Here is a 72089-nt window from a genome sequence, read left to right on the forward strand (position 1 = left end):
AAATATTGCATTAAAAGCTGTAATTCTCAGCATACTAAATAAGTATACATCATCTTTATTAAGTAGCATAGGTCCTATACCCAAAACTATATTTTGTATCTCTATATATTTAGTTTCTTAAAAAAAATCTTCCCTGAATTATAGGCTATACTTCACTGAAGTACTTCTGTTCGCTAGAAGTTCAGTGCAACTTATCCAACATCCTAAAGATAAATTATTATAATTAGAAGATATTTCTAGTGTTATAAAATATCGCAAATTAATTTTCCAAGCAAAATGTATATTTTAGTCAGAATTATTGCGCTCCTATTTGGCGCGCATGCGCGCAGCAGCGCTCGTTCAATATGAAAATTAGCAGCAAAATGGATACATTTGCATGACTTTCGAACATTTACAGATGGAGAATATAACTGTAAAATGTAAGTTTTGCACTGAGGGGGAAAAAAACATGTTACAAACGCATAAAACAGCACAAAATATACGCTGTTTGATGGTGGATCGATTTGATCCACGATCGACCTCTAGGGCTGCTTAAGAAACGCGTGCACACGCAATTATCTAGACTAGATAAACCTGGATCAAATTAGTGAGATTGCGTGAGCTTCAATTACCTTTTATGGAACCACTTTAGCCCCAACTCATTTGTTAGGCTCATTCAAGTCCGGTTTTGGAGTTTAATCCCCGCTTTTCTAAGCGTCTTTTATGGAACAGCCCCCAGGACATCATCCCTCAGTGGCTTCCAAAAACCTGTTGTTTATAATTGTTTTTGTTTTTGCCTTAGCAATATTTTCAGTGCTAACACATTTTAACACATGACAATTTAAAAAGTTTGTTATGTGGTAAGTTAGGTTAAAGTTGTTGTTTTGTGTGGCAGACTAAAGACAGACTGTTGAACTTTTGAACCAGGGGCGTTGCTAGTCGTGAAGCTCTACTTGGGCACGGGCACATTCTTCGTACGTTGCTTAAAACATCCTAGATCAAATGACACATCCTAGATCATATCATCGTGCTAATCATGATCTGGCTAATTAGGTTCTTCGAACACACCTGCCGGATATGATTATTTAGTAGGCCTATAGCTGGATTGAGTTAGTGAGATAATTGCGCGTTCATGCGCTTGTTTAAAAAGGGATAGGATATCGATAGTAGAAACATTGATCAGCAACGCTGCTATTGGCTGTTCAGCGTGGCCAAAGAGCGCGCTCAGTTTTTCTCCTCAGCAGAGCAAGATAGTCGAAGTTTATTCAGAATTTTAATGTTTAATACAAAACGCCAGGAAACACCTTAAAGTTTGCAAAAGCCAGGAGAGAGGGCTGGCAAAAAGTAGCAGACAATTTAAATCCGTTAGAAGTGGCCATGTTAGATGTTTTTAGAACTTATTAGAATAAAGTTTATATTTTTGTATTTTAATAATTGCATTATTTGTTCATTGTAATGTCAGTCACCACAATAGAACATGGGAACAAATAAAAGTGAAGTACAAAAATATTCTACATAATGGTCATTTTTAGCCTACTTAGCCTTACTAGTCTCTTTTAAAAAGGCACTGTTAAATAAATGTTCTTTTTATAAAAGCAACCATGGAAAAAGCATGAGAAAAAAAGAAAATAAACGATCTTAGTTAGTACACAGTCAAATATTTTTTGCTGCATTAAATCAAGTAAGGCCTAATCCAAATGGCTGGTATAGTATTAGTCATTTCAACTGTTAAATCTTGATTAATAATGAATTGCTTTCACCTGCGAAAATGAAAACTTAATGTAGCCTACAAATATTTTGCCATGAGTTATTGATCACATTTATGCAAAGAGTTTTTGCTTTTGTTAAAGCCCGACTCCGATTAGTCGAAAATTAGTGCGTTTCCAACAAATTAATAATGTAAACGACAACCTCACGAGTCATAAGGGAAGAAAAAAAAAATCTCTCAGAAAGTGCACTATCGCGCTGCGCTGGACTTCCCGTGTCAGCGTCGCTTATGAAACCGCAGTCTAATCCTGTTAACATGAAATAAGCCTGCTCCCGAGCAGGGTTAAAGATTACGCACCTGTTGCTATGACAGCAAGCCCAGGAAGAGCGTCTTGATTCCCTGGTTATTTTTTATATAGGCTATTTTAGGCTATATCACTTTTCCCTTAAAACAAACACAAAACACACGTGTCTCGGACAAGCGTTATAATGTCAAGCACTGATACGTTTTCTTTGATTGCTTTCCCTTAGGACAGTTGTTGAAAACGAAAGTAAATGTGTGACGCGCGTTCATTGCGTTTTGCCGTGATGAGAGTTCCATCTCTTTATTAAACTCACCCCATTTAATTATAATGATTTATCTGTCATCCACCCTCGATTGAATGATTTTTTATTGGGCTACTTGGCCCGCTCGACCCGTGTAGCCTATTATGAAAGGTGTTTGAAGGCCAAACAATTGAATAACAATAGCTTGAAAGAAGTCCATCTACAAGAGCCAATAATAATAAAAATATGACTATTTTTGTTATTTAGGCTACACACTTTTGTTTCGTCATGTTTTAGCCTACCACATTCTATATCCACAACTTTCCTGCGAGTCTTGGGCGTCGCGGACACTGGCATTGCACGTGAACAGGAGCGTATCTCATCATAAATTATCCGAAACTCAGACATGAGAAATATAGCCCATCTAAAGAAAGCTTTAAATGTCTTTAGCCTAAATGAAACAATTCAAAATGAAAAGAAATAGGCTACTCTCTAATCCAAGATGATGTGCATTTCTCACTATTATGCACGTTCACTACGGAGATGGCGATCGTCAACTTCATCTTTGCAGCAGACACTGACAGAAAACACCAGTTTATTAATAAAAATCAATGCACGCGTGTCACCGGATTTACAAATGCACATCTTGCTTGTTGCACGCACACTCGGCACACATATGATGTCGAAATAACGAGATATATGGTGTTGAAATAACATTATTAATAATAATAATTATTAATATTTAATAATAAATCTTTAATAATATTTAATTGAATGCCGAATGTTGTGCTTGTTCAATTTAATAAAATTAATACTTTAATTGTGATCATTAAAATAATTGAATATTAAATATTAAATGTCTAATTTTTGCTCATTTATTAAAAGTATTTATATATTATATATTTAGCACCCCCTCAACACACGTAAAAAAATATCTGGCGTCGCCCCTGGTTATAACGGCCCACGTATTAAAAATGATTGGGTCTAAATTGGGCTCGGGCTCATAATTACAGTTAATGTGTCGGGCCGGGCTCGGACCAGTGATGCGCGGGTCAGTGTATAAACAACCCGCACCCGACCGACGTTTTCAACTAACCTGCCCGCAACTCGGACCGCAAAAAAAAAAAGAAGAGAATATAGTGTTCCCGACCCGCTTCCTGACACGCATTTTTTAAAAGTAGTAAATGCATAGCAAGAAGTACACATGACAAAGCCAGCACTTTGGTCATCATCTTTCATTATTTCGGCAAATGTCTCCCACACTTTGTGTGTATTTGCGGAGCTTCCACTCCCCAGTCTTCACCTTTTCTCTTGCCGCCTCCATCTCTACCTGCAGACTGAGCTCGTGCGTCATCTTCGCGCCAGTTATTCAGCCAATAAAGTGTAGGTATGTATTTCATGGAAAAAATTGTGGAGCATGTGAGCGGAGTGGAGAGGGAGCGAGCGGGGAGCCCGAGCGGGCGGATCTTGGACAGAGCGCAGAGCGGCATTTTTAAAAGGACGGAGCGTCGCCCTATTTCCCCCTCCAATTTCGCTCCGCGCACACCACGATTCTGAAGCATGCTCAGTCTAGCCTGACTCAGTCTACTGTTGATGACTGCAAGATGGATTCTAAGGAAAATAAGAAGTCATACATGTGTACTATAATATAAAACTAACTAATGTGGTAGAAGAAAACGAATGTGGAGAAATCGTTTCAGTCAGTAAAGATTCATTTTGGAATCTAAAAAGACACATATAGCCTATCTCTCGAAAACATGCAGTGTGCTATGTGAACACGCTGGGAAGAAAGCAAAAGGTTAGCAAATTGAGTACGGTAACATGTAACAAAGTGTAAATTAAATATAGCGTAATATTCAAACAATTGATACAAGCCCATTTTTAAATTGTAATCCTGCGCGCTGCGCAAAAATTCAGTTATAAGAATGTTGGCCTAATAGTTAATTTAGTCTACTTTTAAAACGTTTACGTATATTTTTTATATATATTTTTTTGTTTATATAAATTTTATTTATATTATTAGGCCCATTTATTCGTTTTATTTTACAGCAGGGGCGGCCTTAAGCATCTGGGGGCCCGTTTCAATAACTAAAATGGGGCCCTGCCCACATAAAATGTAAACATAATAGAGCAGAAAAAGCAAGGATTCCTGTTGGTTTGCATCATATTATTTTATTACGCGCACTTTCAGCTTCATGAACAGGCAGTTCAACATAGAAATAATTCAACCTTATTTGATTAAAACTATATACAATTATAAAGCGTTTTACGTTGGAATAAGCCTCGCCCTTTCACGCAGGGCAACATCACTGCTTAATTGATTTGCGCAGTAGCTATATTTTCAGCTGTCTGGGCTGACTTAAAAAAAAAAAAAAACAGCTCAAACATCCCCTCAACTTGAAGTATTACGGAGCCCGAGAAGTCACCTGTGTAAGTAAAAATAATTTTTAAAAAATCCGTGGCGAAGGTTTTGCAATCCGTGCGCCCATGCAGTTTATAAACCGTACTCACGAATTCTCAAACTGTTCCCTCGGTTTAACAAATCGTGCCCACGAGTTTTTAATCCGCGCTCTCAGATTTGTAAACAGTGCCTTCAGTTTTTGTAATCTGTACCCACTAATTCATAAACCGTGCCCACGCTTTCACAATCCGTTCCCACGGGTTTGTAAAATGTAGCCTACTCACGGATTTGTGGCTCACTCTCATTTTAGAAGAACAGCAGGAGGTACGTTGTTAACGAATCTTATAGTAGGCATATATTGTTTTATTGTGTATTAAGTGGAATACATCGAATTGTCTTAACTGCGTCTAGCGGATTTGGGTGAATATACAATTTAATATGAATGGCGTGCATCAAAATCTTTTGTTTATTTGTGATAATCTTAACACTTTAGTATTCTAAAATAGCCTACTAAATAACAAAAATAACAAAAGCGTCTTCTAATGTAGCCTATAAAATGTAATAATAATAATAATAATAATAATTATTATTATTATTAGTTTATAACTATAAATGAGTCCACTTAAGACAGTAATATGTTTATAATAAAATAATTTATGAACGCTTTATTTAAGCAAAAATTATGCAAAAAATGTAGGCCTATTTTATCCAAAACTGTAAAAGGTTATAGGTTATAGCCTATAAAAATAAAGCATTGATAAATTATTTTATGACAAACATATTACTGTCTTAAGTGAACTCATTTATAATTAAACACAAATAATAATAATAATTATTATTATTATTATTATTATTACAGTTTACATATTTAGAAGACGCTTTTGTCCAAAACTTACAAAAAAGGAACAAAGCAATTCGTCAAATATCAGTCATAATACAGGTTAGAAAATAATACTAAAGTGTTAAGATTATCACAAATAAACAAAAGATTTTGATGCACGCCATTCATATTAAATTGTAGCCTATATTCACCCATACCCGCTAGACGCAGTTAAGACAATTTGATGTAGGCCTATTCCACTTAATAGGCTACACAATAAAACAATATACTATAAGATTCGTTAACAAAGTACCTCCTGCTGTTCTTCTAAAATGAGAGTGAGCCACAAATCCGTGAGTACATTTTACAAACCCGTGGGAACGGATTGTGAAAGCGTGGGCACGGTTTATGAATTAGTGGGTAGTACAGATTGCAAAAACTGAAGGCACTGTTTACAAATCTGAGAGCGCGGATTAAAAACTCGTGGGAACGGTTTATTAATCCGTGGGCACGATTTGTTAAACCGAGGGAACAGTTTGAGAATTCGTGAGTACGGTTTAATAAACATTAAAATAGTAACATAAAAAATGATGGCCAAATTTACGGAGTGTCTTGCAACATGTTATCTACTAACATGTACAAGTTCAAATAAAGTTTTGACAAAAAAGTTTTTATAAAAAGATAAACCTCGCATATTTCAGCCTTTAAAGCTACACTGTGTAACTTTTTTAGTTGATTCTTAGCAAAAAACACTTAGTTCTTTCAAAAATATATGTGCTCATTAATGTATATTTACTTCTTTCAAGTAATAAAGTATTCTCTTAAATTTATAATCTGCCATTGAAAATACATACGGGTGAGGGGTTCGAATGCCGGTGTTGTGCCGAATTTCGACCCCCTGCCAAATTATTACCCCCCTCGTTGAAGTCAGTACCTGATTGCCTAATCCTAACCCCACCCCTAATCCTAACCCCTCCCCCACAACTAATCCTAAACCTACCAATACTAGGGGGGTAATAATTTGGCGGGGGTCGAAATTCGGCACTACACCGGTCGCCATGTTGCCCCTCCATCTTGAAACTACATTAGCCAAAGAGGGACATACCTGTAAATTCAAGCTTCGCCTTTTGCGTTTTTCACTCAGTGACACCGTGACGAATGCGGGGGGGAGATTACTCGCGAGCTCGCGAGTGCCGGCAGATTTGAAAGATAGTGTGGTGTGTGTGTGTGTGTGCGTGCGTACTCACATTTGAAAGAGAGAATTAAAACGTCAACGCGACAGACAAATCAGCAAGACCATAGTCAATATTGGAGTAACTTTTCCCAGATGGAAAGAGCTCATGAGGAGAAAAGATTTTAAAACGGACGCCGAGGTTGCCTGCTTTCTTCTCGACAGGTAATTCAGCCTGTTGTAATTCATTTGTGTAAATTCGAAGTTTTATAGTTGCTTGTCTAACCATAGCATGGTTGTGCATAACGCCAGAACGACCTCTAGTATAACTTCATCCTCGCTCAATGGTGAAAAAGTATTGTTTACCTTGTAACATAAATCTGTGCTGCGACGGATCACAGGTAATGAATAGTTTTAAAGGCGCAATTTTTTAAGCTATATATAAAAAAGGACACTGAACGTTTTAGTTATTTTTAATTGCTTTTACTTTGTACACATTGTAACGTTAGCCTAATCTGATTATGCTGGGATAGCCGATTCCAAGGGTGACGTTTACCTCCTGACATCTGTCCTGTAGTTTTATTCATTTTAGACGTATTGTTATTATTGTCATGGACGAAGTGATAACTGGAAGCCATGTTAATCTTGGAATAATACGGCCACTGTAGGAGTAAAAACGCCCTCGGAATTGAGAGGAACAGAAACTAAAATTCATTGGGTAGTCATATACAATTTCACCGCTAGATGGGGGTAAAAATCACACAGTGTAGCTTTAAATCATTTTTATAAAAAGAATGATTCAAAAAAGACAAAATACTGACATTTACAATGCACATTAGCTTATCTTTTATTATTAATAGTAAAATTAGGTCCGATTTTCCCGTGGCGTCTGTCGTTGCTAATGCTATGCAACCACGCTCTCCACAACGACAAAGAAGTTTTAATAGCTAATGGATTTCCACCACCGAAAAACGCTTGCTGTAGCTCTGCTAGAAGATTTATTTACGGAGAAGAAAAAACACCCGTGGTTTGGGTGCACCCCCATCCTTCATGTTGACTCGTTGCGCCTGGAAAAAATGAGCGCGTCGCTTCAATTATTTGAAATAATGAACTTGAGCGTGCAAAAGACGCAATATTGAACGGCCCTTGGCGAGCTACCTCCAGTGTTACCAACTTAGCAATTTTGTTGCTAGATTTAGCAACTTTTCAGACTACCCTAGCAACTTTTTTTTCAAAAAGCACCTAGCAACAAATTTAGCAATTTTTTAAATTTATTTGGCAACTTTTAGCAACTTTTGGAAAGTGACTCTAATCCAAACAACACTCGCAAGGGCGTGGTGAGCTGGTAAGGGCACCACAACTTCCAATAGGAAATTTGAACTGCAGTAGTCACCGTTCTACCTGAAGAGGTTGAACAGCCTTTTTACAGCATATATTGTAGAATTAAAACAATTTATACCCAAATGTCAAATGAATTACTTGAATAAATGAACAGCATTAATAAAGCCCCAGTCTTACGGATCATTCATTAGTTGGTCGAAGTCCACAGTAGTCGACTGTCGAGTTCACGCACATAGGTTTAGTTACCTATGATCACGTGCGTGAACTCGACAATCGACTACTGTGGACTTCGACCGAAAACAGGATGTAAATACAGGTATGTGCGCTGGCTGAATTAACATCACTTTTATTGATATCTTTCACATCTACTGCAGTCAGATTCACCCGTGTTTACTCTGAAGGAATCACTCACATGGCTGGTGCACTTGTAATGACACATCAAGGATGTTAAGAGGCTAAAAGCAGGTTTAAAACTTGCCCCATTGAAGTCAACAGGGTGCAAATTTTAAAAAGAGGATAACACGGTGTAGGCAACACCGATTTTTGTCGTTGTTCTCTGTACTGACAGCACTCCAAATTTACAAAAAAATGAGCTCAATGTTAAAATTGACCGGAGTTCTCCTTTAAGGGTAACTAAACCCTAAACCAACTTTTTTTAGTTAAAAAAAAAAGTATATATATATATATATATATATATATATAGGCCTATATATATATAAAACAAACAATAATATCTACGTATTACATAATGGCGTAGTTTTGCGTTGTGATTACGTTATGACGTCATAACGCAATGACGTCACAACGTCATTTAGCAACTTTTAGCAACAAATCGATCTGCCTTTAGCAACTTCCCCTGAAAATTAGTTGGCAACACTGGCTACCTCCAATCAGGCCACGAGCTACTCTCGCGAGCGACGTGTTGGAGACCACTTTAGACATTATGTCTGAAAATCAATATCCTGGGGAGAAAATGAATGAGATTTTCCTGTTCTGTTGGGGGCCCCCTTGGAGGGCGGGGCCCGTTTCAATTGAAACGGGTGAAACATAGGTAAGGCCGCCTCTGAGCAGTTGTAGGCCTACAATGGATATAGGATAAGCCCATTTAAATTTTAATCGTGCGCGTTGCGCAAAAGTTCACTTATCAAAATTCTGGCCTATAGTAAATTTACTTTTAAAATTTTTATGTAAGCTATATTTTTGTTTATATAATTGTTATTTATATTATGAGGCCCATTTATTCGTTTAATTTTACAGGACTTTGTAGGCTATTCCTTCTTACATAGGCCTAATTTGTAATTTGAAATAAAACATTTCTATTTGAAAAATGTTGTTGTTGCTCATTAGTTCTTTAGGAGGTAAGGCTGTGGTCTAAGCTAAAAGTGATATACATGTAGATTTTTTTTCCTTTTTTGGAGCGAGCGGGGTCGATTTGAGTGGAGCGCGGAGCAAACTGCGTTGAGCGCTGAGCGATAATGAGCGGAGCGGCCTGATGTAGCTTTGAGCGGGGGAGCGGAGGGGTGAACAGTTCCGTGAGTGATGAGCGGAGATTCTCACCGCTCCACTCTGCTCATGCTCTCTAGTAGGCCTACTATATAAATTACAAAGGTTTAATTGGCATCTTTATTTCAAACGACCCGACCGACCGCAACCCGAATATAATTAAAAATATTTTTGGATGACTCGTAACCGCGGGTGACCGCGGGTGACCGCAGGCACCCGCTCATTTCGGATCAACCCGCGCATCACTGGCTCGGACACAACGGGCTCAGGTAGGGTCGGGCTTGATTTTTTGGGCCCGATCTAAGCTCTACTCATTATCCAACCAAGTTGTTTGGGCTTGTTTTATGGAGCTATTCTTGTGCCAATAAAAATGAACGTAGCTTTTCAAGAAACTAATGAAAATATAAATTGAAACTAAATAAATTATCTCTAAAACTGAAAAAGAATAAATCGCAGGCAAATTTTTTGACTTCGTTTTTAATACACTGCATGTTTTGCTAACTATTTCTCATATTTCAATCGCTGATCTGAACTTACAAATGCGCTTCCAGAGTTTTCATTTACGCTTCTGAAGTTTTCGTTTATGCTCCCAGAGTTTTCGTTCGCCGTTCTGACACATTTCTCTCGTGGGGGCGGGGCTAGTAGCAGTGTGTTCTCATTGGTTACTGAGCTTTTGATTGACAGCTTCGTGACCTGGAAGTGAAGACGTCAGTGGTGTTTATGTGTGGATGTGAGCGTCTGTAATCGCAGCTTTCTATTTCATTTTAGGGATAAGTTATGTTTGTTTTTTAATTTTATCTGTATTTACCTGCTGCTACTACTTAGTTGGCAGAAGCTTTTTAGGAGCACAAGAGATCTATTCAGTCTATATATATAGATAATGTGCACATTAAAGTACTCTCTGTATATAATACTTAAAATATTGTAGTGTCCAATGTTTTCGGAGAATATATGTTTATTCCTGATGATTATTTTGCATGTTAGGCTCTGATTAGGTTCAGCTGTTACAATTTAAAGAGAATATTAGCAAACGTGTGTGATATATTCAGCCGTCAAGAAAGTCAAACTTCAACCAGGTAATCAAGGTTGGCAGCCATGGCCATCACACTACTCATTGTTAGCATGATATACGTTTACACCATCAAAATTAATGATCACGTAAATAAGAGGAATTTAAACAAAATGAAAATTACAGTCGTGGCCTGCTGTCAGATACAGACCTCAAAGGGCATTTCATTACATGTCACACAAAGAATGTTCTTATTGCCGTTTTTTTAAAATTGATAATTATATTTAGTTATTTCATTTAATTAAAATTTTCATTTAATTTAAATATATTTTAACAATCATCAACCGTTTCAATCGTGACTTATATAACCAGTTAAATTAATGTAATTCAAAATATGAATTCAAATAAATGTACATTCTTTATTGTCACTAAAGCATATACACAAGTATCGAAGTGAAGGTCTTGGATGCAATTATGTTGTGACAGGAAAGACCAGAATCCACAAAACATTAACTGCATAATATACATGTAATGCACAGTATTCTCATGATATACATTACTATACAAAATACACAATTACAAATATAGAATACATTTTAAATGTTGCAATGATTCTTTGAGCAGTTACTGTTGCAGTACAAGTAACAAAGCAGTGACTGGACACAAGCAGTACAAGGATAGTCCACCCAAAACATGAGCATTCTCTCATCATTTACTCTCCTTCATGCCATCCCAGATGTATATGACTTTCTTCTTCATAAAAACAGAGTTTTAAGGAAATAATCCATCTCTGTGAGTCCATATAATACAAGTGGATTGCAGTGGCGGCTGCTGGTCTTTCAAAGAGGGGAAGCTCATTTTCGGCCTACATCATAAAAATTGTCCATTTATTTATACGTATATTCTGCCCAATGTTCCTTTTCAAGAAAATGCTCTGTGACCCTATATCGTTCCAACTAGGTGTCTTTTCCAGTGACTTGACCAGTGTGTCCTCTCAATGGCCAGCAGAGTTAGGTATAATTGTATAAATGTAATAATATAATAAAGGTATAAATAACAATATAATAAAGTATAATAATAATAATAATACTAATTATAGGCTATTTTTTATTATTTTAATAATTATTGTTTTAATTATTACTAATAATATTACAAAAAATATAATAGGATAAGTAATAATATAATAAAGGTATACATGTATAATTGTGTGAAATGTATTATGAAAAATGGCTAGCAATTTCGACAAGCAAATACCAAGAAAGAGGTAGCAGCAGTTTATCTTTTGACTATCACTTGAAAAATCCGCGATGGGACTGAGCTCCAATAGCTTCAGCGGCAGCGACTTTTTATTGTATAAAATCGCTGTCAATCAAAAGGAGATGCAGCCCCTCCAATCATCACGCGGAAGCCCGGAGTACGGGCCAGCCCACTCCTCATTCACCCCCAGAGACGCTGAGCGTCCGTGGGCGGGACATAATCGCAGCATTTATCCAATGACCGTCTAGTTTCGAAGCGCTGAAAAAAACTGTTCAGAGCAGCCCCATTGAAGTCAATGGACGCTGGGCTTCAACAAGGAAATGCGCTGTCTGTGACGCTACGGGAATATATGAGAAGTAGATCGAGTCAGCCGACCTGCTGTATGTAGCTGATTCTGAACGAACTCGTCTTTGAGATTAACGTTTTCTAACGCATTTTTTGTCAATAAAATGTTAACACAATAGTACATATTTGATCATTAATTTTTTTGACATTATAGGGGAAGCCGAGCTTCCCTTGCAGTCTTAAAGAAATCCCCACTGGTGGATTGTAACCCATATACGTAAGATTTTTAATAGTTAAAACAGTTTACATTATTATTATTTTATCTAGCCTATTGTTTGACTTCAGAAGGCATTGATTCATCCACTGAGGTCGCATGGATTACCGTCATGCTCACTGTGTGTGGTTTTTAAAGCGTCTTTAGGACTCGCAGAGATGGATTACTTTCCTTACAATCTTAATTCGTGTTTATCTGTAGAAAGAAAGTAAAATGCATCTGGGACAGTATGAGGGTGAGTAAAATAAGTGAGAATTGTATTTTTGGGTGAACTATCCCCTTAACATTCATATGCTATTGGTATGCTAATCCAAGATCAGCATAGATTAATAAGAATAAAGAGAAACCTCTTGTGTACTTGTGAACTATGTTTGTTTTAATCTAGAGGAAATTGAAATATTTGCTAGTTTATATTAAAATAAATCAGGTGTTTGAAGATCAAGATCCCAGTCATTCAAAGGTGATGTGTCTGAACAAAGTAAGATTATTGTCTGACAGGGACAGTGGATCTCTGGTACTATCACTCCATCCTCTGTGTCAGCATCAGAATTTTGTTTATGGAAAAGTTGCTCCACTCCCTGGAAAATGAGAGAAGAAATGTATTATAATCTAACAATACAAACTGCTTTGAACTCCCCATACAGTAACAAGTTGCAGACTTAAAATATTTATTATATATATATTTAAGGGATTTTACAGTACTAAATATTTACCTTGGAGTCAAGCAGCATTTATCATCTGTAATACTGTTGTGTAACCAGTAGATGGCTGTATTGCCCTATATGTAAACATATGGATGTGTATTCCCTAGTTGCTGGATGTTTTCAGTCATAATTACTTGCATGTATTAAGTTTTTAATGTGGACATATATTTATTATTAAAGACTATTAAAGATTTAACATTTGTCAAAGAAATGTTCATTTGAAGTGCACTTTTTTTCATTATTATTAGTCAAATATGGACACAGAAAAAGCTATTTGTTCACCCCCCAAGAGGTGCTACCATAGACATGTATAGAAAGGCTAGATGGCTCAAGGCGGAGTCAGCTGTGTCGTCACTTGGCGGCCATCTTAGGTCAGGAGACTGCGCTGCTGCTCCCTGCTGCTGTGGACGGAAGGTGAGTGACATACGCCAACTAAAATGCTCGTAACTTGCTGAAATCTGGACGGATTTACAAACGGTTTGGTTTCTTACAAACGTTATTAACGTGGCTATAATTCTGAATGCTTAAACATTTTGAACATAATTATTCATATGTATGCAGTATAATAGCTACATCTCTGACGTTTATAACAAACCAAACCGTTTGAAAATCGGTTGAAAATTGAGCAAGTTATGGTTATTTAAAAGTACATGCACCATGTTATGAGTGAGCGAGCATCCTGTCGTAAGATGGCCGCCGTGTGCGGATGTCGAGCTCCATTGGCCAGCAGCGCGGACGAGACATCTAGCCTTTATATGATATCTATGGGTGCTACAGTGTACCTGTAGGAGCCATTTTTTTGGGATAGTAACGTTTTTGTCCACTGGGTGGTGCTGTGTATAAGTAGATCCCCTGAGCAACAGGTGTGTGCGTTGGTGATTAGGAAGCACACAGTTTTTGACCGCACGACAGAGTAGCTTGTAAGGTGGTTTTTAGTTGTATGCGGTCCATAAGGTATGGCTTTGGGTGTACATGTGGACAAGGAAAGGTCACAGTAAGTTTGCGATCATGTGTAATGGAGCACAAGCAATAAAGAGACATTTTATATGCATCTACATCCGTCTGTATGGACTCTGTTTGTACGCGTTCTAAACTTGCATACTCCTATCATCAACGGCAACGGCATTGGAAAGCCAATATAAAAGTCAAAAACTCTGCTTCACTGGATAAAGGAGATCATCTGGAGTAAAAGTCAACACGCTTGTTTCAATGGACCGAGGGAGGCTGTTTGGATAAAGTCTCTCTGTTTCTGCACGTGAGGATCGTCTCGTCAACACGTCTGGCTGGTTGTACTCGGTGGATTCGTTTGGATTAGATTTCCCTCTCTCGTTGGTGTCATCATTGGATTGCCGCGCGCTCATCTGGCCGTTTAAAGGGCCGATCGTTCGACTGGATTGTAGGTACGTTGTTGCAGCATTAACATGGCCATGTGATATTGTGTGCACACATTTGCGTAATTCCAATGCATTGGTTGCCAAAGACAGACGAACATTGTTTGTGTGTTTGAATTGTATGTTTGTTCACAACTGTTTGCAAAATGGAAAATGAAATGTCTATGAATGCTAAAGGGTTTAATGAGTCAAATCAAAACCTGTCTAATGTTGAAAACGAGTTTGAAAGAGGGAAAAGACCTGTTAAATTAACAGCTAAGGCTTTAATGGAAAAACTTGACACTTTGCAAAATTTAAGAAAAGCTAAGTTAAACAAGGCTCAGAAACTAATAGAGTCAATTAACAGGTTAATCTATGAAAACAAAGAGTATGAACCTGAGGTACGCTTGCCTTATGAAGATTTTGTGAGGTTATGTTCAGAGGCTAAAGAAGCTCACGAGTCATTGTTGGTTATTTTACCTGTGGATGAAGCTGAAAAACATGAAATATGTTTTAAAGCCAAAATGATACCAAATAACGAGTTAATTGAACGGGTGAACAAATGGTTATCAGACATAGCAAAAGGTCAGAAAAGCTCTGAAATGGGTGAAGTATGTAGTGATGTTGGTCCTGGAGACAGCGTCTCAAACGTGTCCTATGCTACCTCCAAACGTAGTAAACACAGCTCACACCGCAGTTCATCTATAGCATCTTCATGCATTCAAGCGGAGGCAGAAAAGGCTGCACTTATGGCACAAGCTGTTGCATTGAAGGCCAAGCATGCAATTGAAGCTCAGGAGGAGGACTTGAGACAGAAAAAGGAACAATTGGAGTTGGATGCTCAAATAGCAGCTTCAAACGCAAAGATCGCTGTGTTGCAAAGGTCTGATAATCCAAGCAAATGTTCACGCAATTCAAGATCAAAATCAATTGGGATTAATAAAGCTGATAACCTTAAGTTTGATTCTTCTCGGCCAAAGTGTTTGAATCCCGATGCAAACGAATATGTATCAGTGAATTCAAAGCCATCGAATACAGCTGGAGCAGCTGATCTCTCTGTATCGCGAGTCATAACAGAGAATCAAAGGAAAGGATGGAGAAATCAACAAATATTCCATACAGCTCAACAATCTGATTTCCAATATCCTGCTCAAGTGCAACAAAGCAATATGGGAGTCGATCAAATGTCACATGCTCTTCCTCGTTATGGTGATCCACTGTTTGAAGTCTTAAAAAGACAAGAGGAATTAACATCTTATCTCATTCAACAGCAAGGAAATCCTCGTATCTTACCAAAAAGAGAGATCCCAGTATTTGATGGTGACCCATTGCAGTATATTGCATTTATTAGAGCGTTTGAACATGGCATTGAAGAGAAAACTAATAATGAAAAGGATCGTCTGTATTTTCTCGAGCAGTTTACAAGAGGACAGCCAAAAGATCTGGTCCGCAGTTGCCAGCATATGGCCCCAGACAGAGGCTATGCATTGGCCAAAAGATTACTACAAGAGCATTTTGGCAACGAATTCAAGGTATCTACTGCCTATCTGGAGAGAGCCTTGGGCTGGCCCGCTTTAAAGGCAGAGGATGTGCAGGGATTACAGGCTTATGCTTTGTTCTTGCGTACATGTTGCAATACCATCGATGAACTTTCATACATGCAAGAACTTAACATGCCTAGCAACATGAAGATTATTGTTACAAAGTTACCTTACAGGCTGAGAGAGCAATGGAGGGCTCAGGCTTGTGAGATTATGGAGTCCAGTCAAGGCAGAGCAAAGTTCTCACACATTGTTGAGTTTATCGAAAAACAGGTCAGGGTGGCATCTGATCCTGTGTTTGGAGATATCCAAGACAAACAGGGCACGGGTAAATTCAAAACCCAAGTACGCAAGACATTTAAAGGGAATAGTTTTGCCACTGATGTTGCTGTTTCAATTCCAAATAAGAAGACTGACATTGGGTCAGCACAGCAAGGATACTGCCCTGTATCTAAGTCTAATGGAAACTGTTTGTTCTGTGCAAATCAACATCCATTGGAAAGATGTTTTACTTTGAAGAAGAAGACTCAATGAGACAAGATTGAGTTCTTGAAAGCCAAGGGAATTTGTTTTGGCTGTCTAAAGACAGGACATATGAGTAAGGAGTGTGACAATCGTTTGATATGTGAGGTTTGTGGAGAAGTGCATCCAACTATCCTGCACATCTATCGCAAGGAGGTATCTGGGAAAGAGTTGGAGAAAGGGCGTAAAGTAGTGTCTGCTCAAACTTGCGGTCATACAGGGGCCGGTAATGAGAGGAGTTTAATGCCAATCATACCCGTTCAGGTAAAAGCTATAAAAGGTAACAACGTGATGCAGACCTATGCTTTTCTGGACCCGGGAAGCTCAGCTACCTTTTGTTCAGAACATCTACTGAAAGAGCTGAAGCTGAGCGGAAAGAGGGTCAACATTCTTCTTCGTACCATGGGTCAGGAAAAATCTGTCTCCTGCAATGTTATCGACGGACTGGAAATCAGTGGAATAGATACCAACCGTTTCTTCCCACTTCCTGCTGTGTATACACAGCAGAAGATGCCTGTCGACTCTGAAAACATCATTACTCAGGAGGAGTTATCCAAATGGTCATACCTGGACAAGGTTAAGATACCACACATTCAAGCAGGCGTTGATTTACTGATTGGAACTAATGCAGCTAATGTGATTGAGCCATACGAAATAATAAACAGTCATGGTAATGGGCCATTTGCCATTAAAACCCTACTGGGATGGGTTGTTAATGGGACCTTGGAGGGAAACGGTGACCACAAGAATGAAGCTGGGCATTCTGCGGTTACTGTTAACAGAATTTCTGTGGTTAAATTGGAAGAGATGCTCAACAATCAGTTTAATTATGATTTCAGCGAAAGGACTGCTGATAAGGAAGAAATGTCAAGAGAAGATCTTCGGTTTGTGAACATAATGACCCGCAGTGTCATGCTCCAGGATGGACATTATAGCCTACAGTTGCCATTCAAGACTGGTAATGTCATGTTACCTGATAACTTCTGTGTCGCTAGGCAATGATTAAATGGTCTGAAAAGGAAACTGGAAAGAAACAAAGGGTTTCATGAACAGTACTCTCATCTTCTTGCTGATGTTGCGCTTAAAGGTTATGCAGAGAAGGTACCAGCTCACCAATTAGATCGTGTGGATGGCAAGGTTTGGTACATTCCTCATCACGGGGTGTTTCATCCCAAGAAGGGATCACTGAGAGTTGTGTTCGACTGTGGAGCAACTTATAAAGGAACATCACTTAATAGTCAATTGTTGCAAGGCCCTAACCTTACCAATTCTTTGGTAGGTGTGCTGATGAGATTCAGGCAAGAGCCAGTAGCCTTCATGGCTGACATTGAAGCAATGTTCTATCAAGTTAAAGTGGCTGAAGAAGAGGTAGATTTTCTTCGGTTCTTGTGGTGGCCTGATGGAAACTTGGCAAGAGAACCCATAGTATTTAGGATGACAGTTCATCTTTTTGGAGCTGTGTCTTCTCCAAGCTGTGCTTGTTATGCCTTGAGACAGACCGCAAAAGGACAATCAAGCAGACTTTACAGCTGAAGTAATTGACACCATTAACAATAACTTTTACGTAGACGACTGTCTGAAGAGCGTCTCTTCTGAGGAAGTGGCCATTTCTATGGTTGCTAATCTTACTGTTCTCTGTCAAAAAGGAGGTTTCTGTTTAACAAAATGGATCAGCAACAGTCGCAAAGTGTTGCAGTCAGTTTCTGAGGAACACCGAGCTAAGGATATACAGCAACTAGATCTGGATCGGGACAAATTGCCTGTTGAGAGAGCTTTAGGTCTTCAGTGGAGTGTGGAAACCGACACCTTTCAATTCAAGACTTCCATGAAAAGTCAACCATGCACTAGGAGAGGCATTTTATCGGTGGTAAGCTCTGTCTTTGATCCCTTGGGTTTTCTGGCACCACTTATTCTGCCTGCTAAGGTACTTTTGCAGGAGTTGTGCAGACTGAACTTGGGTTGGGATGAAGCTATACCATCGATCCACCAGAAGAAATGGAACCATTGGATTTTCGAATTGGACAGAATGGCAGGATTCCAGGTAAACCGATGTTTTAAACCTATGGAATTTGAATTGCCCTCCTATGCTTGTTTACATCACTTCGCCGATGCTTGCGAAGATGGATACGGCACAGTTTCCTATATTAAGATGCAGAATAGTGCAAACGAGGTACATTTGGCTTTCTTGCTGGGCAAAGCCAGAGTTACACCACTAAAACCGGTGACCATACCTCGTTTGGAGCTTACAGCGGCTGTCCTGGCTGTCAAAGTTGACGTCATGCTAAAGAGGGAGCTGCAACTTTCATTGGAAGATTCGGTCTTCTGGACTGACAGCATGACTGTCCTTAATTACATCAAGAATGAAGACAAACGGTTTTATACATTCGTTGGTAATAGGGTGTCGTACATAAGAGACAGAACACAACCTCAACAGTGGAGATACGTGCCCACTAAAGAAAATCCAGCAGATGATGCATCTCGTGGTTTGAAAGCAAAAGATTTTCTGAGTAATAAGCGATGGATTGATGGTCCCAGTTTTCTCTTGAAGCCGAGTGAGACACACTTTCCAACAAGTGATCTGATATCAACTGATGACCCAGAGATTAAAAGGTTAAAAGTCAATGCTATGGTTGTACAGAATGGACAGAATGCCACAAGTCAACTTATTCATTTCTTCTCAGAATGGAAACGTCTGAAAGTTGCAGTCGCTTGGTATTTGAAACTGCAGAAACTTCTGATGGAGCTGAGACGTAAGCGAAAGGAGTTATCTTTGGGGCAGATTGACAGTGTCGCGGTGGATGTAAAGTTACAGGAATTTAAAGCATCTCTGGGCAGACAAAGTTTGACAGTGGAGGATCTTTCTATGGCTGAGCATGGCATAATTCGTTTCAGTCAACAGGAACAATTCCAAGAGGAAATTGCTGAACTCAAGGGTAGAAACGTTGGTGTTAAAAGAAACAGTAATGTTTATAGTCTGGATCCTGTATTGTGTGATGGACTGTTGCTAGTGGGAGGAAGACTTGGTAAGTCAGCTATGCCGATCGAAATGAAACATCCCATCTTGCTATCTAAAGATCAGCATGTGTCTCATCTCATACTTCGAGATATTCATGAAGAGTTGGGGCATAGTGGCAGAAATCAGATGCTTTCCAAGCTCCGGTTCAAGTATTGGATTACAAACGCCAACTCTGTTGCAAGAAAGATCATTTCCAAGTGTGTCATCTGTAGACGTTATAAAAGGAAGTTGGGTGAACAGAAGATGGCAGACCTTCCAGTGGAAAGGATCACCCCTGACCTGCCACCTTTTACTAACGTTGGAGTGGATTTTTTCGGGCCTATTGAAGTAAAAAGGGGACGAAGTAAAGTGAAGCGCTATGGAGTGATTTTTACTTGTATGGCAAGTAGAGCTGTCCATTTGGAAATGGCATACTCCCTAGATACAGACTCATGTATTAATGCCTTACGCAGATTTGTCTGTCGTCGTGGACAGGTCATTCACATGAGGTCTGATAATGGGACAAATTTCATCGGAGCCGAGTGGGAGTTGAAGGAGGCACTTACTGCATTAAACAATGAAAGGGTTCAAAGGGCCTTACTGCAGAAGGGAGTTCAATGGAGCTTCAATCCTCCTACAGGCTCTCATTTCGGTGGAGTATGGGAGCGCATAATTCGAATGGTGAGACAAATTCTTTGTGCAGTCCTTCGGCAACAAACATTGGATGACGAGGCCCTGCAGACTGTCTTGTGTGAAGCCGAAGCTATTTTGAACGATCGACCGATCTCTAAACTATCCAACGATCCTAGTGACTTGGAAGCCCTCACGCCCAATCACATCCTGCTTATGAGAGGAAATCCTGCGTTACCGCCTGGGTTGTTTGAAAGATCTGATCTGTATGCCAAAAAGAGATGGAGACAGGTGCAATATATTTCCAATCTCTTTTGGAAACGATGGGTACAGGAATACTTACCCTTGTTGCAAAAGCGACAAAAGTGGAACAAAGAACGAAGATGTTTATCCCCTGGAGACATTGTGATTATTGCTGATTCTACTGCACCACGTGGTTCATGGCTACTTGGAAAAGTAGTGGAGACCTTCCCTGACAAAAAGGGCCTGGTACGTTCAGTAAAAGTACAAACTAAAAGCAATATCTTAGAACGTCCAATTAGCAAGCTTAGCCTTTTTTTAGAAGTAGACTAAAATAGGGCATTCAACAAGTGTTTTTTGTCATACATTTCATACATTGGTACAAAACTTTAATTGGTATGTATGGCTCCATTTGTATGAATTTGTAATTGTTATGCCAATATGTCATATTCAATTAAGGGGCCGGTGTGTAGGAGCCATTTTTTTGGGATAGTAACGTTTTTGTCCACTGGGTGGTGCTGTGTATAAGTAGATCCCCTGAGCAACAGGTGTGTGCGTTGGTGATTAGGAAGCACACAGTTTTTGACCGCACGACAGAGTAGCTTGTAAGGTGGATTTTAGTTGTATGCGGTCCATAAGGTATGGCTTTGGGTGTACATGTGGACAAGGAAAGGTCACAGTAAGTTTGCGATCATGTGTAATGGAGCACAAGCAATAAAGAGACATTTTATATGCATCTACATCCGTCTGTATGGACTCTGTTTGTACGCGTTCTAAACTTGCATACTCCTATCATCAACGGCAACGGCATTGGAAAGCCAATATAGTACCTCTGAATGCAAATTTCTATTGTTAGCACATGGTACCAGGTGAAAAGGTTTGTCTATTTAAGGAAGTGCAGCAGGGAGATCGGGGCCTTTTCTGTATTTCAGATCGGCCCGTGAGGCTGAGAGAAAGAAATCTCTCAGCCTCACGTATTTCTTAAAGTTGGGTTTGCATCTTCTCTATATTACAGAGCATTTGATGTTTTGTATCGATTATCTTTGAATTGATTATGAAATTGGCATGATACATTTACCTGACATAATAAATTGTTACATTTGATTATTCTAACTGACTTTGACATTATTTTAATTGAATAGTTAAAAGGAATAGTCAAACATTCACTCACTTTTAGTGAGGCACAGATATTATTAAAACCTTTCATTTATGGAGTCAGATGAAATTACGAGAGAATACATGATTAATAGGGGTGTAACGGTACGTGTATTCGTACCGAACCGTTTCGGTACAGGGCTTTCGGTTCGGTGCACGTGTGTACCGAATGACTGCATGCAATATTTTGTGTGCGGAACATAGGTACATTTTCGTGTTTCTACACGAACATATTAAGTGGCGGAAGTCTCCGCGTTCAGCGCAAATCCCGCCCTGCAGCTGATTCTAATGTTTTACCAGTGTTTTATCCGTCGTCACTGTAACCTAAACCAATAAAATAGACTGCAGGGCGAAAAAAAGCTTTTCCGCTCCGTGTGCGCCGCCGCACTCTCCGTTTCGTGTGTGTGTGTGTGTGTGTGTGTGTGTCGGCCCGCTGCGCTCTCTGCTCAATGTTCGAGTCCGTGTTTGCGCTGCGCGTTCTGCTCTGTCGTTAACGGCCCAAACACTCAAAACACCCAAAACAGGTGAAATTTCTCAGTAGTACACTTCTGTTTGCTGAGCTGGTTTAGTTATGCTGGCAAAAATGGTAAAATGACCTGCTCTGATCACAAGCTCTGGTAATAATAGCTTTGGACTATATTTTATTTTGATAATTATTAAAAAAGTGAAAAAAAAAAAAAATTCTTAAATTGATTATGTTGATTGATTATTGAAAAATAATAATACATTGATATATTTATGTTTAATATTATTTTAATATAGGGCTATTTTCTGTTCCTTTTTTCCCCGTGTTTCATTTAATTAGGTGATTATAAGTTTAATTATTGATGATTACAAGCTTGGAGGAATTGCAATTAATTACAGCAAATTGTGCAATTAATTAGTTCTTTTTTTTTTTATCGATTCCCAGCCTTAATTTTTAAATATGAGCAGGCCTACAAGCTGGGATTGGTAATGCTGCACTGTAATCATAGTTATTTATTTATATTTTTCATTATATCTTATTATGTGATATTGGTTTGAGACTGAGAGTATTTTATTTAGTGGAGAACTTTGCAGCAGTATTTTATTTCTTATTCTTTTTTTTTTATTTTATATCTATTTTATTATATTTTATTAAAAAGTGTTTAAAAAAGTGTAAACAAATTGTTAAAAAAAAGTTTATAGTAATAAACAACCTGCAGTTTAATGTTTGCATTTCTTTCCCTTACTGTACCGAAAATAAACCGAACCGTGACTTTAAAACCGAGGTACGTACCGAACCGTGATTTTTGTGTACCGTTACACCCCTGATGATTAATGTATTAAATTTAACCAACCAATACTTTGCATGAGTGAGGACAGAACACGTGAGACCATCCCCGTGTATTGGCGAACCGGCAATTGGGCCAATATTAGCGGGCCTTACAGCATGGTAAAAAAGGCTTTACATTGCCAAAGTTGAATCACAGGCAGTGATTGACAGCACTCTGGTCCTATGGCATCGGTCATTGACTGATACAGTACAGATACTGTACAGTACTGTACAGTACTCTAGCTCAATGTTGTTTGGGGTGGCTGGGGGGAAATATGATCTAATCGAAGCAAATATGATCTAATCGAAGACTGTAACCGAATGTAGATAAACAAGTCATGTAATGATTGGGCTAACAGTTAAATCAAGACAACACAGCTCAGCTGTATAATGTTATGGGCTCTCACTGAGCTCTAAAATGCCTCTCCACCTGAAAAAAGCCAGTACTGTATTATAAATAGTATTATAGTATTAAATAAATAAATAAATTCAGACTTACCACGAGTAGGCTAACGTTATCCAGTATCCTCCTGATATAGCGACGATGACTAATGATAAATATCATTCGTCTGTACTATTCCTTCTATAAGAGATCATCTCAACAATATAGTGTAGCAGCAAATAAATACAGATATAAACTTAATATCACTCAAATGAAATAGAAAGCTGCGATTACAGACGCTCACATCCACACATAAACACACCACTGACGTCTTCACTTCCAGGTCACGAAGCTATCAATCAAAAGCTCAGTAACCAATGAGAACACACTGCTACTAGCCCCGCCCCCACGAGAGAAATGTGTCAGAACGGCGAACGAAAACTCTGGGAGCATAAACGAAAACTTCAGAAGCGTAAAAGAAAACTCTGGAAGCGCATTTGTAAGTTCAGATCAGCGATTGGAATATGAGAAATAGTTAGCAAAACATGCAGTGTATTAAAATCAAAGTCAAAAAATTTGCCTGCGATTTATTCTTTTTCAGTTTTAGAGATAATTTATTTAGTTTCAATTTATATTTCCATTAGTTTCTTGAAAAGCTACGTTCATTTTTATTGGCACAAGAATAGCTCCATAGCCATAGACAGTATATAAACCTGCTCAGATGTGCGCGAGCTGCTGTTGCTAGGAAACAGACGGCGGACATTGATTTCTGTCGCGCTTGTCAGCTTTTGTTTTACAAGCGTTGATTGTTTTATTATTGCGTTGCAAATAGACAATTTCTATTACTATATAATATAATTTCTATTAAATACATTGACGAATAAAAATAAATTGTTAAAGTCAAATTTACTGGGGCATAGAAGATTTATGGGGCACATGCCCCAGTAAAGGGGGTCTAGCAACGCCCCTTCTCCGGGCCCCGCCCCGAATTTCAGCCAATCTCATCTGGTCACCTTATCAGTAAGCATTAATGTTGAAAAATTAACGGATTATTTTGAAAGGTCATATCCTGGCGCTCAAAAAATTGCGCGCGCGAAGAATTCAGATTAGGCTACTGCTCATTTGCACCTGGGGGACCACCGCCGATTTGACTCTTGCAGCAACTCCGTGAAAGATGAATTACCAGCAGGACAAAGCCACCCTCTGGCGTGGACCCAGAACGATACAAATCCGGGAAGTGGACATCACCCTGGAAAACATTTCGAGAATATTTAAGGTTAGAAAAAAATATCAAATTCAAAGTGTAGGCCTATCCGAGAAGAGGTATACAATATAGGTTAGGCTTAATATTGGTTTAGCCTAAATTTAGTCTTGAAAGAAATAGTGTAAGTTAACGGTATGTTAAAGAGGCTGGAATGCCCAAACTCGGCAACAAAGTTATGTTTACAATAAACTCCTGTTAAAATAGTTTTTATAGGTAAAAGTGCATGGTATGAAGACTAACTAAAAATGCTGGGTTCTTTCAACCCAAATTTGGGTAAAATATGGACGATCCCAGCCGTTGGATTACAGTTCTAAATTATTATTTTTTAACCCAATGTTTGTGTTTGTCCATATTTTACCCATATTTGGGTTGAAACAACCCAGCATTTTTTAGAGTCTATGATCCACCTCAAGTGCCTTATGATGATGTAATTTTAGTGACACTGATATGAGCATGCCTTATCTGTGAGCTCTTAGCTTTCCAAGTTAGGCCCAGCAGCAAAAGCAAAAAAAAAAATTGAGCCTAGTTAGCGCCAAATTGGGTGTAATTTGGCGAGCAGGATCTAAATTGCGCGCGTTTTCATTATAGACCACAGCTGCAAACTTATCTGCAGAAATTGTATTCTGTGTTTCCCAATTCTTTCAACACTGGTAAATAATTCTTCACCGACCAAACGGCGACGTTATTATTTTCACTGTTTGGGGTGTCATTTTCATTACTTGAAATGTACAGAAAAAAATATTTTAGAGCCATCAGTAAGGGTTGACATGGTCCCTGTTTCTCCTGCTGAAAGCAGTTTGTTATTTACAATGATTTAAATAATGAGATACGTTTTGATGTAGTGAGAATAAAATCTGGAAGAGTCTTTTTACTCTGCCTGTGTGAGTGAGAAAGAGAGAGAAATAAAATCAACTTACATTGTCATATTTGTATTTGCAGCTGATGCCGACCAGCATCTATTTAATTTCAGAGACTGGCGTTGTCCTGCTACCCAGCTCAACAGGGTACATTGGGGACATCGAACTATCAGGGAGATATGAGGTTTGTGGAGAGGAAGGCCCTACAGCACCAGTGCCACTGCCAACCCTATCTCTCCCAGCACAACCTAATCTGTTCAGATTTGCGACCAGGCCAGGACCAGCGCCTGCACCAGCCGCAAGAAGCTTTTCGAGGTTTGTTGTAACATAAACCAAATACACCCTCAGAGCATTATTGCAAAGCCGTGAGGGAAAACATAAAAGCATGGTATGGTAAAAGGCTGAATGATAAAACAACTCTCTAAATGTATCTCTATCTATCTCCGTTTGTATCTATCAAAAGGAGCATTTCAATCGGAAGGGTGGAGGGTGGAGTCCTTCGTGCGGACGGAGGCACCCTTTATATAACTTTTTTGGAGCGTGAGGCAAATGTGTCCACTATATCTGAAAAAGTGAAACATGACCTGGGCTCAGAGGAAGACATTGTCCTTTGTGATGGTCAGGGAAAACGCCTCATCGAAGGCATTGGCACAACAGGTATGTGATTGTAAAAAAATACAGATATGCTAACGTTACACTTAACTACAGTACATGACCCGATTTGAAGTGGTTTTCACCCCTTTGAACACTTTTGTTTTCATCCTTGAAAAAAGCCATCATGGCAGCCAAGGAGATCATGATTGCACTGATAAGTCTACCGTGCAAAAACGCAACACAGGTTTTTATTATTATTTTTATTGTATATATTTTTTTATTATTAATGATCTTCACGGACCTTCGCGGGGTTTAACCAGACAGTTACACAAGTTCCACCAATCAGATGCATCACTGTGGGATTGTTCAGGATTGTGGGTAATGAAGTACTTATCCCAAGACATCGCGAATAAAAGGCATTTATCTAAAAACAAGATTAGTGCCGTATGAACTTATGGCGTTTATATGAGCATATACAATCGCTTAGTACAGCCGTAGCTGGTTTTAAGTCTACCATGTATGGTTACGTTTTTATGGCTTATACCCCAACTGCCAATGGAGAAATTGTATTGAATTCTTACTTCCGGCACCAGCTGTGGGCGGGAATGTGATGCTCTATTATCAAACAAAACGGAGGCTAGCTAGACCCTCCCTCCCTCCTCCTCATCCGCGCAATAACCCCCCGAACCCCACCCCACATCATTCTTGTCGGTTATTGGCTAGAACAGTCTGTTATTTTTTGTGATATGGGTCGAACTGTTTGTTGCTCAGTTTGTTTGAGCTGCGTTTGTGGAGACTAGGCTGTCTGCAGAGACTGCGTTTTTTTACAGTGTGTTCAGGGGACAGGCAGCTAGGGGATAGTGAGGAGATGTTTGCGGTAGGTGACAAAAAAATGTTTTGGCCTAAAAAACGTGTGAGATTGCTGAATGCACCTTTAATAGTAGTTCATTATTATTATTGACATCACATATCTTGGATATCACCTATTTTTTCAATATTGTCTGATTAGCTTGTTTATTGAATGTATTTCACTTTAATTTTGTAGCCTTTGTAACGTGTTTTCATATAAGCTGATAATTGTCCCACTCTTTTGCAACCTGTTGCACTCCTGGTTGCCAGCAATGGGCTCTCTCTTACTTCCTTAATTGGGCAAGGCATAGGGAGTTAGTTGTGCCTTTCATCTAAACCACATTAAACTTGCCAAGGAGTCTGTTCAAAATCAAAAAAAGTAATGGAATTGAAATTGAAAATGTAATTTTATCCCCAACATCTTCTCTTTAGGACTCTTGTTCTGGAAGCAGAATGCTTGGAAGATTGTTGCCCTCTGTGACAGTGCCTACCAGGAGTTGATGAGAAAGAAGAGAAGGAGGACAAGGTAACAAGCATACTGTTTATAGAAGCCTTCATCTATTACAGAATTCAAGACTAACTTCTTTCAACACAAAAGGCACTGCAGAGTAAATACTCCAGAGTCTCCACATGTACATTTAAATTTGAATTTCAAGTCAATAAACCCTTTTCAACATATAAGCAAATTCACAAAGACCAATAAATTCTGTCAAAAACCATCCAGCAACGGAGATGACTTTAAGTTGATTAGGCATTATCAAATTAAGTTATTTTAAAGTATGCTGAATACAAATAAACTGGTTAAAAGGTGTGACGGCCCCAAGAGCTCTTGGTGTTGGGCCTCTGTACTGTCTGTGTGTTTCTCACTGCAGGCAATTAAGGAGATTGGGAGCACCTGGCCCGTAGCCCAACCTATTTAGGCCTGCCCGCCCAGACGCCAGTGCCGGCGCTTGTGCCTGCCACGCTATTCTTTTGTGTTGTGTTGTTTTAGATACATTTATGTTAATCTTTGAAAACCTGAGTTGCATCCTCCTTCTTTGTTGCGGCCTGAGAGCCGGGGTTGTAACAAATTGGGTGCTCGTCTGTTTTTTTTTTTATTCTTGTAGGTTTAATTTTAATAACTTTATTTAGTAAGTTTGTTGCGTTCTAGGATTTTTTTTTTTTTTTTTTTGGAGGATGAGCTTGAGCAGGTTTTGGATCACATTTAAAACAAATGGTAACACTTTACAATAAGGTTCATTAGTTACCATTAATTAACTACATTAGTTAACATTAATTAATAATGAACTGCACTTATACAGCATTTATTCATCTTTGTTAATGCTAATTTCAACATTTACTAATACTTTATTAAAATCTTGCTAACATTAGTTAATGCACTGTGAACTATCATGAACAAAAAATGAACAGCTTTATTTCTATTAACTAACATTAACAAATATTAATAAATACTGTAACAAATGTATTGCTCATTGTTAGTTCATGTTAGTTAATACATTAATTAATGTTTAATAAATAAACCTTATTGTAAAGTGTTACCAAACAAGTTTTTTGCGATTGTGGTTAAGGAGCTGGTTTTATAACCATTTCTGCGGAAAAGGGATGAGTGTGAAACCAAAAAGTCCTTATGTTAAGTTGGGTTAGGTCATGAAAACCAAAAATATAGATAACAGCAAATAATCAACGTGGCTGTTCAGCATGACTTGCTTGAATTGTGTAAACTAACTTTTTTGTACCCCACAGTGGCATTGATGACCAAACTGTCCGATGTGTCGAGGAGCTGGTGCTGGCAGCCGAAGAGCTGCCAGCTATCACGGAAGCACTGCGGGACCTGGGGCAATACGCTCGAGCAAATAGGGTCAGCACGGTGGCTCTGACTGGTGACCAGGTGGCAACAGTCAGGTTAACGTTTCAGTGCCTTATATGCAGAGGTTAGTCAGTTGTAAATTATCTACAAACAAGTCATATTCTGCAGTAAAATCAAGTCATAGCATTACCCTATTGAAAGTCGCCTGTCACATTAAAGGGACATTATAAACGGACACTGCACTGCCAAACTTTGTTCAAAGATTTATTTTAGATTCTACTACAGAACCCAGGGTTTCAGAAGAAAACAAATATGTACTGCTTAATTACAGGGAAATGTGCCAAAACATGTTATGTTTAATGTAATCCTGCAGCTATAAAACAATGGCATATTGGATTTTAATATTTGTATCAATATAAGTGTGATGTAGCTTCAGTGAAGATGTAACCAGCAGATAAAAAATATGGATGTTACTGTCATACAATATAGAACAAGAGGCTTATGACACCAGAGATATACAGGGGATACATAGGGATTTTTTAGACAGATATCATTACTATGACTACAATTTTTATTAAAATTTAATTATTGCAGTCAATGGGAATACATAACTATTAACACACTGTAACACTAACAAGTGAAATGAGACAGATGAAAATTGCTTGAGAAAACCGTTGAAATATTTGTTGAAAAATATTCTGAATCTTGCAGATGTGATGGAAAACCCAGTTGTGGCACCGTGCTGCCGCAGCCTCGTTGGATGCCGGGTCTGCGTTGAGCAGTGGACAACTACCTCGCCGCACTGCCCAAAATGCAGGGATGAGATGTTCCAAGAAAAAAAATTTGAAATTACAGGGATGGGGGAGATTGTGAATGTTTTTAAGGACACTATAATTTAGGGGATTGTTTTAGTTAGTAAACTACTAAACCTAAATTTTAGGTTTAGGTTTTAAGTTAAGTTGAATGGTTAAGTTTGGTTATGTTCATCTGTTATGTTATTTTATGCAAATTGTTCCATTTTTTTTCTATTATTCTCACTTGCAGAACTCCTTTTGTTGTATTCATTTTTATGTTATTTTATGCATATAATAAATTAATATAAACATTTTAATAAAATAAATTATGTTCACTTGCATGACATACTGCTTGTTGTCTATTATACACACTAGAACCACACACCCCGCTGGACTGAAGGCCTATATGTGAGACATGTTTTTAAATTTGTGAGTGTTACAGTCCACTCCTAAAACTGTTCACGCAGTATAATAGCACACATGTAAATCAGACAATCAAACATGAGGAGAAAGAGCTCATTTTGGTGAGTAGGCTAATGCCTTAAGCAGCAGTGCTAAGAAACGTGATTTAAGCACAGTTGTAATGAAAATAATGGAAAGTGTTTTAATTGCAGAACATAAATCAATATATCCATGACAGTAGCTCGCACACAGCAGACACAGTGCGACACCTACTGGTCTCTAATCGTTTTGAACTGCCCTTGATTTTAAACTTCGTTGGATTATTAACGTTACATGGAGGACTGAGAACCTTCACATATGTCGTTTTTGATTGTACTACTATCACTATTAGTTACCTAACTAGCCTGTTCAATACATTTATATTAACACTGTATAACGTGAGCGAGGTAACAGCGTGTCCTTGGGCTTTTTGAAAATAGATATGATGCGTTAGGATAAAATTATATTTGAGGACCAACACAAGTTTTACGAGGGTGTCAATCGAATGGCAAAGACGAGATAGGGACTGATAATTTGATGGCGGAATCCCAATCTCCCTCATTATTAGTAACGTTATTACTATTAGGCCTACGCATGACGTCACGTGGGAATTCACCGAATTCACGTTGACAAGTATTCATTCAATCGCTGTCAGTTCGCCGTCCATTACGGTGGAAACCACATTAAATATAAATTTAATAATATAATATAGCGCTAACAGTAACAACTCTGCACACACAATAAGTTCTTAGGTTAACCTATATTACCAACTGTATTGAGCCAAACAATGCGCTCATAAACGTGACTGGTGATGTCTGGATAGGCACGATATTAAATAGCTGTAATAAACTACTGTTGCTAATATATTTATTCCGGTCCAGGTTTATATAAGGCTATTTATTAATTGATTTTTCTTCTTCTAACTTCGTTACTCTGGTTAGCGCTGCATATAATGACCGTTCTAAAAGCTTGGCTTTTATTTTGATAGGCCATATTTACCATTACTTCCGGGTCACGTGACCAACCTGTCTATATTTCAATGTAGATCTTCAAACGGAAAAACGGAAAAAGGAATTTCAAAAAACCAAAATCGGACCGTTATTTGATTTTGGTTTTGTCATTTTTCGTTTTTGGATTCAGAACCAAAAACGGGAGAACGGCTCTTTTTTTTTTTACCGTTTCTTTGTTTTTGGTTTTGAAACGACAAACGAAAAACAGCTGGTTTCTCTTCACAATTCAGTTTTCAGACCATACAATGCAAATGCCATAATGAAAAATTGAAACCAGACATTCTTTTTTCTTGTTTTTCCAGTACATTATCAATGGTTATTGCCTTTTTCTCCCCTTTTTTCAATTTTACTTTTGCTAAATTGTGACTTCAGAAACAAACATTTGAATAAATGAAATCAAACCGATTTTCTATTTTTCCATTTTTCGTCTTGTAATTTGTGCCGTGGGCGGTACCATTAGCACGGGGGTGTGGCCGTGGACTAACTTTACTATCATTTCATTGATGTAACTGCTTCATTTACACTTCATGCACGTTTGAGGAGAAGTTTAAAAGACGGAACACAGGACAACATTTTTCACCCGAAGTGCCATAACTTGTATTATTAGGCTAATAGTCTACGTGTACTAAATTATAAGGCAGTCTCGGACCGGCCATCGAGAGCAGCCGGGAAAAGTGAAATCCCGGTGGCCTGGGTATGATTTGGCACATTGCCCTACCTGTTTGTATTGACCTTATTAATAAAAATACTACCAAGCGAAAATATTGAAAAAAAGCTTTTTTTTGTTAGGTTTTTAGCTCTCGTAATAGCCTACAATACAATAAAGATGCAGATGTTTTCACTCTACACCGCTTCTCGTTCCCGTGCCCTTAAATCTAGCACAGTTGTAGAACTCTAGTCTGTTCATTACAATAGATCAGTTCGCCGGGATATGAGCATGAGGCGATACTAGGCTATAGCTGTGCTGCAAATCAAGAGCAATAATATTAATTTATTTTCAATAAATAAACAGAAATACCTTGCTACGTTTGGCACATTGCCCAGCTTGTTTTTTATTTATTTATTCGAGCACATTAAATTCGCCATTCGATAATGAATCAGCACTATAGACATTAAATATTGTATTAGCCTACAAACGAGAGCTAAAAACCTTTAAAAAATTGGGGGGAAAAATATGCTTATTTTTTTCTATATTTTTGCTTAGTAGGCTATAATTTTTATCGTTATTCTACCCAGCGAGCAAAAAGTCGTCCAGAAGACGTCTAAAAGACGTCATTCTTAGACATCCAGAAGACGTCCTCACAGGAGCCAGAATGAAAGTTTTTTTGACGTCTTTTCTGGACATTGTATAGACGTCAATTAAAGACGTGCTAAAGACGTCATTCTTAGACATCCAGAAGACGTCCTCACAGGAGCCAGAATGAACGTTTTTGTACGTCTTTTCTGGACATTGTATAGACGTGGACATTGACAATATTAGCTGCTCATTAATCAATACACAAATGGTCAGATGTGGTACCACAATGGATAACACCTCAAGTCCTGTGCAAGTAATCCCTACCATAATTTCAAAGCGCTTTTCACATAGACCCTCAGATACATTTGGGCTTTCTAGTTATGCTATGCATAATAATCTCATACGTATTAATTTATTTAGCAATGTAAGCACTTGTAATTTGCCTATAGCTCCCTTACAAACATCATATTGCCCCTCTGATTTTAAAACAAGACAAGGTCTTGGGCTTATGCACATTAATGTTCGAAGCATTATCCCTAAACTTGACATGCTAGATCTGTGGGTAAATGATTCTAAACCTGACATTTTAGTGTGCTCTGAAACCTGGCTTAAATCATCTGATGGTGATGATGTCATTGCAATTAATGATTATAATGTCTTTAGATGTGATAGAGAAAAAAAGGGTGGAGGTGTTTGTATGTATGTACATAAAGATTTTAAGGCCACAAAATCTTTTAGTAGGTCTGTTTCTAAACAATTTGAGCTTCTAGTTATTAATGTTGAAATCTTTTGTAATGTGTTTGTCTCTGTTGTTGGAGTTTATCGCCCTCCATCTGCTATACATGAAGCAGTCACTTCTATCTTCGAATTACTTATCCCTTTCTTAGAAAATGAGATTGTGATACTTGGTGATTTTAATTTAAATTGGTTATCCCCTTCTTCTGCCTATTTTAGAACAGCTTGTGTTGATATGAACTTGTCACAATTAATCATGGAACCTACTCGAGTTAATTTAAAAGACCCTTCAAGATCAACTCTGATAGATTTAATCCTTACGAATAATCCTCATAAATACCCTCAGAGTGGTGTCTTTGCTATGGACCTTAGTGATCATTCTCCTATAGTCTGTGTTAGAAATACTAAATTAATTAAAACCAAACCCCGACTCGTTACAAAAAGGAGTTTAAAAAATCTAGATAATGAAGGATTTCTCTGTGATCTTTATTATTCTGATTTAACAAGTGTTTTTAATATTTTAGATGTGGAATTGGCCGTTGAAACATTTAAAAGTATTTTTAATTCAGTGGCAGACAAATATGCTCCTATGAAGATATATAGAACCAAAGACAGGATAAACCCATGGTTCACTACAGAACTTTCAGAATTATTGCAGTTAAGAAATAAAGCTTGGTCTAAAGCCAGGCAAACTGGACTATGTAGTGACTGGCTCACATTTAAACAACTCAGAAATAAGTGCACCATCTCTGTGAAAAAGGCTAAATCAAATTATTATTTAAATACAATTTCTAGTAGTCAAGGTGATCCGACAAAATTTTGGAAAGCCATAAAATATCTAAAACGAAGTTGCCACTCCTCTCTGCCTAATACGATTACATTTCATTCTAAAACTGTAATTGACAAAATTGAAATATGTGATGCATTTAATCAACATTTTGTTACATCTGGTAATTTGTCTGAGGGTGGAACTTGTAATGATGTGGTGCTCTCAGAAAGGTCTGATTGTGTAGCTAGGACCAAGTTAAGAGAAACAGCTCTCTCTTCCAATATTTTGTCAGATGAAGTTTTAAACCCATCTTTTTCATTTCGACGGGTTAGCTCCGAGGAAGTTTTCAAAGGTCTTTTAACTATTGATATAAAAACTGCTACTGGAGCAGATGATCTTAATCCCTGTCTTTTGAAACTTGCTGCAACTATTATTGCTGAGCCACTTGCTCACATTTTTAATTTATCCTTGTTAACAGGAATAATTCCTAAGGTTTGGAAGACGGCCCTGGTACGTCCACTTTTTAAATGTGGTGATCCCAAAGATTTAAACAATTATAGACCTATTTCAAGGCTTTCATGTCTTGCGAAAATATTTGAGAAAATAGTAAATCTGCAGTTGCGCTCCTTTTTAGATGAACATTGCATTTTGAAAACATATCAGTCAGGTTTCAGACCTGGTCATAGCACCACCTCTGCTGTTACTCGGGTACTGGATGATATTATAAGTGGTATAGATAAAAAGAAGCATTGTGCAGCCCTGTTTATAGATCTATCCAAGGCCTTCGATACTGTGGATCATTCTTTACTTCTAAACAGACTGTCATCAATTGGACTAGATTTGGTGGCCTGTAGATGGTTTGAAAATTATCTGACAAATAGAACTCAGTGTGTTTCCACTGATGGTGTCAAATCTGGTTTTCTTGAGCTTTTGAAGGGCGTTCCGCAGGGATCGATTTTAGGTCCAGTTCTTTTTTCTATTTATATTAATAATATTGGTTCAGCTATAAAAAATTGCCAACTCCACCTCTATGCTGATGATACAGTTATTTATGCTATTGCCCCTATAGCTGACCAGGCCCATTTAGAGCTACAATCTGCCTTTACAGCTATACAGAAGGTCTTTGTTGAATTGAAACTGGTAGTTAACGAAGGTAAAACCAAGTACATGCTTTTTTCAAATAAACAACAGAAAATAGGTGATGATTTATGTTTTTCCACATTGGATGGTGCCTCCATCGACCGTGTTCATGTTTATAAATATTTGGGGATTTGGATTGATGACAGGCTCTCATTTAAAACGCATGTTGATGAGTTGGTAAAGAAGCTAAGAGTTAGAGTAGGTTTCTTTTATAGAAATAAATCTTGTTTGACTCTAAATAATAGAAAAAAATTAGTTGAGTCCACTTTTTTACCTGTCATTGATTATGGAGACACAATCTATATGCATGCCCCTGCTTCTGTTCTAAAACCTCTCGATGCTGTATATCATAGTGCCATTCGTTTTATTACAGGGGACAGGTTTAGTACCCACCATTGCATACTTTATAAGAAAGTAAATTGGCTGCCCTTAAAATCTCGTAGAGAAATGCATTTTGCACTTTTTGTATACAAAGTTCTTTTGCACAAATTACCATCTTATATTAATTCACTTTTATCTGTTAGAAGGTCTGGTTATCAGACCAGAGCTCAGGGATGGCTATTATTACAGATCCCAAAGATCTCCTCTGAATTGGGTAGATCTGCTTTCAGTTTTTATGCCCCTCACACTTGGAATGAATTACAGTGTACTTTTAAACTGGATGATCTGATGCCTTTAAGCCATTTTAGACGTCTGCTTAAGGATCATTTTATTACTGACTGTGTTTGTTCCCTGTGATTGTTTTTGCTTTCCTTTTAATTGCTCTTAATTTATTTAGCTTGTTTTACTGTATATTGCACTTTTGGCTGTATTTCTCTTTTTTTCTGTGTTGACCTACAGGTCGTTGCTGTAAATGAGAACTCGTTCTCAGTCAACTTACCTGTATAAATAAATAAATATTACGTCAATTAAAGACGTGCTAAAGACGTCATTCTTAGACATCCAGAAGACGTCCTCACAGGAGCCAGAATAAAAGTTTTTTTGACGTCTTTTCTGGACATTGTATAGACGTCAATTAAAGACGTGCTAGAGACGTCATTCTTAGACATCCAGAAGACGTCCTCACAGGAGCCAGAATGAACGTTTTTTACGTCTTTTCTGGACATTGTATAGACGTCAATTAAAGACGTGCTAAAGACGTCATTCTTAGACATCCAGAAGACGTCCTCTCAGGAGCCAGAATGAAAGTTTTTTTGACGTCTTTTCTGGACATTGTATAGACGTCAATTAAAGACGTGCTAAAGACGTCATTCTTAGACATCCAGAAGACGTCCTCACAGGAGCCAGAATGAACGTTTTTTTACGTCTTTTCTGGACATTGTATAGACGTCAATTAAAGACGTGCTAAAGACGTCATTCTTAGACATCCAGAAGACGTCCTCACAAGAGCCAGAATGAAAGTTTTTTTTGCATTAAAAAATATTTACTTACAAATATTTATAAAACAGTGGTTGAACTTGTGAGTGAGCTAGTTCTCACTGAGAAAAACCCAGTTACTCCTTGTTAATGGTTGTCGTGTCGTAAAACTGCAGACACACAGACCATAGACCTAAATAAGATTTTAAAGAATATTGATAATATTGTATATTCAATTGAATAACTGTGGTGTATATACTTGCATTTGTATATCTTAACAATATAACTGTAATAAACTGCTTACCAATTTCCTGTAAACCAAACTAATCACTCCAAGAAATCAACTATTTAAATCTCAAAATATATTTTTATTACTTTTTTAAAACTTAACAGCCGAAAGAGTAAAGTATAAATTAACACAATAAAACTTAAAAGCCAGAAAAGCTAAATGAAAAGTTGTAAATGAACACAATTTCACTTTAAATAATCTATAAAATGTTGTTAAAACAATATAACATAACAGTTAACAAAATATGGCTGCTATAAGGTTCACAAGCTTCATTTATAGCAGCAAGCAGTTTCAGATGATCGGCTACAGACTTCTGGGCCTCTGTTGCAGCTGGGTCCCATTTCATGACAGCAGCTACAATCAAAGCAAAAAAATCCACACATAAAATAAATAAATACAAATGCCACTGTTGTGGTTTAGCTTATAGCAGAGATACATAGTTGAAAATTTGAGTACTCGAATCAATTAAATGAAATAAATCACAAATCAAGTAAAATTACATCAAGCCTGATATAAGGCATTCCACACACACACACACACACACACACACACACACACACAAAATTTGCATAGCGAGGGAATCGAGTGAATTATGTGACCAGGTGTAAATGGAATTGTTGTGATAAAACAGATAGCTATCCGATCTGAGAAAACGCATCAAGTGGCCAGGTTTAAACAGCCCCGTATACACAGACACACACAAGCACATATTAGGGGTGTAAGTTAACGGTTCACAAAATTCATGGTTCGGTTCAATACGATACACTTGTGTCACGGTTCGGTACGTTTTCGATACAGGAAAAAGAAAGAAATACCAGAGAAAGAACCAGAGAATTTTTTTGTATTAAACCTAACATCATAAAGTATGATTTTTTTTTTTACTTTGAGGAATGATAAAGCTATAATTGACTCTTAGAAGCATGTAAAACAGCTCCTTGAAAAAAATTAAATGTAATATTGTAGTTATAAACAAAGGTTTATTTTAGTTCAGATTAACATTTGAGGGCAGTAATTTTATTTATGTCAAAATAAAACCAACGTAATGTAACTTGAAAGCATTATAGCCTACTATTCCTGCCAAACTTCCATGGTTGCAGTGAGTGTTACTACAGTAAATCCATGGTGAATGTTGCTGATCTGTGGACACTGGATTGTTCATTCATGGCACAATGTTTCCACGTCAGCGCTGTTTGATCCGTTAATAACAGAGAAATATGAATGCTTCTCACTAGATCTCGCAGCGATGTTATTACTTCAGTGGGGATCTCTTAGCACCGTGTAGTAACAGTGTCGCTTGATCAAGATCGGCTCGCGCTGCACTGGTCCAAACTGATAAACGGCCCGTGAAGCACATAATAACAGCACCTGCTTTCTGGTCAGTTAGCCTACAGTACCTGCTTTTTTCGTATCGGCCTCAGTTATGGAGATGCACATCCCTAATACCTACATAGGAAAAGTAACTACATTTACATACTGTTACTGTGAATCGTTTTTTTATTTATCGAGAATCGTTTTTCAATCGAAAATCGCAATTGTATCGAATTATGACATTTTCTTAATCTTACACCCCTAATATAGGCTAAACATACATATAGTACTTTGGAGACCAATTGTGTTGAAATAACATTGAGACAAAGGAGGTAGAGGACGAATACTCACTTCTCTTGGTAGCTGTTCCGATGAATGACGGATCCTGGCCACAGAAAGATAAAAGAGAGAGGTAAAAGGGGGGAATAAATTAGCATGGGTCACATTTCATTCGTTTTGTCTGGTATCTAAAACTTATGTCTGATAGAAAAATGTGCATCACCAAAAGAAGGAACATGTAGATTAACACAGTGGATCTGTCCAAATGGTAATCATTTTAATAACGTTGTCATCTGAACAAAGAAAGAACTCTTCCGTTTTTAGTACATTGTTGTTGTGTAAAAGTTCCTTAAGTTTGTGTGTTCTTGACGTCTTTTCTTTTAACCCTGCAGGTAGTTACATTAACGCATCTATTAATAAAAGTTTTACCTATGGAACTTCGGTATGATGAAAATGTGTGTAATATAGCAAACCCAAACAAACAACTCAATTATTCTATGTTAAATGGAACTCTTCCACCATATCTAGTTTTAAAATGAATCACAGGAACTTGCCATCCTAGGTCACATTATCATAAATATAATATAAAATTACTATAAGATAAAATTACTTCAGTTAATTTACCATCGCATGCATGTCCCCCTTTGCTAACCCTTTTGTGGAAGGGCTCTTTGTGAAGGGATTTAGATGTTTGCTTGGAACACCCCTTTAATTGTACATTTATTAAATCACATGTAAGGTTTATAAATAATACTAGGTAAAGGAGAGCAAACTGATTCCCCCTTCATTTTATCTACCTTATGCCGACCGAAAGGTATATGATTTTCTTTCTTCAGATGAAAACACATATTTTAGAAAAAATAAACTAGACTTTTAGAAATATTATCCATCTCTTGTGTTTGTGTGTCAAATAATGCAAGTGAATAGACACCAAAATTGCTGAAGGTCGAAAAAGTCCAAGAGCATTGCTCACATGATAAGTGCAGAAAACATCTTGTGTGAACAACACAGCAAGCTGTGAGTATAGGCTGTATGAAGTTTCTGGCATATGCACTTGCATTATATTGGCTTAGAATAATGGATAATTAAAAAAAAAAATCTTTGTGGAAAGAAAGTCAGATATACATCTGGAATGGCACGAGTAAAAAAAAAAAAAGATCATTTTTTAATTTTGGAGTGCATTGTGCCTTTAAAATTGACTGCGGATTTAGATACTGGGTAACACTTTATTTCGATAGTCCACTTTAGACATTCTACTAACTATAAGTAACTTTGCAACTACATGTCAACTATCCGTCATTAGAGTATTAGTAGACTGTCTGCTTAATATTGGCTAACACTCTGTTTTGTTGGTCCCCTAACAGACATTCTACTGACTATAAGTTACTTGGCAAACTACAAGTCAACTTATTCTCCTAACCCGAATCCTAACATCTAAACTTAACCTACCAGTCTATTGACTGTCTACTACAGCCTACTAATACTCTAATGAGAGTTAGTTGACATGTAGTTGAAAAGTTATAGTTAGTAAAATTTCTAAAGTGGACTATCGAAATAAAGTGTAACCAGATACTGCAGTGGATACTTACTAGTGATGGACTTGTTTCTCTGTTGGTGCCTATTCTGCTCCGTAAGTCCAATGCTTGATCTAAAAAAAATTTTTTTTTAAAAAGAGTGTTAATAGGATTATTGATCGGGTAACATAGGACCATTTTTTTAATGTTCCATAAGTGTTATATTTATCTGGAGAACCCTTACTAAAAATTAACACTGTTTTGCGACACTAACCAAATGGTAAATTATTGTAATACGTAAAATAGGAAAGAGGCCGCACTATGCATAAACTTTTATTTGCAAAAACACGTTTCGGCGTGTGCCTTCATCAGTTTGCACGCGCCAAAACGCATTTTTGCAAATATAAGTTTATGCATAGTGTGGCCTCTTTCCTATTTTACGTATTACAATTATCCAGGCCAGCACTCTAAAAGTTTATTAATATATGCAGTGAAGCCTGCTCCTATACTCACTTAATAAATTATTGTATTAAATCCACCATAAAAACATGGTTTCTACACTATAATAAATAAAACATGGTTAATTTAGCAAATGTCCTTAAAGGATTAGTTCACCTCAAAGTTGAAAATTGTGTCATCATTTACTTACCCTCAAGTTGATTTAAACCTGTATGAATTTCTTTCTTCTGCTGAACACAAAGAAAGATATTTTGAAGAATGTCGGTAAACAGACAGACTTGGGTCCCATTGACTTCCATAGTAGGAAAAAAAAAATACTATGGAAGTCAATGGGACCCAAGTTACAGACATTCTTCAAAATATCTTTCTTTGTGTTCAGCAGAAGAAAGAAAGAAAGAAATTCATACAGATTTGAAACAACTTGAGGGTGAGTAAATGATGACACAATTTTCAACTTTGAGGTGAACTAATCCTTTAAAAGAACAGCTCATCCAAAAAAAAAAAAAAAAAAAATAGTTATTATCTCATATCCTCATGTTGAAATTTTATGAGATTCTTATGTAGAACCATAATTAAGATATCTTGAAAAATGCCTTTTATTTTTGTCATACAATGAATATAGTTGTTTTATTCCCAAAATTCTTGTGTTTCACAAAAGTAAGTTATAGAGGTTTGAAAATACTTTCATTTTGAAAGACATTTATTTTTGGGTCAGCTAGGCCTGTAAACTCAAGAAGATAAAGCTTGTCTGGAGGGTTTGAACCAGTGCATTTGAGCAGAGTAACATGTTCTGTCTCTATTTCACGTGTATTTTATGACAATACTCACCGCATCTGAACATCGTGTGGCTGGATAATATTTATTCCCAAAATGCCTGGATCATGAAGGAAACACACACATACACATCAATATTAGTTATTTGTTTTACTTACTAACGGAGACATTTGCAAAAGCTTGCAAAATTGACTCACCAGCTCCAAAACATATTACGACTCGTTAATTTAACTGATCGGTTAGCCATCCCCCGCGATCAACAATAGATTCAAAAGCCTAGTTTGCAGATTCTTATAGTAAGACTGTGACAGTTCCTTTCTGTCTAAAGATACAATATTCTCAGTTCACTCGTTGTAAAGCATTTATTTTTTATCATAAAGTTAGACAAGTTAACGTTACACACCCTAGCAGCACATAACATTAATACATTGGGAATAACCGTATGCACTAATAATATTGCTCTAATCGCGTTTAGATTTTCAATTTAATACACTATATCTTGATGTAGCAGAATTTGTATAAAATAAAGTTATTTACCTTATTTATTGTAGATTGCAATATGTCCGTTGTTAAAATTCTTTGTCCATTTCCTTGTTTGTTCTTCATTTACATCCAGCAACACCCAGCAACTCGCTCAAAATAAACATGTAGCAGTCCGATGTAAAATAATCCATGTTTTAGACGATGTAAAACCCACAGAATAGGCTAATATTGAAGATCCCGCGCAGCAGCAAAGCAAACACCGACTCGCTCAACTGACGTTTATTCAAACTTGACTCGTAAAGGCGCGCATAGTTGTCATTGGCTAGATTCCTGGATGACAGTCAGAATAAACAGAGAATAACCAATCATGCTCAAAACAGCTAGGAGAGACAGCCAATAGTGTGGCAACATTATATATATATATATATATATAATGTGCTATTTATTTGGTTGTATTTGTAGGCTGGCTGTATATTTAATCAATTGGTTAAATTGTTTTTTCCATTGCAGTGCATGATTAAAAATGAAACATAAAAAATTAAAGATTAAAAATACTGTAAGAACTTACAGTAACTGACCATATATAATATGCATTTACCACTGTTCTGATAAAGCGCAATTTAATAGAGCAAACAGTGTATTAAACAGAGCAAACACTGCATATATTCATATACAATTCTGTATGTAGATCTATATGAAAATCTAATGAATTGGTATCATGGTGGTGACAGTTACATTCATGTGACCCATAATGACCCTTTTACACTTTCACAAATTCTTGACCTTTCCTTTAGAAACACTCTTATGCCTAATAATGTCAACATCCTTTTTCACCCTGTGTGGCACTGGTACACAACCTGTTGGTTTAGAGTTAATCCTCTGTCCAACGCAACACTTTGGTAACATTGGCATAATTATATACAAGTTACAACATAATACCCTGGGTTTCACACTTTCACAGGCAAGACTTACGCCTGTAGTCCCAGACTAAAATGCATGTTTGAGCAGTATTACCTGAAAGCAACTGACATATCTTATGGCAGTGCCATTGTTTTGTCTCAAGATGCACGCCAGTAATGTTTTTTTTTTTTTCTAAGGCACATTTTTAAAAGCTATAATTAAATACCCAAATTGAACTAAGGACAAATCCTGGCTTTATCTAAACCATGTCTGTGAAACTGGGTCTGGGTTAGAAACTAAGGGTTAAGGTTAACCCTAACCCTAACCTTAAGACTTGCCTACAGACTTTTATTTAACAGCATGGTGTTAACTGCAGTGGTTAGGCCTTTAGCATTGCTAAAGGACAAAAATCTTCTCACTGTGCCAGTCTGTTTAGTAAAGATTGTTTGTATGGATTGTCCCTAAACTAGAGCTATTGATGCATTCAAAACATACCTGTATCATAAATATCGTATTTCCAAATTGAACATACATGAACGCCGCCACAATTATGAAAATATGAGTAGGAAGCTTGGGATTTTCTTTTAGCCCGATCTTGAAGAGTTATGAGTGTGTCAGTGAGAAACGTGTAATACCACAATACTTTGGTATTTAGCAGTTACATTGTCAGGCTTTTCTATTTACGATGAAGTAAGCTAATGCCTGCACAAAATATGACAGTATTATAGTATTACAATATAACATGTAATGATACATTTTACAGTGGCTTCATAAATTAATTTAAAACATAAATAGTAAAATAGTAAAACCTCATGAATACAAACTTCCCAGGAGGACTTAAAAGCATCATGTGTGCATCATGAACCCTGTTGGTGTCTGACCAGCAAGATCAATTTAACAGTTAATGATATAGTCTGTAATTTAACAGTCAGTTAATTAATTTACAGATATTGTTTGTCATTTTGTTCTGAACTAGTTCTGGCTGTCAGTGGACGTTTAGATTATAGCCGGATTGGACATCTTTATTCACGTCATTTATGGACTGTTTCTGGATGTCAAAGGACGTCCAGATTATAGTCAGTATAAACGTCTTTTCTGGACTAGTTCTGGCTGTCAGTGGACGTTTAGATTATGGCCGGATTGGACATAATTACTCAGTGTCATTAATCGACTAATTCTGGCTGTCAATGGACGTTCAGATCATGGCCTGGACGGGCGGACTTGATATCAACCTGTTTTGTACGTCCAAAGACGTCGCTTGCTCAGTGGGTAGATTCCCGTGAAGGATCTTGAAAAGCGCTGCTGCTCGCGAGCCACCCCCGTTCTGCTGCACTGAAAATGAACTGTCTGGGATCTCGTGGTTGTGGCCGGTCCGAGACTGCCTTATAATTTAGCACAGACTATTAATAATAAAAATGATGGCACTTCGGGTGAAAAATGTCGTCCCGTGTTCCGTCTTTTACACTTCTCCTCAAACGTGCATGCAGTGTAAATAAAGCAGTTACATCAATGAAATGATAGTATAAGTTAGTCCACGGCCACACCCCCGTGCTAATGGTACCGCCCACGGCACAAATTACAAGACGAAAAATGGAAAAATGGAAAAATAGAAAATCGGTTAGATTTCATTTATTCAAATGTTTGTTTCTGAAGTCACAATTTAGCAAAAGTAAAATTGAAAAAAGGGGAGAAAAAGGCAATATCCATTGATAATGTAACTGGAAAAACAAGAAAAATTAAAGCTGCAAGCAGCATTTATCGGGGTTCAAGCAGTTAAGGCCTTTAAGGCATTTAAGCACAAAAGCATCAAAAGTTATTAAGATTTATTTAGCAAGCATGTAACCACTGACATAATAGATGGAAAAGACCATTTACAGCCAATACAGGCAGTTTACCATGGGATATATATGGTTTTAAAGCTTTTTAACAGTTATAGCGCCACCTATGGTCCGATCTCCATAAAATTGTTTACTGTGACCTCAAATTGAACCCATACACATGTGTACTGAGTTTGGTGAAGATATCTCATTTACTTCTTGAGTTATAGCCATTTGAGTAAAATAGGCTCCTCCCACAACGATTTGCCACATTCTAGAATTATTTAATATGATTCTAGCATGATTTACTATCATATACCATGTTCCAGAATGATTTATTAGGATTCTAGCATGATTTACCTTGATACACCTCATTTCAGTATTATTTACTATGATTTACAATGTTTCTAGCATGATTAACCACATTACTAGCAATTATGTCAAGTGTCAGTGCAAATGAGGTGATGAACACTGACAAAATATTATTGTGTTATAATAGTTAGTTATATACGTGATTTTTAGTGTGTGTCCAAGTATGAATGCAAAAGCACATGTAAAATATTTCATTATTAAGTAGAATGGCCAGCAGAGGGCACTAGAAGACCACTTATTGGCTCACTTTCACTTTAAACCAGTTTTCTGCACTAAAGCAAACCAGTTTTTCCATGTTAACTCAATGCATGCTTACACACACACACACACACACACACACACACACACACACACACACACACACACACACACACACACACACACACATACACACACAGCATAGTTAACCATGGTTTACCATGATATACCACGTTCTAGTATTATTTACCAGGAGATAAACGACAATCTAGTATTATTTACTTTGATTTACCATGTTTCTAGCCTGATTTATCACATTACTAGCAATTATTTGAAGTGTCAGTGCAAATAAAGTGATTAACACTGACAAAATATGATTGTGTTATAATAGTTATTGCTATATAAGTGATTTGTTTAGTGTGTATTCAAGTATGAATGCAAGCACATGTTGAAATATTTCATTAATAAGTAGAATGGCCAGCAGAGGGCAGTAGAAGACCACTTATTGGCTCACTTTCACTTTAAACCAGTTTTCTGCACTAAAGCAAACCAGTTTATCCATGTTAACTCAATGCATGCTTACACACACACACACACACACACACACACACACACACACACACACACACACACACACACACACACACACACACACACACACACACACACATACACACACAGCATAGTTAACCATGATTTACCATGATATACCACGTTCTAGTATTATTTACCAGGAGATAAACGACAATCTAGTATTATTTACTTTGATTTACCATGTTTCTAGCCTGATTTATCACATTACTAGCAATTATTTGAAGTGTCAGTGCAAATAAAGTGATTAACACTGACAAAATATGATTGTGTTATAATAGTTATTGCTATATAAGTGATTTTTTTAGTGTGTATTCAAGTATGAATGCAAGCACATGTTGAAATATTTCATTAATAAGTAGAATGGCCAGCAGAGGGCAGTAGAAGACCACTTATTGGCTCACTTTCACTTTAAACCAGTTTTCTGCACTAAAGCAAACCAGTTTATCCATGTTAACTCAATGCATGCTTACACACACACACACACACACACACACACACACACACACACACACACACACACACACACACACACACACACACACACACACACAGCATAGTTAACCATGATTTACCATGATTTACCACATTACTAGCAATTATTTGAAGTGTCAGTGCAAATAAAGTGATTAACACTGACAAAATATGATTGTGTTATAATAGTTATTGCTATATAAGTGATTTTTAGTGTGTATTCAAGTTTAAATGCAAGCACATGTGGAAAAATTTAATTAATAAGTAGAATGGCCAGCAGAGGGCAGTAGAAGACCACTTATTGGCTCACTTTCACTTTAAACCTCATGATTTTGACCAGTTTTCTGCACTAAAGCAAACCAGTGTTTCCATGTTAACTCAATAATGCATACTTGCTACATATGCTACACACAATAATGCTACACACACACACACACACACACACACACACACACAAATGTTTCAGTGATATTGGTGTCACATTCACCTTCATCACATTCACCTTCTGTCTTCATCACATTCACCATCTGTCGTCATCACCTGCACCTGCTCCTCATCACCCTCCTCATCATCACCTGCTCCTCATCATCATAACCGTCACCTGTTGTCCTTGTCTTGATCTGTGTATTTAAGTTCCCCTCTCATCCATTATCATTGTCGGTTATTGTTTGTGCACTAGCACTCTGTTATGTTTGTTTTCATGTTGGAAAATAAAACCTTTGTTATATTTGTACCACACACACACACACACACACACACACACACACACACACACACACACACACACACACACACACACACACACACACCATCATTTATCATGATTTACCATGGCTGATACCAATACCAATATGAGAAAATGACTATTTTAAACAGCAGGGGGCAGTAAAATACCACTTATTGGCTTAACATGCCATTAATTCATATCATTTTCACCTTTTTAACTGTTATAGAGGCAAATTTTGTCCGATCTGTCTGAAAATTTTCATGCTTGTTCAGGGTGATATTTCACATGTTCTGACTTGTTTTTAAGAAGGTCTGAGCATTGATTAAAGAGATATAGGCTTTCGGGGACACTTGGTAAAGGCCAGATTTTGAAGTGAACCTATTATAGCTATCCAAATGAAGTAGTTCAACTTTTTCTGACAATTATTGATCTAGTGAGTCCAGAGAATTGTATTGCACTAGTTTTGAACATTATGATATGAAAATTATATGATCAGAGATGGAAAAGACCATTTACAGCCAATACAGGCAGTTTACCATAGGAAATATATGATTTTAAAGCTTTTTAACAGTTATAGCGCCACCTATCGTCCGATCTCCATAGAATTTTTCATGCTTGTTAATGATGTTATGTCACATATGCTGACCAATTTTTGTGAAGTTCTGAGTTTTTATTTAGGATTTATAGGCTTTTTAATGTATTTTGACACGCCCATTTTATAAATTACCCTATTACAGCCATCCAAATGCAAAAGTTCAACTTTTTTTTGATAATTATTGATCTAGAGAGTCCAGAGAATTGTCCTAGACTGGTCTGGTTCCGATCGGGCAAAAAACCTAGGACTAGTTCGCAAAAGTAGGTTTTTAACATATTAATGAATAATTAATGAACAGTTTGATTGACAGCAATGGTTCTTGAGGCAAAGTTGTTCAGGATGAGGAGATCTATCAAATGATATGCATATTGTGTGGATATTTGTAACACTACGTGATTACAGAGCCGTAAAACTCGTTAGCGCCAACTAGTGGCCGATTTCTTTCAAAATTCTTACAGACCTTTAGGGCCATGAGCCGAACATGCCCATTGAGTTTCGTTCCGATCGGCCTCCGTTAACCTTGTCTAATAGGTGCTCAAACTTCGTTGGCCGATGGCGGCCATGTTTTTTGAGATACGCCAATGTCCTCATACACATACATGGCACCTTGGACCAAGACACTGCATACCAATTTTCAAGTCAATCGGACTAACGGTCAGGTGGTTATAGCCTGTTTTATGTTTTTTTCATTTTATAGCGCCACCATGAGGCCAATCGTCGCGATTTTTTTACTGTGACCCCAGAGTAAGCTCATACACATGTGTACCAAGTTTGGTGAAGATACCTCATTTACATCGGGAGTTATAGCCATTTTAGTAAAATAGGCCCCTCCCACAACGTACGTTTTGGCGCCCCTTAGCGACCGTGAATCGAAATTTCCACTTTTTTTCGATAATTATTGATATTCAGTCTCCAGAGAACATTTCTGCACTAGTTTGGTTCCAATCGGGCAAAAAACCAGGGACTAGTTCGCAAAAGTAGATTTTTGACAAAATTCAAAATGGCGGAAAATCTATCATGGCGGAAATGAAATCGGAGATATACGTTTTGTTCGTCAGGCGTCCAGCTTTCCAATGATATAAGACACTTGAGTCTACGACATACGGTCTAGGAGTTATGAGCAGTTTCGCGCTTTTGGTTGTTATAGCGCCACCTATGGGCCAATCGGGGTCATAATCTCTGAACCTTTCCTCGATTTTTGTACTACCATCTGTCAAAGTTTCAAAGTTCCAGCTCTTACGGTTTGGGCTGCACGATGCGTTTTACGGCGGAATAATAATAATAATAATAATTAAAGCTGCAAGCAGCATTTATCGGGGTTCAAGCAGTTAAGGCCTTTAAGGCATTTAAGCACAAAAGCATCAAAAGTTATTAAGATTTATTTAGCAAGCATGTAACCACTGACATAATAGATGGAAAAGACCATTTACAGCCAATACAGGCAATTTGCCATGGGATATATATGGTTTTAAAGCTTTTTAACAGTTATAGCGCCACCTATGGTCCGATCTCCATAAAATTGTTTACTGTGACCTCAAATTGAACCCATACACATGTGTACTGAGTTTGGTGAAGATATCTCATTTACTTCTTGAGTTATAGCCATTTGAGTAAAATAGGCTCCTCCCACAACGATTTGCCACATTCTAGAATTATTTAATATGATTCTAGCATGATTTACTATCATATACCATGTTCCAGAATGATTTATTAGGATTCTAGCATGATTTACCTTGATACACCTCATTTCAGTATTATTTACTATGATTTACAATGTTTCTAGCATGATTAACCACATTACTAGCAATTATGTGAAGTGTCAGTGCAAATGAGGTGATGAACACTGACAAAATATTATTGTGTTATAATAGTTAGTTATAAACGTGATTTTTAGTGTGTGTCCAAGTATGAATGCAAAAGCACATGTAAAATATTTCATTATTAAGTAGAATGGCCAGCAGAGGGCACTAGAAGACCACTTATTGGCTCACTTTCACTTTAAACCTCATGATTTTGACCAGTTTTCTGCACTAAAGCAAACCAGTGTTTCCATGTTAACTCAATAATGCATACTTGCTACATATGCTACACACAATAATGCTACACACACACACACACACACACACACACACACACACACACACACACACACACACACACACACACACACACACACACACACACACACACACACACACACAAATGTTTCAGTGAAATTGGTGTCACATTCACCTTCATCACATTCACCTTCTGTCTTCATCACATTCACCATCTGTCGTCATCACCTGCACCTGCTCCTCATCACCCTCCTCATCATCACCTGCTCCTCATCATCATAACCGTCACCTGTTGTCCTTGTCTTGATCTGTGTATTTAAGTTCCCCTCTCATCCATTATCATTGTCGGTTATTGTTTGTGCACTAGCACTCTGTTATGTTTGTTTTCATGTTGGAAAATAAAACCTTTGTTATATTTGTACCACACACACACACACACACACACACACACACACACACACACACACACACACACACACACACACACACACACACACACACACACCATCATTTATCATGATTTACCATGGCTGATACCAATACCAATATGAGAAAATGACTATTTTAAACAGCAGGGGGCAGTAAAATACCACTTATTGGCTTAACATGCCATTAATTCATATCATTTTCACCTTTTTAACTGTTATAGAGGCAAATTTTGTCCGATCTGTCTGAAAATTTTCATGCTTGTTCAGGGTGATATTTCACACGTTCTGACTTGTTTTTAAGAAGGTCTGAGCATTGATTATAAAGAGATATAGGCTTTCGGGGACACTTGGTAAAGGCCAGATTTTGAAGTGAACCTATTAAAGCTATCCAAATGAAGAAGTTCAACTTTTTCTGACAATTATTGATCTAGTGAGTCCAGAGAATTGTATTGCACTAGTTTTGAACATTATGATATGAAAATTATATGATCAGAGATGGAAAAGACCATTTACAGCCAATACAGGCAGTTTACCATAGGAAATATATGATTTTAAAGCTTTTTAACAGTTATAGCGCCACCTATCGTCCGATCTCCATAGAATTTTTCATGCTTGTTAATGATGTTATGTCACATATGCTGACCAATTTTTGTGAAGTTCTGAGTTTTTATTTAGGATTTATAGGCTTTTTAATGTATTTTGACACGCCCATTTTATAAATTACCCTATTACAGCCATCCAAATGCAAAAGTTCAACTTTTTTTTGATAATTATTGATCTAGAGAGTCCAGAGAATTGTCCTAGACTGGTCTGGTTCCGATCGGGCAAAAAACCTAGGACTAGTTCGCAAAAGTAGGTTTTTAACATATTAATGAATAATTAATGAACAGTTTGATTGACAGCAATGGTTCTTGAGGCAAAGTTGTTCAGGATGAGGAGATCTATCAAATGATATGCATATTGTGTGGATATTTGTAACACCACGTGATTACAGAGCCGTAAAACTCGTTAGCGCCAACTAGTGGCTGATTTCTTTCAAAATTCTTACAGACCTTTAGGACCATGAGCCGAACATGCCCATTGAGTTTCGTTCCGATCGGCCTCCGTTAACCTTGTCTAATAGGTGCTCAAACTTCGTTGGCCGATGGCGGCCATGTTTTTTGAGATACGCCAATGTCCTCATACACATATATGGCACCTTGGACCAAGACACTGCATACCAATTTTCAAGTCAATCGGACTAACGGTCAGGTGGTTATAGCCTGTTTTATGTTTTTTTCATTTTATAGCGCCACCATGAGGCCAATCGTCGCGATTTTTTTACTGTGACCCCAGAGTAAGCTCATACACATGTGTACCAAGTTTGGTGAAGATACCTCATTTACATCGGGAGTTATAGCCATTTTAGTAAAATAGGCCCCTCCCACAACGTACGTTTTGGCGCCCCTTAGCGACCGTGAATCGAAATTTCCACTTTTTTTCGATAATTATTGATATTCAGTCTCCAGAGAACATTTCTGCATTGGTTTGGTTCCAATCGGGAAAAAAACCAGGGACTAGTTCGCAAAAGTAGATTTTTGACAAAATTCAAAATGGCGGAAAATCTATCATGGCGGAAATGAAATCGGAGATATACGTTTTGTTCGTCAGGCGTCCAGCTTTCCAATGATATAAGACACTTGAGTCTACGACATACGGTCTAGGAGTTATGAGCAGTTTCGCGCTTTTGGTTGTTATAGCGCCACCTATGGGCCAATCGGGGTCATAATCTCTGAACCTTTCCTCGATTTTTGTACTACCATCTGTCAAAGTTTCAAAGTTCCAGCTCTTACGGTTTGGGCTGCACGATGCGTTTTACGGCGGAATAATAATAATAATAATAATAAAAATCAGCACAATTACAATAGGGTTTCAGCACTTCGTGCTTGAACCCCTAATTAAAGCTGCAAGCAGCATTTATCGGGGTTCAAGCAGTTAAGGCCTTTAAGGCATTTAAGCACAAAAGCATCAAAAGTTATTAAGATTTATTTAATAAGCATGTAACCACTGACATAATAGATGGAAAAGACCATTTACAGCCAATACAGGCAATTTACCATGGGATATATATGGTTTTAAAGCTTTTTAACAGTTATAGCGCCACCTATGGTCCGATCTCCATAGAATTGTTTACTGTGACCTCAAATTGAACCCATACACATGTGTACTGAGTTTGGTGAAGATATCTCATTTACTTCTTGAGTTATAGCCATTTGAGTAAAATAGGCTCCTCCCACAACGATTTGCCACATTCTAGAATTATTTAATATGATTCTAGCATGATTTACTATCATATACCATGTTCCAGAATGATTTATTAGGATTCTAGCATGATTTACCTTGATACACCTCATTTCAGTATTATTTACTATGATTTACAATGTTTCTAGCATGATTAACCACATTATTAGCAATTATGTGAAGTGTCAGTGCAAATGAGGTGATGAACACTGACAAAATATTATTGTGTTATAATAGTTAGTTATATACGTCATTTTTAGTGTGTGTCCAAGTATGAATGCAAAAGCACATGTAAAATATTTAATTATTAAGTAGAATGGCCAGCAGAGGGCACTAGAAGACCACTTATTGGCTCACTTTCACTTTAAACCAGTTTTCTGCACTAAAGCAAACCAGTTTTTCCATGTTAACTCAATGCATGCTTACACACACACACACACACACACACACACACACACACACACACGCACACACACACACACACACACACACACACACACACACAGCATAGGTAACCATGATTTACCATGATATACCACCAGGGTTTCTGCAGGGTTTGGTCAGTCAAATTTAAGACTTTTTAAGACCTTTTTATGACCATTATGATTGAAATTTATGACCTACACGAATTACGAAAAATTCATTCAAATTCCTTTCAAAAGTTTTTTTTTTAATTGACTTTCATTGGAAGTAACAAGATGTATTATTTAAATGCCTAAAGACAGCTTTGAATACATTAATAGACAGCAATATTCTTGATACTGATTATTTGCAACGGGCTTGAGCCAACTACTAAACACACCAGACTTTAAAGGCAGACTGTTGCTTCCAAGTGAAAGTTGTAGAAACCAGAGCGTTAACTTTACTCTTTATTGTCAGAAAATATAATGACAAACACTTGCTAAAACAGGTGAACATTTCACAAATCTGAGGTAGGACATTCAAACATTTGTCATTTGTCCTTAACAAAATAAATATCTTTATTGGGAAAATAATTACATAGTTTCTGCATGTGCTAATAGGGGTCAAGTCTTGAAACAGGTTTGTGTTGCCTAACTTTGATGGCACGTATCTTCAGGAAATGTATGAAAAACAGTAGCCTAAATACATTATTAAATACTGTAAATATTCCATTAGTCCTTTAATAGATTATCAGCACTAATAATATAATAAAATTCAGTATATCCCACATGGTGCAGTTAATATTACTAGGCTAACGTTACAGTAAATCCATGGTAAATGATGGGAGATTGTAGACGGAAAAGCCTTCTGCTGTATCGTTGTGCAGAGTTTCTCCTGTTGGTCAGCGCTGTTTCATCTGCCTTTAAACTGGTTTAAATCACTGAGACAGTGTGTTCTTCGCTGAATTCAAGCACTTCTCACTGGATCTTGTGACTGAGACCGATCAGAGTAAACGCATCAGTTCTATTGAGCTCGCGCTGCGCTGCCGTTTGGACTTTGAGCCGAGCGGGTAAATGGTCCGTGTGGCGCGCGTTTCAAATGAGCATTCCGCTTTTGGCGCATTTATCCTGTGCATTAAACATTATGCCGCCAGCGCATTTTCAGGGGGAAAAGGCAATGGTAGAACCAACAAATGAAAGAGCATATCAATTTATGACGTGGCTAAATGAAATTTATGACCTTGTATGGAAATCCGGACATTTTTATGACTTTTTATGGCCTAAAATTCTAATTATTAAATTTAAGACGTTTTATGACTTTTTATGACTCCGCGGAAACCCTGTACCACATTCTAGTATTATTTACCAGGAGATAAACGACAATCTAGTATTATTTACTTTGATTTACCATGTTTCTAGCCTGATTTATCACATTACTAGCAATTATTTGAAGTGTCAGTGCAAATAAAGTGATTAACACTGACAAAATATGATAGTGTTATAATAGTTATTGCTATATAAGTGATTTTTTTAGTGTGTATTCAAGTATGAATGCAAGCACATGTTGAAATATTTCATTAATAAGTAGAATGGCCAGCAGAGGGCAGTAGAAGACCACTTATTGGCTCACTTTCACTTTAAACCAGTTTTCTGCACTAAAGCAAACCAGTTTATCCATGTTAACTCAATGCATGCTTACACACACACACACACACACACACACACACACACACACACACACACACACAGCATAGTTAACCATGATTTACCATGATTTACCACATTACTAGCAATTATTTGAAGTGTCAGTGCAAATAAAGTGATTAACACTGACAAAATATGATTGTGTTATAATAGTTATTGCTATATAAGTGATTTTTAGTGTGTATTCAAGTATAAATGCAAGCACATGTGGAAAAAATTAATTAATAAGTAGAATGGCCAGCAGAGGGTAGTAGAAGACCACTTATTGGCTCACTTTCACTTTAAACCTCATGATTTTGACCAGTTTTCTGCACTAAAGCAAACCAGTGTTTCCATGTTAACTCAATAATGCATACTTGCTACATATGCTACACACAATAATGCTACACACACACACACACACACACACACACACACACACACACACACACACACACACACACACGTTTCAGTGATATTGGTGTCACATTCACCTTCATCACATTCACCTTCTGTCTTCATCACATTCACCATCTGTCGTCATCACCTGCACCTGCTCCTCATCACCCTCCTCATCATCACCTGCTCCTCATCATCATAACCGTCACCTGTTGTCCTTGTCTTGATCTGTGTATTTAAGTTCCCCTCTCATCCATTATCATTGTCGGTTATTGTTTGTGCACTAGCACTCTGTTATGTTTGTTTTCATGTTGGAAAATAAAACCTTTGTTATATTTGTACCACACACACACACACACACACACACACACACACACACACACACACACACACACACACACACACATGTCTGGTGCACTATCTTTGTGAGGACTCTCCATAGACGTAATGGTTTTTATACTGTACAAACTGTATATTCTATCCCCTTACACTGCCCCTATCCCTAAACCTACCCATCACAGGAGACATTCTGCATTTTTACATTTTCAAAAAAAACTAATTCTGTATGATTTATAAGCTTTTGTACCCATGGGGACCTCAATTTAGGTCCCCACGGTGACACGAGTCCCCATGAGTCTGTGTGCATTCAGGTTTAAGTCCCCACCGGTGTAGAAAAACATGTCCACACACACACACACACACCATCATATATCATGATTTACCATGGCTGATACCAATACCAACATGAGAAAATGACTATTTTAAACAGCAGGGGGCAGTAAAATACCACTTATTGGCTTAACATGCCATTAATTCATATCATTTTCACCTTTTTAACTGTTATAGAGGCAAATTTTGTCCGATCTGTCTGAAAATTTTCATGCTTGTTCAGGGTGATATTTCACACGTTCTGACTTGTTTTTAAGAAGGTCTGAGCATTGATTAAAGAGATATAGGCTTTCGGGGACACTTGGTAAAGGCCAGATTTTGAAGTGAACCTATTATAGCTATCCAAATGAAGTAGTTCAACTTTTTCTGACAATTATTGATCTAGTGAGTCCAGAGAATTGTATTGCACTAGTTTTGAACATTATGATATGAAAATTATATGATCAGAGATGGAAAAGACCATTTACAGCCAATACAGGCAGTTTACCATAGGAAATATATGATTTTAAAGCTTTTTAACAGTTATAGCGCCACCTATCGTCCGATCTCCATAGAATTTTTCATGCTTGTTAATGATGTTATGTCACATATGCTGACCAATTTTTGTGAAGTTCTGAGTTTTTATTTAGGATTTATAGGCTTTTTAATGTATTTTGACACGCCCATTTTATAAATTACCCTATTACAGCCATCCAAATGCAAAAGTTCAACTTTTTTTTGATAATTCTTGATCTAGAGAGTCCAGAGAATTGTCCTAGACTGGTCTGGTTCCGATCGGGCAAAAAACCTAGGACTAGTTCGCAAAAGTAGGTTTTTAACATATTAATGAATAATTAATGAACAGTTTGATTGACAGCAATGGTTCTTGAGGCAAAGTTGTTCAGGATGAGGAGATCTATCAAATGATATGCATATTGTGTGGATATTTGTAACACCACGTGATTACAGAGCCGTAAAACTCGTTAGCGCCAACTAGTGGCCGATTTCTTTCAAAATTCTTACAGACCTTTAGGGCCATGAGCCGAACATGCCCATTGAGTTTCGTTCCGATCGGCCTCCGTTAACCTTGTCTAATAGGTGCTCAAACTTCGTTGGCCGATGGCGGCCATGTTTTTTGAGATACGCCAATGTCCTCATACACATACATGGCACCTTGGACCAAGACACTGCATACCAATTTTCAAGTCAATCGGACTAACGGTCAGGTGGTTATAGCCTGTTTTGTGTTTTTTTCATTTTATAGCGCCACCATGAGGCCAATCGTCGCGATTTTTTTACTGTGACCCCAGAGTAAGCTCATACACATGTGTACCAAGTTTGGTGAAGATACCTCATTTACATCGGGAGTTATAGCCATTTTAGTAAAATAGGCCCCTCCCACAACGTACGTTTTGGCGCCCCTAAGCGACCGTGAATCGAAATTTCCACTTGTTTTAGATAATTATTGATATTCAGTCTCCAGAGAACATTTCTGCACTAGTTTGGTTCCAATCGGGCAAAAAACCAGGGACTAGTTCGCAAAAGTAGATTTTTGACAAAATTCAAAATGGCGGAAAATCTATCATGGCGGAAATTAAATCGGAGATATACGTTTTGTTCGTCAGGCGTCCAGCTTTCCAATGATATAAGACACTTGAGTCTACGACATACGGTCTAGGAGTTATGAGCAGTTTCGCGCTTTTGGTTGTTATAGCGCCACCTATGGGCCAATCGGGGTCATAATCTCTGAACCTTTCCTCGATTTTTGTACTACCATCTGTCAAAGTTTCAAAGTTCCAGCTCTTACGGTTTGGGCTGCACGATGCGTTTTACGGCGGAATAATAATAATAATAATAATAATAATAATTAAAGCTGCAAGCAGCATTTATCGGGGTTCAAGCATTTAAGGCCTTTAAGGCATTTAAGCATTCAAGACATTAAGATTTATTTAGAAAGCTTTTAACCACTGAAATAATAGATTGAAAAGTCCATTTACAGCCAATACAGGCAATTTACCATTGCTTTTTAACAGTTATAGCGCCAACTATCATCCGATCTACATACAATTTTGCATGCTTATTTAGAATGTTATGGCACATATGCTCACCAATTTTCGTGATGTTCTGAGTTTTTGTTTAGGATTTATAGGCTTTTGTTTGCATTTTGCCACGCCCATTTTCTTTATGACCCAATTATACCCATGCGAAAAATGCAAAAGTTCAACTTTTTTTGATAATTATTGATCTAAAGATTCCAGAGAATTGTCCTAGACTCGTTTGGTTCCGATCGGGCAAAAAACCAGGGACTAGTTCGCAAAAGTAGGTTTTTAACATATTCGTGAATAATTAATAAACTGTTTGATTGACAGCAATGGTTCTAGAGGCAAAGTTGTTCAGCATGAGCAGGTCTATCAAATGATATGCATTTTGTGATGATAAGTGTAACACCACGTGATTACAGAGCCATAAAACTCGTTAGCGCCAACTAGTGGCCGATTTCTTTCAAAATTCTTACAGACCTCTAGGGCCATGAGTCGAACATGCCCACCGAGTTTTGTTCCGATCGGCCTCCGTTAACCTTGTCTAATAGGTGCTCAAACTTCATTGGCCGATGGCGGCCATGTTTTTTGAGATACACCAAGGTCCTCATAGATGTACATGACAGCTTGGACCAAGACACTGCATACCAATTTTCAAGTCAATCGGACTAACGGTCAGGTGGTTACAGCCTGATTTATGTTTTTTTCATGTTATAGCGCCACCATGTGGCCAATCGCCGAAATCTTTTTACTATGACCTCAGATTGACCTCTTACACAGGTGTACCGAGTTTGGTGAATATACCTCATTTACTTCTGGAGTTATAGCCATTTCAGTAAAATAGGCTCCGCCTTCTTCAAACATTTTGGCGCCCCTTAGCGACCGTCAATCGAAATTTCAACTTTTTTTCGATAATTATTGATATTCTGACTCCAGAGAACATTTCTGCACTGGTTTGGTTCCGATCGGACACAAAACCAGGGACTAGTTCGCAAAAGTAGGTTTTGGACATAATTCAAAATGGCGGAAAATTTGCATACCGGAAATGAAATCCTTGAGGCCTTTTTTGTTCGGCTTGACCCAAGGATTCCAATGATATAAGACACTTGAGTCTGTGACAAACGGTTAATGAGATTTAAGCAAAAATATGATTTTTTTTTGTTTTTTGCACTGTAGCGCCACCTATGGGCCAATCGGGGTCATATTTTGATAACCTCTCCTCGATTTTTGTACTACCATCTGGCAAAGTTTCAAGTCTCTAGCACTTACGGTTTGGGCTGCACGATGCGTTTTACGGCAGAAGAAAAATAATAATAATAATTAAAGCTGCAAGCAGCATTTATCGGGGTTCAAGCATTTAAGGCCTTTAAGGCATTTAAGCATTCAAGACATTAAGATTTATTTAGAAAGCTTTTAACCACTGAAATAATAGATTGAAAAGTCCATTTACAGCCAATACAGGCAATTTACCATTGCTTTTTAACAGTTATAGCGCCAACTATCATCCGATCTACATACAATTTTGCATGCTTATTTAGAATGTTATGGCACATATGCTCACCAATTTTCGTGATGTTCTGAGTTTTTGTTTAGGATTTATAGGCTTTTGTTTGCATTTTGCCACGCCCATTTTCTTTATGACCCAATTATACCCATGCGAAAAATGCAAAAGTTCAACTTTTTTTGATAATTATTGATCTAGAGAGTCCAGAGAATTGTCCTAGACTGGTCTGGTTCCGATCGGGCAAAAAACCTAGGACTAGTTCGCAAAAGTAGGTTTTTAACATATTAATGAATAATTAATGAACAGTTTGATTGACAGCAATGGTTCTTGAGGCAAAGTTGTTCAGGATGAGGAGATCTATCAAATGATATGCATATTGTGTGGATATTTGTAACACTACGTGATTACAGAGCCGTAAAACTCGTTAGCGCCAACTAGTGGCCGATTTCTTTCAAAATTCTTACAGACCTTTAGGGCCATGAGCCGAACATGCCCATTGAGTTTCGTTCCGATCGGCCTCCGTTAACCTTGTCTAATAGGTGCTCAAACTTCGTTGGCCGATGGCGGCCATGTTTTTTGAGATACGCCAATGTCCTCATAGACATACATGGCACCTTGGACCAAGACACTGCATACCAATTTTCAAGTCAATCGGACTAACGGTCAGGTGGTTATAGCCTGTTTTATGTTTTTTTCATTTTATAGCGCCACCATGAGGCCAATCGTCGCGATTTTTTTACTGTGACCCCAGAGTAAGCTCATACACATGTGTACCAAGTTTGGTGAAGATACCTCATTTACATCGGGAGTTATAGCCATTTTAGTAAAATAGGCCCCTCCCACAACGTACGTTTTGGCGCCCCTTAGCGACCGTGAATCGAAATTTCCACTTTTTTTCGATAATTATTGATACTCAGTCTCCAGAGAACATTTCTGCACTAGTTTGGTTCCAATCGGGCAAAAAACCAGGGACTAGTTCGCAAAAGTAGATTTTTGACAAAATTCAAAATGGCGGAAAATCTATCATGGCGGAAATGAAATCGGAGATATACGTTTTGTTCGTCAGGCGTCCAGCTTTCCAATGATATAAGACACTTGAGTCTACGACATACGGTCTAGGAGTTATGAGCAGTTTCGCGCTTTTGGTTGTTATAGCGCCACCTATGGGCCAATCGGGGTCATAATCTCTGAACCTTTCCTCGATTTTTGTACTACCATCTGTCAAAGTTTCAAAGTTCCAGCTCTTACGGTTTGGGCTGCACGATGCGTTTTACGGCGGAATAATAATAATAATAATAATAATAATAAAAATCAGCACAATTACAATAGGGTTTCAGCACTTCGTGCTTGAACCCCTAAAAATCAGTACAATTACAATAGGGTTTCAGCACTTCGTGCTTGAACCCCTAAAAATCAGCACAATTACAATAGGGTTTCAGCACTTCGTGCTTGAACCCCTAATAATAATAAAAATCAGTACAATTACAATAGGGTTTCAGCACTTCGTGCTTGAACCCCTAATAAAAATCAGCACAATTACAATAGGGTTTCAGCACTTCGTGCTTGAACCCCTAATTAAAGCTGCAAGCAGCATTTATCGGGGTTCAAGCATTTAAGGCCTTTAAGGCATTTAAGCATTCAAGACATTAAGATTTATTTAGAAAGCTTTTAACCACTGAAATAATAGATTGAAAAGTCCATTTACAGCCAATACAGGCAATTTACCATTGCTTTTTAACAGTTATAGCGCCAACTATCATCCGATCTACATACAATTTTGCATGCTTATTTAGAATGTTATGGCACATATGTTCACCAATTTTCGTGATGTTCTGAGTTTTTGTTTAGGATTTATAGGCTTTTGTTTGCATTTTGCCACGCCCATTTTCTTTATGACCCAATTATACCCATGCGAAAAATGCAAAAGTTCAACTTTTTTTGATAATTATTGATCTAAAGAGTCCAGAGAATTGTCCTAGACTCGTTTGGTTCCGATCGGGCAAAAAACCAGGGACTAGTTCGCAAAAGTAGGTTTTTAACATATTCGTGAATAATTAATAAACTGTTTGATTGACAGCAATGGTTCTAGAGGCAAAGTTGTTCAGCATGAGCAGGTCTATCAAATGATATGCATTTTGTGATGATAAGTGTAACACCACGTGATTACAGAGCCATAAAACTCGTTAGCGCCAACTAGTGGCCGATTTCTTTCAAAATTCTTACAGACCTCTAGGGCCATGAGTCGAACATGCCCACCGAGTTTTGTTCCGATCGGCCTCCGTTAACCTTGTCTAATAGGTGCTCAAACTTCATTGGCCGATGGCGGCCATGTTTTTTGAGATACACCAATGTCCTCATAGATATACATGACAGCTTGGACCAAGACACTGCATACCAATTTTCAAGTCAATCGGACTAACGGTCAGGTGGTTACAGCCTGATTTATGTTTTTTTCATGTTATAGCGCCACCATGTGGCCAATCGCCGCAATCTTTTTACTATGACCTCAGATTGACCTCTTACACAGGTGTACCGAGTTTGGTGAATATACCTCATTTACTTCTGGAGTTATAGCCATTTTAGTAAAATAGGCTCCGCCTTCTTCAAACATTTTGGCGCCCCTTAGCGACCGTCAATCGAAATTTCAACTTTTTTTCGATAATTATTGATATTCTGACTCCAGAGAACATTTCTGCACTGGTTTGGTTCCGATCGGACACAAAACCAGGGACTAGTTCGCAAAAGTAGGTTTTGGACATAATTCAAAATGGCGGAAAATTTGCATACCGGAAATGAAATCCTTGAGGCCTTTTTTGTTCGGCTTGACCCAAGGATTCCAATGATATAAGACACTTGAGTCTGTGACAAACGGTTAATGAGATTTAAGCAAAAATATGATTTTTTTTTGTTTTTTGCACTGTAGCGCCACCTATGGGCCAATCGGGGTCATATTTTGATAACCTCTCCTCGATTTTTGTACTACCATCTGGCAAAGTTTCAAGTCTCTAGCACTTACGGTTTGGGCTGCACGATGCGTTTTACGGCAGAAGAAAAATAATAATAATAAAAATCAGTACAATTACAATAGGGTTTCAGCACTTCGTGCTTGAACCCCTAATTAAAGCTGCAAGCAGCATTTATCGGGGTTCAAGCAGTTAAGGCCTTTAAGGCATTTAAGCACAAAAGCATCAAAAGTTATTAAGATTTATTTAATAAGCATGTAACCACTGACATAATAGATGGAAAAGACCATTTACAGCCAATACAGGCAATTTACCATGTGATATATATGGTTTTAAAGCTTTTTAACAGTTATAGCGCCACCTATGGTCCGATCTCCATAGAATTGTTTACTGTGACCTCAAATTGAACCCATACACATGTGTACTGAGTTTGGTGAAGATATCTCATTTACTTCTTGAGTTATAGCCATTTTAGTAAAATAGGCTCCTCCCACAACAATTTAGCACATTCTAGTATTATTTACTATGATTCTAGCATGATTTGCCATATTCTAGCATAATTTACCATGATATACTACATTCTAGTATGATTTACCATTGTTTACTGTGATTCTAGCATGGATTACCATAGTTTATCATGATTTATCATAGTTTACCATGATTCATCATAGTTTACCATGATTTACCCTGTTCTAGCATAGTTTACCATGATTTAACATGTTATAGCATGATTTACCATGATATACCACATTCTAACATGATTTACCATAGTTTATTATGATTTATCATGGCTTACCATGATTTACCCTGTTCTAGCATAGTTTACCATGATTTACCATGTTCTAGCATGATGTACCATGATATACCATGTTCTAGAATGATGTACCAGGATTGTAGTATGATTTACCTTGATACACCACATTCTAGTATTATTTATTATGATTTACCATGTTTTTAGTGTAATTTACCATGATTTACCACATTGCTAGCAATTATGTGAAGTATCAGTAAAAATGAAGTGATCAACTCTGACAAAATATGATTGTGCTACAATAGTAATTGTTATATAAGTGATTTTTTTTGTGTTTTATTGTTATATAAGTGATTTTTAGTGTCTAATGAATGCAAAAGCATATGTGAGTAGACTTCATTAATAAGTAGAATGGCCAGCAGAGGGCAGGAGAAGACCACATATTGGCTCACTTTCACTTTAAACTTCTTGATTTTCACCATTTTTCTGCACTAAAGCAAACCAGTTTTTCCATTTTAACTCCATAATGCATGTTTACACACACACACACACACACACACACACACACACACACACACACGCACGCACGCACGCACGCACGCACGCACGCACGCACACACACACACACACACACACACACAAAGACAAATGTTGTTGTTGTTGTTTTTTCAATGCTATTGGGATATGTCATTATGAAAATATATTTGAATGGTCTATAAACATTTCACAAAGTCTTTGCAAGCTATTAATCAGATGATTCAGAATTTATTCAGAAACCTAAGACTACACACACACATTATGTTGTAGATGCAGACATTTGAAATGTATGATGTGATCAAACTGTCAATACTAATACTTTAACAGATGGATTTTGACTAAATGTAATTGTAAATGTTAAAATAGTGATTTTATAAAGTCTAAATATAAATTATAGAACAATATGACAAAATGACTATTTTGAACAGCAGGGGGCAGTAAAATACCACTTATTGGCTTAACATGCCATTATAATCATATCATTTTCACCTTTTTAACTGTTATAGAGGCACATTTTGTCTGATCTGTCTGAAAATTTTCATGCATGTTCAGAGTGATATTTCACATGTTCTGACTTGTTTTTAAGAAGGTCTGAGTCATTCATTAAAGAGATATAGGCTTTCGGGGACACTTGGTAAAGGCTACATTTTGAAGTGAACCTATTATAGCTATCCAAATGAAGTAGTTCAACTTTTTCTGACAATTATTGATCTAGTGAGTCCAGAGAATTGTATTGCACTAGTTTTGAACATTATGATATGAAAATTATATGATCAGAGATGGAAAAGACCATTTACAGCCAATACAGGCAACATACCATAGGAAATATATGGTTTTAAAGCTTTTTAACAGTTATAGCGCCACCTATCGTCCGATCTCCATAAAATTTTGCATGCTTGTTAATGATGTTATGACACATAGGCTGACCAATTTTTGTGAAGTTCTGAGTTTTCATTTAGGATTTATAGGCTTTTGAGTGTATTTTGCCACACCCATTTTATAAATGACCCTATTACAGCCATACAAATGCAAAAGTTCAACTTTTTTTTGATAATTATTGATCTAGAGAGTCCAGAGAATTGTCCTAGACTGGTCTGGTTCCGATCGGGCGAAAAACCTAGGACTAGTTCGCAAAAGTAGGTTTTAGACATATTCGTGAATATTTAATGAACGGTTTGATTGACAGCAATGGTTCTTGAGGCAAAGTTGTTCAGCATGAGCAGATCTATCAAATGATATGCATATTGTGTGGATGAGTGTAACACCACGTGATTACAGAGCCATAAAACTCGTTAGCGCCAACTAGTGGCCGATTTCTTTCAAAATTCTTACAGACCTCTAGGGCCATGAGACGAACATGCCCATCGAGTTTCGTTCCGATCGGCCTCCGTTAACCTTGTCTAATCGGTGCTCAAACTTCATTGGCCGATGGCGGCCATGTTTTTTGAGATACGCCAATGTCCTCATAGACATACATGGCACCTTGGACCAAGACACTGCATACCAATTTTCAAGTCAATCGGACTAACGGTCAGGTGGTTATAGCCTGTTTTAAGTTTTTTTCATGTTATAGCGCCACCATGTGGCCAATCGCCGCGATTTTTTTACCGTGACCTCAGATTGACCTCTTACACATGTGTACCAAGTTTGGTTAAAATACCTCTTTTACTTCTGGAGTTATAGCCATTTTAGTAAAATAGGCTCCTCCCACAACGTTAATTTTGCACCCCCTAGCGACCGTGAATCGAAATTTCAACTTTTTTTCGATAATTATTGATCTTCAGACTCCAGAGAACAATTCTGCACTGGTTTGGTTCCGATCGGGCGAAAAACCAGGGACTAGTTCGCAAAAGTAGATTTTCGACAAAATTCAAAATGGCGGAAAATCTATCATGGCGGAAATAAAATCGGAGATATACGTTTTGTTCGTCAGACGTCCAGCTTTCCAATGATATAAGACACTTGAGTCTAGGACTTACGGTCTAGGAGTTATGAGCAGTTTCGCGCTTTTGGTTGCTATAGCGCCACCTATGGGCCAATCGGGGTCATAATTTGATAACCTCTCCTCGATTTTTGTACTACCATATGGCAAAGTTTCAAAGCTCTAGCCCTTACGGTTTGGGCTGCACGATGCGTTTTACGGCGGAATAATAATAATAATAATAATAATAATTAAAGCTGCAAGCAGCATTTATCGGGGTTCAAGCATTTAAGGCCTTTAAGGCATTTAAGCATTCAAGACATTAAGATTTATTTAGAAAGCTTTTAACCACTGAAATAATAGATTGAAAAGTCCATTTACAGCCAATACAGGCAATTTACCATTGCTTTTTAACAGTTATAGCGCCAACTATCATCCGATCTACATACAATTTTGCATGCTTATTTAGAATGTTATGGCACATATGCTCACCAATTTTCGTGATGTTCTGAGTTTTTGTTTAGGATTTATAGGCTTTTGTTTGCATTTTGCCACGCCCATTTTCTTTATGACCCAATTATACCCATGCGAAAAATGCAAAAGTTCAACTTTTTTTGATAATTATTGATCTAAAGCGTCCAGAGAATTGTCCTAGACTCGTTTGGTTCCGATCGGGCAAAAAACCAGGGACTAGTTCGGAAAAGTAGGTTTTTAACATATTCGTGAATAATTAATAAACTGTTTGATTGACAGCAATGGTTCTAGAGGCAAAGTTGTTCAGCATGAGCAGGTCTATCAAATGATATGCATTTTGTGATGATAAGTGTAACACCACGTGATTACAGAGCCATAAAACTCGTTAGCGCCAACTAGTGGCCGATTTCTTTCAAAATTGTTACAGACCTCTAGGGCCATGAGTCGAACATGCCCACCGAGTTTTGTTCCGATCGGCCTCCGTTAACCTTGTCTAATAGGTGCTCAAACTTCATTGGCCGATGGCGGCCATGTTTTTTGAGATACACCAATGTCCTCATAGATATACATGACAGCTTGGACCAAGACACTGCATACCAATTTTCAAGTCAATCGGACTAACGGTCAGGTGGTTACAGCCTGATTTATGTTTTTTTCATGTTATAGCGCCACCATGTGGCCAATCGCCGCAATCTTTTTACTATGACCTCAGATTGACCTCTTACACAGGTGTACCGAGTTTGGTGAATATACCTCATTTACTTCTGGAGTTATAGCTATTTTAGTAAAATAGGCTCCGCCTTCTTCAAACATTTTGGCGCCCCTTAGCGACCGTCAATCGAAATTTCAACTTTTTTTCGATAATTATTGATATTCTGACTCCAGAGAACATTTCTGCACTGGTTTGGTTCCGATCGGACACAAAACCAGGGACTAGTTCGCAAAAGTAGGTTTTGGACATAATTCAAAATGGCGGAAAATTTGCATACCGGAAATGAAATCCTTGAGGCCTTTTTTGTTCGGCTTGACCCAAGGATTCCAATGATATAAGACACTTGAGTCTGTGACAAACGGTTAATGAGATTTAAGCAAAAATATGATTTTTTTTTGTTTTTTGCACTGTAGCGCCACCTATGGGCCAATCGGGGTCATATTTTGATAACCTCTCCTCGATTTTTGTACTACCATCTGGCAAAGTTTCAAGTCTCTAGCACTTACGGTTTGGGCTGCACGATGCGTTTTACGGCAGAAGAAAAATAATAATAATTAAAGCTGCAAGCAGCATTTATCGGGGTTCAAGCATTTAAGGCCTTTAAGGCATTTAAGCATTCAAGACATTAAGATTTATTTAGAAAGCTTTTAACCACTGAAATAATAGATTGAAAAGTCCATTTACAGCCAATACAGGCAATTTACCATTGCTTTTTAACAGTTATAGCGCCAACTATCATCCGATCTACATACAATTTTGCATGCTTATTTAGAATGTTATGGCACATATGCTCACCAATTTTCGTGATGTTCTGAGTTTTTGTTTAGGATTTATAGGCTTTTGTTTGCATTTTGCCACGCCCATTTTCTTTATGACCCAATTATACCCATGCGAAAAATGCAAAAGTTCAACTTTTTTTGATAATTATTGATCTAAAGAGTCCAGAGAATTGTCCTAGACTCGTTTGGTTCCGATCGGGCAAAAAACCAGGGACTAGTTCGCAAAAGTAGGTTTTTAACATATTCGTGAATAATTAATAAACTGTTTGATTGACAGCAATGGTTCTAGAGGCAAAGTTGTTCAGCATGAGCAGGTCTATCAAATGATATGCATTTTGTGATGATAAGTGTAACACCACGTGATTACAGAGCCATAAAACTCGTTAGCGCCAACTAGTGGCCGATTTCTTTCAAAATTGTTACAGACCTCTAGGGCCATGAGTCGAACATGCCCACCGAGTTTTGTTCCGATCGGCCTCCGTTAACCTTGTCTAATAGGTGCTCAAACTTCATTGGCCGATGGCGGCCATGTTTTTTGAGATACACCAATGTCCTCATAGATATACATGACAGCTTGGACCAAGACACTGCATACCAATTTTCAAGTCAATCGGACTAACGGTCAGGTGGTTACAGCCTGATTTATGTTTTTTTCATGTTATAGCGCCACCATGTGGCCAATCGCCGCAATCTTTTTACTATGACCTCAGATTGACCTCTTACACAGGTGTACCGAGTTTGGTGAATATACCTCATTTACTTCTGGAGTTATAGCCATTTTAGTAAAATAGGCTCCGCCTTCTTCAAACATTTTGGCGCCCCTTAGCGACCGTCAATCGAAATTTCAACTTTTTTTCGATAATTATTGATATTCTGACTCCAGAGAACATTTCTGCACTGGTTTGGTTCCGATCGGACACAAAACCAGGGACTAGTTCGCAAAAGTAGGTTTTGGACATAATTCAAAATGGCGGAAAATTTGCATACCGGAAATGAAATCCTTGAGGCCTTTTTTGTTCGGCTTGACCCACGGATTCCAATGATATAAGACACTTGAGTCTGTGACAAACGGTTAATGAGATTTAAGCAAAAATATGATTTTTTTTTGTTTTTTGCACTGTAGCGCCACCTATGGGCCAATCGGGGTCATATTTTGATAACCTCTCCTCGATTTTTGTACTACCATCTGGCAAAGTTTCAAGTCTCTAGCACTTACGGTTTGGGCTGCACGATGCGTTTTACGGCAGAAGAAAAATAATAATAATAAAAATCAGTACAATTACAATAGGGTTTCAGCACTTCGTGCTTGAACCCCTAATAAAAATCAGTACAATTACAATAGGGTTTCAGCACTTCGTGCTTGAACCCCTAATAAAAATCAGCACAATTACAATAGGGTTTCAGCACTTCGTGCTTGAACCCCTAATAAAAATCAGCACAATTACAATAGGGTTTCAGCACTTCGTGCTTGAACCCCTAATAAAAATCAGGGCAATTACAATAGGGTTTCAGCACTTCGTGCTTGAACCCCTAATAATAATAAAAATCAGCACAATTACAATAGGGTTTCAGCATTTCATGCTTGAACCCCTAATAAGAAGAGACGTTTTGGACAGTTATAGCGCCACCTATTGTCCGATCTTCACGAAACTTGGCATGCTTCTTCACCATGTTCTGACACATCTGCTCATCGATTTTTGTGAAGTTTGGGGTTTTCCCTTAGGTTGTATAGGCTTTTGAGTGTTTTTTTGTCCCACCCCTTTCCTGAATGACCCTGTTACAGCCAGGCCAATGCAAAAGTTCAACTTTTTTTCGATAATTATTGATCTAGAGACTCCAGAGAACTGTGCTAGACTGGTCTGGTTCCGATTGGGCCAAAAACCTAGGACTAGTTCGCAAAAGTAGGTTTTTCACTAAATTGCCCATATAATTTTTTTTGTTGCTCGGATCGGGATTTGGAGATAGCCATTTTGTCCGTCTGGATCCAGGGATCACAGTGATGCTAAAATTGAGACTCTAGGACAAACTGTCTAGGAGTTATGAGCAATTTAGTAAATGTGGTCATTATAGCGCCACCTATGGGCCAATCGGGGTCATATTTTGATAGGTTCTCCCCAAATTGAGGACTACCATTTGGCCAAGTTTCAAGGTTCCAGCTCTTACGGTTTGGGCTGCACGATGCGTTTTAGGGCGGAATAATAATAATAATAATAATAATAATTAAAGCTGCAAGCAGCATTTATCGGGGTTCAAGCATTTAAGGCATTTAAGCACATAAGCATTTAAGACATTAAGTTTTATTTAGAAAGCTTTTAACCACTGAAATAATAGATGGAAAAGTCCATTTACAGCCAATACAGGCAATTTACCATAGGAAATATATGGTTTTCAAACCTTTTTAACAGTTATAGCGCCACCTATGGTCCGATCAACATGAAATTTGGCATGCTTGTTTAGAATATTATGGCACATATGCTCACCAATTTTCGTGAAGTTCTGAGTTTTCGTTTAGGATTTATAAGCTTTTGAGTGCATTTTGCCACGCCCATTTTCTTTATGACCCAATTATAGCCATGCGAAAAATGCAAAAGTTCAACTTTTTTTGATAATTATTGATCTAAAGAGTCCAGAGAATTGTCCTAGACTCGTTTGGTTCCGATCGGGCAAAAAACCAGGGACTAGTTCGCAAAAGTAGGTTTTTAACATATTCGTGAATAATTAATAAACTGTTTGATTGACAGCAATGGTTCTAGAGGCAAAGTTGTTCAGCATGAGCAGGTCTATCAAATGATATGCATTTTGTGATGATAAGTGTAACACCACGTGATTACAGAGCCGTAAAACTCGTTAGCGCCAACTAGTGGCCGATTTCTTTCAAAATTGTTACAGACCTCTAGGGCCATGAGTCGAACATGCCCACCGAGTTTTGTTCCGATCGGCCTCCGTTAACCTTGTCTAATAGGTGCTCAAACTTCATTGGCCGATGGCGGCCATGTTTTTTGAGATACACCAATGTCCTCATAGATATACATGACAGCTTGGACCAAGACACTGCATACCAATTTTCAAGTCAATCGGACTAACGGTCAGGTGGTTACAGCCTGATTTATGTTTTTTTCATGTTATAGCGCCACCATGTGGCCAATCGCCGCAATCTTTTTACTATGACCTCAGATTGACCTCTTACACAGGTGTACCGAGTTTGGTGAATATACCTCATTTACTTCTGGAGTTATAGCCATTTTAGTAAAATAGGCTCCGCCTTCTTCAAACATTTTGACGCCCCTTAGCGACCGTCAATCGAAATTTCAACTTTTTTTCGATAATTATTGATATTCTGACTCCAGAGAACATTTCTGCACTGGTTTGGTTCCGATCGGACACAAAACCAGGGACTAGTTCGCAAAAGTAGGTTTTGGACATAATTCAAAGTGGCGGAAAATTTGCATACCGGAAATGAAATCCTTGAGGCCTTTTTTGTTCGGCTTGACCCAAGGATTCCAATGATATAAGACACTTGAGTCTGTGACAAACGGTTAATGAGATTTAAGCAAAAATATGATTTTTTTTTGTTTTTTGCACTGTAGCGCCACCTATGGGCCAATCGGGGTCATATTTTGATAACCTCTCCTCGATTTTTGTACTACCATCTGGCAAAGTTTCAAGTCTCTAGCACTTACGGTTTGGGCTGCACGATGCGTTTTACGGCAGAAGAAAAATAATAATAATAATTAAAGCTGCAAGCAGCATTTATCGGGGTTCAAGCAATTAAGGCCTTTAAGTTCTTTAAGCATAAAAGCATCAAAAGTTATTAAGATTTATTTAGCAAGCATGTAACTACTGACATAATAGATGAAAAAGACCATTTACCATAGGAAATATATGGTTTTAAAGCTTTTTAACAGTTATAGCGCCACCTTTGGTCCGATCTCCATGAAATTTGGCATGCTTGTTAATGATGTTATTTCACATATGTTCACCAATTTTTGTGAAGTTCTGAGTTTTTATTTATGATTTATAGGCTTTTTTATTTATTTTGCCCCGCCCATTTTATAAATGACCCTATTACAGCCATCCAAATGCAAAAGTTCAACTTTTTTTTGATAATTATTGATCTAGAGAGTCCATAGAATTATCCTAGACTGGTCTGGTTCCGATCGGGCGAAAAACCTAGGACTAGTTCGCAAAAGTAGGTTTTTAACATATTCGCGAATAATTAATGAACGGTTTGATTGACAGCAATAGTTCTTGAGGCAAAATTGTTCATCATGTGCAGATCTATCAAATGATATGCATTTTGTGACGATAAGTGTAACACCACGTGATTACAGAGCCATAAAACTCGTTAGCGCCAACTAGTGGCCGATTTCTTTCAAAATTCTTACAGACCTCTAGGGCCATGACTCGAACATGCCCATCGAGTTTCGTTCCGATCGGCCTCCGTTAACCTTGTCTAATAGGTGCTCAAACTTCATTGGCCGATGGCGGCCATGTTTTTTGAGATACACCAATGTCCTCATAGACATATATGACACCTTGGGCCAAGACACTGCATACCAATTTTCAAGTCAATCGGACTAATGGTCAGGTGGTTATAGCCTGTTTTATGTTTTATTCATGTTATAGCGCCACCATGTGGCCAATCGCCGCGATTTTTTTACTGTGACCCCAGAGTGACCTCTTACACATGTGTACCGAGTTTGGTGATTATACCTCATTTAGTTCTGGAGTTATAGCCGTTTTAGTAAAATAGGCTCCTCCCACAACATACATTTTGGCGCCCCTTAGCGACCGTGATTCGAAATTTCAACTTTTTTTCGATAATTATTGATCTTCAGTCTCCAGAGAACATTTCTGCACTGGTTTGGTTCCGATCGGGCAAAAAACCTAGGACTAGTTCGCAAAAGTAGGTTTTTAACAAAATTCAAAATGGCGGAAAAATTTGCATACCGGAAATGAAATCGGAGATATACATTTTGTTCTTCAGGTATCCAGCTTTCCAATGATATGATACACTTGAGTCTACGACATACGGTCTAGGAGTTCTGAGCAGTTTCGCGCTTTTGGTTGCTATAGCGCCACCTATGGGCCAATCGGGGTCATACTCTCTGAACCTCTCCTCGATTTTTGTACTACCATCTGGCAAAGTTTCAAGGTTCCAGCTCTTACGGTTTGGGCTGCACGATGCGTTTTAGCGGAGAAGAAAAATAATAATAATTAAAGCTGCAAGCAGCATTTATCGGGGTTCAAGCAGTTAAGGCCTTTAAGGCATTTAAGCACAAAAGCATCAAAAGTTATTAAGATTTATTTAGCAAGCATGTAACCACTGACATAATAGATGGAAAAGACCATTTACAGCCAATACAGGCAATTTGCCATGGGATATATATGGTTTTAAAGCTTTTTAACAGTTATAGCGCCACCTATGGTCCGATCTCCATAAAATTGTTTACTGTGACCTCAAATTGAACCCATACACATGTGTACTGAGTTTGGTGAAGATATCTCATTTACTTCTTGAGTTATAGCCATTTGAGTAAAATAGGCTCCTCCCACAACGATTTGCCACATTCTAGAATTATTTAATATGATTCTAGCATGATTTACTATCATATACCATGTTCCAGAATGATTTATTAGGATTCTAGCATGATTTACCTTGATACACCTCATTTCAGTATTATTTACTATGATTTACAATGTTTCTAGCATGATTAACCACATTACTAGCAATTATGTGAAGTGTCAGTGCAA

The sequence above is a fragment of the Squalius cephalus genome, assembly GCF_949319135.1.
Source record: "Squalius cephalus genome assembly, chromosome: 17".
Lineage (NCBI taxonomy): Eukaryota > Metazoa > Chordata > Actinopteri > Cypriniformes > Leuciscidae > Squalius > Squalius cephalus.